The 72,089-nt window shown below is 36.8% G+C and overlaps 1 non-coding gene across 1 annotated transcript; it reads right to left on the bottom strand.

Annotated features, from left to right (window-relative positions):
• Positions 1-51,509: 51,509 nt before the first annotated feature.
• On the bottom strand, positions 51,510-51,673 carry LOC139021344 (U1 spliceosomal RNA). Its single transcript, XR_011473462.1, has one exon. It is a non-coding gene; the product is annotated as a U1 spliceosomal RNA (small nuclear RNA).
• Positions 51,674-72,089: the final 20,416 nt, after the last annotated feature.

Below are 72,089 nucleotides of genomic sequence, written 5' to 3'. Positions count from 1 at the left end.
GCAGATTTAGCTGACAACCTTGCAGGTCCCCCAGGCAGTGGAGATGACCTTCCTCTTGGGCATCCTGGCAGCAGGCTGGGGCAGGTGGGGCTGCCTTGCAGGAAAGCCAGATTGGAAACCCACCTCTTATTCCCCAGCCTTGTCCTGCAGGCTCCCCTTCTCTCCCAAGAAATAATGTTATTATTCTAAAATATTTAGAATCTCTCTCTCTCACACACACACATACACAGATCTGAGAGGTTCAACAGATGTGGCAAAATAATAATTGGTTCATCAGGTACATACAGATGTTTCTTGTGTTGTGGAAATTTTTCTACCAATTTGAAATTCTTAAAAAGAATTATTAGAAAAATAAATATTAAATAGTCTCAAATATTTAAAAAATTAGATTATATATTGAAGTCACAAAGGCAAGCTCAATTACTGTCAGAGAACAGAAATTTAAAATCTTAAAATATTTTAGAATCATTAAATATTATATGATAAAACTAGAGGCCCGGTGCACGAAATTCATGCACTGGGGGGTGGGGGTCCCTCAGCCCAGCCTGCCCCCTCTCACAGTCCTGGAGCCCTCAGTGGATGTCTTACTGATGGCTTAGCCACAGTCTGGCAGCAGAGGCTCAGAGCAGGTGCCCTGTGTGTGTATGTATGTGTGTGTGTGTCCACTGGGGGCCTGCCCTCAGCTGCGTTGGAGGCTCGAAGCATGCACCCCATGTGTGTGTGTGTGTGTGTGTCCACTGGGGGCCTGCCCCCAGCCACACCACGAAGGCTTGGAGCAGGTGCCCCTTTGTGTTGAGCTCTCAGGCTCCTGTTGTTCTCTCCCTTGAGCGGCAGCCAGGGCGGGCTGGAAGCTTGGCTTCCTCCATTGCTGGGGGCAACCCAAGCCTCCAGCTCTGTGGCCACCGCCATCTTTGTTGGGTTAATTTATATACTCACCCTGATTGGCTGGTAGGTGTAGTGGAGTGACATCAATTTGCATGTTTCTCTTTTATTAGTGTAGATGATGACATGAAAGATTTTTCTTATAAAAGCTGTGCATCTGGTGTAACTCTAATGTGGTTATATTCATATATCTGTGTGTATGTGCATGTACTACTAAGTTGGAGGATATAGACATCATAATGCCAGTGGTGGTTATTGCTGGATGGTTGAAATACTCATATTTTTCAAGTTGGATGATTTCTTATATTTTCCAAACATTGTATTTTGAACAAATATACTATCCTCATAGTAAAAGAACAACAGAAATACAATTTAAAAATAGACAATTTAAAAGTGCTTCTATATTTGAATTATTTTCTCCCCAAGTTAGTCATGAAACTTTTCCCATTTATAATATTAATATTCTCTACCAAGTAATTCATCATCCTGTTACTTGACATCGCAAAGATTTATTTATAGCTTTCCGGTTCCTCCCTTAATGTCAGATAGCTGTAAGTGAAGGCTCCTTCATTTCTCTTATTGACTGTCTTCAACATTTACACTGCTCACCTTGGAATGCCTTCCCATGTGTTCACACATTTCTGGTAAATGTTTCCATGGAAGAGAATAGAAAATGCTGTTTGACAATACACAGCACCAAAAGAAATACCTGAGACAATGGGGATTGTGGTGCTTATAGGACTGTCTTTGGGGTTGGACAAATTTGTTTGGATTCCTTATCAATCAATTAGTAACTTTTGTACCTTGCTGGTTACTTAGCCTCTCAGCTATTCCTTCTTGTAATTAATTTCATGGTTCACTAAAAGAATTAATGAGAAATTTGATAAAGTAAAGGGTATGCAGTATGAACTTAGTAACTGTCAACTTTTTTTCCCGTTCTGAAACACGTCTATTATCAATATAGGAGACCTGATGATCCTTCCATCGTTAAAACCCTCCATGTTACTAGAAAAAGGGCAAGATTCATAATCCTTCTCTTAAGGATTTTAAAAGTGTCACATGAGCAAGATAACAAATCATTGGCTCAGTTATTTCAATATTCACCTTTGAAAATTTGGTGAAAAGAGAAACTACTAAAGAGTAAGAACAATGTTGAGAATTATGGGGAATTGTGTTGTGAGAAAGCTTAATTTAGGGGAACCTCTTTCCTCAACAATTTACATTTGGAAAACATTTACATAATTGGGTCAGATTTTGGAAAGCACCTGTTCAGGACTGAAAAATAAGAAAATTTACACAGCAAGTTTTCCTAGAAAATGTTTCCCAGACTTGAGAATATGAGAATAGTATCTTTATCTTAGTTTTTTTCAATAAGGTTTTATTCTCTCATTCCCTCTGGTGTATGATTTGGGAAAATTATTTCTTCCTTTAAATTTTCTTTTGGGAATTCTCAAACATTAACCCAGAAGAGAATTGAATATAATATTTTCCAATAATAATATTAATATACTGCCTATTTGCATTTTTTCTCTTATTTTTCTTGATTCAAATTTTAAATTTGATTTTGTTGTATGACTGTGGATTGTTGAACCAGAATAGACACAAAAGGAGCGATATTAACAGAGGGAAGGGCCAGGGAAGTAGCCTTTCGTCACATGGGACATTTTTGGGAAATTTGAAAAGTGACTACTCTGCTCTCTGGTTTGTTCAGAGTACAGACCTTAAGTCACAAAAAGTTCTTCATATTTTTAAAAAATATATTTTTTTATTGATTTCAGAGAGGAAGGGAGAAGGGAAGAGAAATAGAAACATCTGTGATGAGAGAGAATCATTGATCAGCTGCCTCCTACATGCCCTATACTGGGGATCGAGCCTGTAACCTGACCTGGAATTGAACCATGACCTCCTGGTTCATAGGTCTCATTCTTCATTTTGCGACAAAATTCATGCCACTTTTTTCCTTTTAATGTATGTCTGACTTAAAAATTTATTAGTAGAAAAAATTATAAATAGAGGATTTGTGTCTAAAATTCTGATAATAGTTTGGTGACAGTCTGAGTTTTTAGTTCCAAATTTGCATTCTGAGTTTTCATACAACTGCTCAGTAGGAAGTTCAAACTATCCTTTAAAACAACAACAACAATATATATAGCCCAGCTGGTGTTGTTCAGTGTTGAGCTTCTACTTATGAACCAGGAGGTCATAGTTCACTGCAGCCTCAATCCCCAGTGTGGGGCTTGTAGGAGGCAGCTGAGCAATGATTCTCTCATCATTGATGTTTCTATCTCCTTCTCTCCTCCCCTCTGAAATAAAAAATTATATATATTAAAATAAATAAATAAAATAAAACAAATTTTTAAAATTTTAGAATAGTTTTACATGTACAGAGAAGTTGGAAAGATAGTACAGAGTTACGGTATGCCATTTATCCAGATTTCCCTAATGTTAATATCTTCTATGACCATGATATATTTGTCATAACAAAGAGACCAGCATACATACATTTCTATTAACTAGATTCCATTCTATTAGGATTTCACAAGTAATACCACTAATGTGAAGGGAAATTTTTCTTTCTTATAATCATGATTCTTTAAAGACAGAAGGTAGTACCTGTTAAATCTGCAGATACTTGTATGAGCCAATATAAAGTGTTTTAAACGTTTTATCCCTGCACTTTGATTATGAGCCACAGGCTTCTTTTTGCCACATCACAGACTCCATATATACCCTCCTTTCTTATTCATTGTATTATAACAAAACTTTGAGCAAAAAGTTCTAAAGTATATGTTATTCTTTTCTCACAATTCCCCTAGGAACCAATGGTGAGGTGGCCCTGTGTCCATCACCCGCAGTATTGGAGTTTGATAGCTGCCAAGAGTGATAAAACAGTCAGTGTCCTTATCTCTAGACAAGTGTAGACACACTTTTTGCATAGTTGTCTCTGGCTCTGATTCTGTGAGTGGATTTTCTCGTGCAAGGAGAACTTAACTTAGAAATAAAAGTGAGGTGCATTAATAATGACTAACTCATAACAGTGATTCAGAGCTGGTGTTTGTATCAAAGTTTGCATAATTAAATTAGCTGGCTGGCAAGCCTGTAGAAGTCCATAAAGTACTTTCAGATATGTACATAATATTAGCTTCTCACAACACTCAGTTATTTTTACTGTTGTGGTTATTAAAGAAAAGGCTCAGAGAAATTAAGTAACTTGTCCAAGATCATATAGTAGAGATTTGACATCAGATCTTTTCTGTCTCTAAAATCCTTATACTTTCTACTATACTCAGTTGCCTAAGAAGGAGAAGGTATAACTCCTGAATTGATTGCTACTCCGTTTTTAGGAGAAAAACAATCACTTCAGTTTTATTACATTTCCTCCTAACCAGGGTCTCCTCCAGACATCGGAGTTTATGTGATTTGAAGTGGATTATTACAAAATTAACCTACTTAAAGGAGATTCTTTTTCTTATACCTATGAATTTTGGCTCTACAAGGCTTCACCTATGGGATACAACCTTGACTGTCAGATGAGCCTTTCTCTCAGGCTCCAGACCCTAGATAGGCTCACATTTACTGTTAAGACCTCTTAGGAACTTGACTCAGTGCTACCAATCCTCCTGGGCTTGTGAACAGACTCAGCAGCAGCTCCCCTGGTCTCTGGCTCCTGTCAATTAAGTGAATCCTTCTTTCTCACATATTACTGCAACCCCCCATTATTATGTCCTGTCAGCTATCGAGAGCAACTGTTGACTTTGTTATTTTTCCAAATATGTTTCCCCTTTGTCCATTTGCTATGCTCCCCTTTATTTACACCTTTCCTGATTATTTCATTGCCACAACTCAGGATCTCAGCTCCTCACACAGTTCTGAAGGCTCCTTTCTTTGATAAACTCTTTGGAACATTATCATCCAGCTGTTACCCTAGCATTAATTTTTTTTCATGACTCAGTCTGGTTTATGTGCCAGATGTACCAGTTTTCTCCCTCAGTTCTGCAAGATCAGCATAGTCAGTGCAATCTCAATGCAACTCAGCTGTCGCATCTCCTAGAACCAGTCCACATTTACTAGTAGACGTTTCCAGCAGTGTTACTTACTAAGTCTATTTTTATTAAAAATAACTACGAAACATCCAATAAAATTTATTTTCAGTCAAAGAGTATGAACATTTTAGGGCTCTTGTTACATATGGTTTCCCAGAGGGTACTAATAATTTTCATTGCTTCCAGTACTGTAGGCGTGAATTTATTTTACTGCCCCCAGATAGGCAATGTAAATTAATTTTTAAACGTTTCCTTCTGCCAACTGTGTTTCCCTCATGGCTCAAAAACAGTTATGTGTGCTGAACTATCTAGAAAGCGACCACACAGGGCTGCCCCACATTGGATCTCCCTCCACTGTGGGATGACTCCACTCTCAGGGTCTCTCCTTAGAATCTGCCTTTCTGCCATCAGTTTCTCATGATTACATTTTCTGTGCTGTATGGTTTTGTATTTTTCACTTTGCACTGCCTGTACGTTTCGATAACTCTCAGCTCCTCATGTGACCCTCTGTAAAAGTATCCTGACTAAGTTCTTTACTTACCATGGTGGATTACAGGTTGGGCCTGGAAGCCTGGATTTCATCTTCTCGTTGACAGTAAGATGAATTACTTTTTACCCTCTCTACCTTTTCTCACTCTGCTCTGACTAGAAAGACTAATAATCTTGCATTGATTTAACCAACGCCTTTGTCTGGTAGCTTTCAGTTTGATACAAGCAAGAGGAGACACTGGCAGACATCAGAGGGAGGAAGAAAAGTAAGGGTGAAGGCTTACTCTCCTGGCTCCCGCATTGCCCCTCTCTGCCATCTCAGTAGAGCTTGGCAGCACACCTCTACCCAAGTCCACAGCTCCTCTCAGGTTGTCCTCTCCATTCAGCTATGTTTTTTTGAGTTTCAATAACTATTCTCTTCCCTTATTATTTTTTAACACATAATGCTATTGTATACTTAATAGAACAGTGTAGTAGTGTACACATACCCATTATATTTACTGAAAGCCCTGGCTGGTTTTGCTCAGTGGATAGAGCATCGGACTGCAGACTGAAGGGTCCCAGGTTCGATTCCAGTCAGGGGCACATGCCTGGGTTGCGGGCTTGATCCCAAGAAGGGGGCATGCAGGAGGCGGCCAATCAATGATTCTCTCTTATCACTGATGTTTCTATCTCTCTCTCCCTCTTCCTTCCTCTCTGAAATCAATAAAAATATTTTTAAAATAAAAAAATAAAAAATAAATGTGTGATTCACTTCACCCAGTGGTCTAGAACCAAACCCACAATATTCCCAAAGTGGACCTGTTCTTTTTCTTGGAAAGTTCTTTGCTAAGGACCAGTGTGCTAGACCTGTGTTTTGAAAATGCCTTCCTGAAATATGACTTTAAAGGAAATGTTATAATCACAGAATCCTAATCCTGTCAACTCGTTTGCCCCTGCTATTTCTCAATAGCTGCTAAAATCCTCTGTATCTGACAAGGCTTGAAGAGGATCTGAATACAATTATTTTATTTCATTTTATTCAAAATGTGTTAAGGTATAGCTTCTGAGATCTGTCTTTGAGTTCATATACTATTTTCTGCTTCCGAGACACTATGTTGGCATCTAGTGAAGATGTAATAGTGTTACTTGCTGAGCTATATGTAGTAGGAATTTGATCTACTCACACTTGCCATAGATTATATTAGGGATATAATATCTAAGCAATTGTATTTTAGATATTTGAGCTATGTCTGTGGATAGGCTCTGCTAGGATTTTCAAAATTGACCATTAAAGGAATAGGACTCCTGAATTTGAAGTAAGAGTGGTATCGCCAGGGTATTTGCCATCTTTAGTAGGCTTCCAAGGGAAGGTGTGGTGTCTGGTGTTTCACTGAATCCAGGATTTTAAATTTCAGGCTAAGGAAGATTAGAGTATTGGATTTCTAAGACTTGAGCTGAGTAAAGAATTTTTAGGGCATTTCTAGCTAGCCTTTGTAGACTAGCTCTATAATTACATGAAGATAGATTGTATCATAAAGTTCATGGGACTTAGGTTTTCCAGAGCATTTCAGATATAGGACTAAGTTCCAATCTCTATCTCTCTCTTTTACCCTCTGTATAAACACACACACACACACACACACACACACACACACACACACTTTATTTTTAAGAAAGGTATCTGAGAAATAAAATGGTATATGCAACATATGATATAAACAGGAATAGAGGAAGAAAAAAAATTGTCAATAGCTAAAAACAAATATTCAAATGAATAACCAAGGTAGTGAAAATAAAACCACAGATACCAAACTGACACAGGTAAAAGCACAGCACAACATAACATCCCATGTTTGCTAGGAACACATGTTTTCTCATTAACAATTAAAGGTTAGATAAACATTGTGAAACATTTGATATAATAATTGCACCTATGGGCCGAACCGGTTTGGCTCAGTGGATAGAACGTCGGCCTGCAGACTCAAGGGTCCCAGGTTCGATTCCGGTCAAGGGCATGTACCTTGGTTGCGGGCACATCCCCAGTGGGGGGTGTGCAGGAGGCAGCTGATCGATCTCTCTCATCGATGTTTCTAACTCTCTGTCCCTCTTCCTTCTTCTCTGTGAAAAATCAATAAAATATATTAAAAAAAAATAATTGCACCTATGGGAATTTATCCTAGGAAAACAACATGGATATGCACAAAGATTTATGACAGAGCTATGAATAAGAGCAGCACACATCTAGAAAGAAACTAAATGTTCATTAATAGTAAACCTTTAAAATTATAATCTATGTTGAACTTTATTAAAATTGAAAACTTCCACTTTTCAAAACACAGTATTAAGGTAATCAGAAGAAAAGCAAAAGAGTGAAAGAAAAATGTTTACAAAACACACATCTTTACTAACTGCAATTTTTCTGTAAATTGAAAACTGTTCCACATTAAAGTTCTTCAAAAATCTTCTTCAATTAACTATTTATATTCAGAAATAATATTTCATATGAGGAAGAGAATTGCTAAGTATAATATGATATTTCTATATCTTTGGTATATTCCTCTATTCATTTGTGAAGGAAACATTACTATTAATTTTTAAATTCTAATTGGAAATATATATGAAACTATACTGACTATGATTACCAAATTATCAACAAGATTATCTCTGAGTGGTTGTGTTGTTAAAAAGAAAGATGGTGCATTCAAAAATATTTCTGGTCACATAAATTGACCATAAATTATCTGCATAAGTAGCAAACAACACAAAAAAGATATTACAAGGGAGGGGAAGAATAATGCATTTATCAAAACCAGACTTCTCCTGAGAATTACCTTGTGTCTAGCAATAACAAAGTAGTTGTTTAGATTATCCTTGCTTCCTTCCTGCTTTCATTGGATCTCACTCTTTTGCTACATTATAATATCTCTAAGGACAACCTTTTATTTTTACAGAAACTTCATTTACTACTACTGGCCTCAATAATTTCTCTGAAGATATATTTTCTCTGGGAGTTGAATACAGAGTTTTCTACCACTCCCTCTAGGGATTCTAAGGCAAATATGCACATTGATCTTTCTCCTCTTCCCCTAGACCAGGCACTAATACAATTGCACACATGTACTCATGCACATACACATGGCAGGCACACTTCAGAGGTACATACATTTTTTATTTGCTTTTCAAATCCTGCCAAACAAAAAGAATGGTGTTTTTAATAATTTTGATATACCTCAATGAAACAATATCCAGTATGACAGTAGATAAGACATGCATCCTGTTCCAAAACTGACTGGCTAGTAGCAGCCAAGTAGGAGGCTGAAAACCTCCTAAAAACACAAGTCAGGGCCTGTAATCCCAAAGTATAATAACTGCCAGGAACAACTCATCTTTGAAAAAAGTATTTTAATGGCAACAAGTCAATTCTCAGCAAGACAAGACTTATCCATGTCTCTAATTTTCTGATAGATACTATATTTCTTTTATTTTCTGTGTTAATGAGAAGATCTTACTTCTATATCCTACTTTTATAACTTATGGCTGCTCTATTCCAAATAAATAAATCTTTAATAATCACATTTTTATTCACATGTTATATTCTGAAACTTTGAAAATCTGATCAATTCCCCAAGACATATTCAATAAATGTCAATTCATCTAATTTAAAATGTACATGAATGAAAAATATTAATTTTATAAAAATCAATACCATTCTGACTTCAGTCCATAAGAATCTATACGAATGTTATCCATGAAAGTCAGCCTAAAACAGAGAAATGATTTACTGAATAATTATTACCCTCTTTTAGCTATCATGTATTGAGTGCTTACTATAGAACAAGTAATGTGCTAAGTGTTTTCTATGCATCATCTCATTTTACAAACACCCTATAAAGTATTAATTCCACTTTACAAGTGAAGAAACTGGAATGTAGAGGTTATATAATCTGAATCAAGTCATATGTGCAGTAAATAGGAGAGCCAGAGTTTGGACCTGGGCATTTTTATTTCAGAAATCAATCTCCTATCTATAACTTAAGGCTACAATATTGGTAACATCAAATAGAAATATAAAATAAGGATCTGAAGACTGATTTTATTGAGTGGTAGTTTTTTGAAAAATCAAAAAGCACTATTGAAAAGTTGCTTGGGACATAGATCAAAGACAGTGAATATTCTACACTTTCATGAGTTTATAGTAAATGTTCTCAACACCATGATATTATAGATTAATGCTAAGAGATTCAATAGTTTTAGTTTATTTAGTTGTCACAAACTCTCTGTGTGGAAGTTATATTGATTATACAGGACCCTCATCTACACCCCAAACCCGTAGATGCTCAAATACCTTTATGCAACTACAGTATCTATATATATATAAAAGCCTAAGCAACTGGCCCACCAGCTGACCATCTGGTAGCTTTGATGCTCACTGACCACCAGGGGGCAGACGCTCAATGCAGAAGCAGAAACCACAGGCATGGAAACATGGAACAGACTGATGAATCTCAGAGGGAGGGTGGGAAAAGATTAACCAAAGATCTTATATGCATACTAGAGGCCCGGTGCAAGGATTTGTGCACTGGTGGGGTCCCTCGGCCTGGCCTGTGCCCTCTCACAATCCGGGACCCCTTGGAGGATATCAGAGAGCTGTTTTCAGCCTGATCCCCACAGGCCAGGCCGAGGGACCCCACTGGAGCACGAATTCATGCACCGGGACTCTAGGTTGCATATAATCTATGTTTGCGTACAGACTGAAGCAGGGTGTGCCTATACATCATTTCCTATGCATGGATTTGCATAAGAAGTTCAAGTTTTGATTTTTGAAAGTTTATGGTATTTTTTATCAAGTATTGTTGATCTACAGTTGGTTGAATCCATGGATATAGAGAGCTAACTGTATATCTTTTTGGTGAAAGTTCCAATAACAGAAGAGAAACCCATTTGAAACTATATTTTAATTATCAGATAGTAACACATTCAGAATTTCTTTTTATCAACATGTGTAATAGTATTTAGAAATTTAGCATGCACATTTGGTTTACACAGAACAAATTACACTCCATTACCACAGTTTATATTACTCCCCATCACTCAGGAAGGCCATTTATCAAAAAGGAAAGCTAAATAATTGGCCAGATTGCATTCCTCTTCTTTGATGGTAAATCTTGCTGTGACCAGCCTGATGGTAAAGGAATCAAGGAACATCTCACAGGTGTGGGAAAATATGTGAATATGTTAATTAAAAACAAATTTTCTCTATGTTGTGCAGAGCAGTGTAGAGGGCCCCTGGGAAGGCACATGGGCATTTATTTAATACATTGTCAGCTGAATCCAAGGCAACAGGCAGAGCCAGGTCCTGGATACACATCTTACCAAAAAAGCAGAAGTGTTCTCAGCTTGACTTTCATCTTTGCCCAGGTGCCTGGGAGTGGGTTTTATTATGTAAATCAAGCCAAGCACTAGGAATGAATAGGACTCAGGCCTGCCCAGAACTGAGGTTACTTCCTCGTATTGGGGGTATAAAATAAACACGCGGTTTCGGTGCTAGGTCCCTGTCCCTGTCTCCCCTCAGAAGAGGACATCGGTCCCACCCGGTCCCAGCCTTTTTCTTCCATCTTTGTGTCTTGTCTCTTTCTTTCATATTCTCAAATCCCCAGCCGCCCCTACTCAAACAACTGGACCACTCTCTTTCTGCGCTGGACGCAGAAAAGGGAGACCCCTCCATAGAGCAGCATTTATTTATTTCACGGAGTATTTGAGTCAAGAGCACTTCCACCCTGCCAGTTTTCTTCAGAAAAACATGCATAAAGCTTTAAGTGGTTGCTAATAATGAAGACTTACTTGCCCCTCTGTATATAACCTCCAGGGTTAGCTCAACTAGTAACAGTTATCTTCAGACACTGAAGGGATAAAGAAAAGGCTATACACATCTGGGTTTATCCAGATCATAAATTGACATTGCACATTTTTTAATTGAGACATTTTTAAGTGTATTGCCACTGAAGGAAATTCTGAGACATGCTGCAGCATGGATGACCTTGAAGACATTAGGCTAAGTGAAATTATTTAGTCACAAAAGGAAAAATATTATATGATTCCACTTAAATAAGATACCTAAAACAGTCCAATTTATAGAGGCAGAAATAGAATGGTGGTTGCCAGTGGCTGGGAGGCGGGAGGAATGGGAAGAGAGTGTTTAATGTGGGCAAAGTTTCAGGTTCAGAAGATGAAAAAGTTCTGAAGATGGATGGTGGTGATGGGTACAGAACAATGTGAATGTGCTTGATGCTTCTGAATTGTACACTTAAGACTGGTCAAAGATAAGCAAACACACGAAAGAATAAACCTCATTGGAAAGGGAACTATATAGTAAAGGTAGTAGATTAATTACTTATAACGTTAGTTTGAAGGTTATAAGACAAAAGTAGTAAAATTAACCATGATTACAATAATTAGTTTAAGAGATACACAAGATGCAAAGTAAAATGTGACATAAGAAACATAAAATGTGGCAGGAAGAATAAAAACGTTGAGCTTTAGAATGTGATCAAACTTAAGTCATTATTCTTCGCTTTTGCTTTTGTTTGTTTTGTCTTTTGGTTTAATTTCTTGTCTAATGAATTTTTACTTTTACCCTCCATATTTCCAATTGGTTTATTTTCTGCTCTATTCCCTTTAATACACTTTGGTTCACTTATAAACTTTTTTGCCTACCCACTTACATATTAATTCTTTTGTCTTTTTATCTCAGCCAATTCAATCCTCATAGCTTTCTTTCAATGAGAAAGAGCAACTTTTCTAGACTTCAACATGCTTTTAATAATTTGTTTTGAGAAATGTTTGTACCTTTGAGACTTTAGCTTGGTGATCTCTTTTTATTGAGTCTGGATTATTTTTTTATGATTCCTGCATTTTTGTTATTTATTTGCTAGCTATTTCAAATGAAATATCCAGATATCCACATGTATGTATGTCTTTTGTTTCTCTCATTGTTTATGTAGGCAGTGGTTGAAGTCTTTTCCTCAGAACAGAAGCTAGAGAACAGGTGAGTGTTTATGGTTTTTAGACCAATTCTAATTTCTACTCCAGAACTGCTCCTTCTTCTGCCTCCACTTCTAATTCTCTGATACCTAAATAACATAATTCATTAGACTCTATAATTCTCAAGACTTCCTGTTCTAATCCTCTTTCTGACTCTGCTCTCACAAACAGTAATGGAAGCCACTCTTTCTAGGCAATAATATAGGGTGTCCCCCCAAATTGTATATACAATTTAAATTATTATAAAGTCAGTGTTTATTAATATACAATTCATTTTCAAAATTTAAAAGAATCTATAGAAATGAACTGTACCTAGAGGAATCAAGGAACATCTCATTTCAATGCCTTTTTACAAACTGATGACTGTTTTGGTCCAGGTACTGCTGATAACACCAAACAATGGAATTGCAAACATCAAGAATCATTTTGATCAGTATTTGTGTGCCCTCAATTTGCCGATTGTTACTGTTTTGTACCGTAAACTTTATCTTTTATGTGTCCCCATAAAAAAGTTTTGTGGCACCTTAGGATAAATTTTCTTTGTTCAAAGCTCAGTCTGGCATCAACCATTATTTCAAATGAGTTAAATCTGAAAAGGAGTGAAAATCACGTGAGTAATCAGGTGTTAAACTGTGTATACATGCTTTGGGGACACCCTATATTTGATTGTCAGCCTCCCTTTTCCTATTAATTGCTATAGCATAAGGGGTTCTATTAAATTCTGCCATCAATGGATCTTATAAGGGGAGGGCACCATAAAGGTCACTTGATCACAATCTAAATACAAAAATATAACTACTAGTTTTATTTGTATAAGAAGCAAACACAGGATTCTCTTTTAAAAATATGGTAAATATGGAAGGACCTGTGGAAGAAGAATTATTCATATTACCTTACACCCAGATCTCGGAAACCACATAGATTTGAAGTGCCCAGGTGAGCAAACTCTCTGGGGGCAAAAAGCAAAGAAGATGGGTGTAGGAAGAGAAAAAGAGTGAAGCTAAAACTGTCTATGTTTCATCCTGAGTTGGAGAAGAGAAGGCAGCCAGCTTTGTTTCTCCTTTTCAGGCACAGGAAATTGCCTAGTGGTGAGCTGTATCTCCAGAATTATAGGAGGGCTAAGTTATCAAAACATGGATACTGAGGACAGAACCTTTCACAATAACTATGTCTCCTCCCTCTCCCCCCCCCCTCCCTACACACACCCACACACACACACCACATCATTACTGGCAGTGGAGAGAGGAATTCTAAACAGTAGTTCCATGGAAACTTAAAGAGGAGTTTGTTTTGAATAAAGAATGAAAGGAGCCTGCGGTTGTTCTTCCTCTTCCCCACCCATCTTAATTCATTGTTTCTCTGAATATGGGAAGATGGCGTAGCAATAATGTGAACACTCCAAGAAGAATTGTTTCCATTTAAAGGGTTGTCATATTTTTTATAGTTTTGGGGTAGAGAGATATGACAAAACTTCAGGCTTTTTTTCAAGAGAAGCTTTTTGATGAAAAAAACACTCTCATAATACTTCATAGAAGCAAACCTTAGACATGCTTTTCTAAACCCTACAGCATCAATTTTATAATACTACAAAATTCATATTTTCACCCTGGCCAGTGGTTCAGTTGGTTGGAGAGTCACCAAAAGGTTGCAGGTTCCACTCTTGGTCAGGGCACATACCTAGTTTAAGGATTCAATCCCTGGTTAGAGTGGGTATGGTAGGCAATCAATCAATGTTTCTCTCTCACATCAAAGTTTCTCTCTCTCCCTTCTTCTCTAAAAATCAACAAAAACAAGCAAATGTATACTCAGATGAGGATAAAAAATTAATATTTTATAAATTGATTTGAATCTTACTCTTTAATGTCTCTTTTTTAATTAAAATTTTGTTGGCATTTTATTAGAAAGTGAAAGAGGCTATACTATATGATGCTGGTCAAAAGATTTTAAAACCAATATATTATTAATTCTTTTAAAGAAGAATACATGCATTTAAATTATAAATAAGTTAGTAATTTTCTATTATTAATAATAAAATGTCTAAAGATTTTGTTTAAAATTTTTATTTTCCACATGTAGAGATTGAATGGAAAATCAACAGTTTCTCAAAAGCACATGTGAATGCACATGCATATATGTGTGTATGTGTGTGTGCATATGTGAGAGAATAAAATGTTATGTTTGTGTGAATGAAAGGAATGCAGTTGCCTTTATATTAGTATTTTACCAATAGTTTTATTCTACAGAAATTAATAACTGTTGATAAAGTAGAATAGACAATAAATTCTATGAGCTTACACTTGTTTCTTTTATTGTAGCACAAAGCCTGGAACATGACAAAGAAACATAAATAAATACTTATTAAATGAAAAATTAGAGATGGGCATATTATCTGACAATGTCTGTCTGTAGTAGATTACATATTGGACTAAAATAAGATAGTAGTAGTAGGAAAAGAAAAGCTGAATCTTATTTATTTCACGGTTTGTTTTTCCAAGAACATCACAAAAAGCATTGCAATTAGCCATCAAATAGTGAAGTATTTGTATGTGTTGCAAACACATGTTCATTTAATAAAGAAAAGCAATACTAAGACCTTTGGGAGAATTTTCATGCACTTCTTTTATTTTTCCTGGATCTGCAGCCAGAGGATAAACAAGGAACCAAGTGAAGCTAGAAAGACTATTAGTAGAATAGCATTTAAAATAATAAGAATAAAAATGAAATCATACGCTGTGACCCAGAACAGTGTTGTTATTAAATTTACTGGGGCGGGAAATTTACTTTGGGATTAATATTACCTTCTGGGTATTTAACGTCTTCGGTGTAAGTTCAAATCCATATTATCTTTCCATCTATTTTATACAACAATATTTACTCCAAGTGCCTTCTTAAAAAAAGGAATCACTACTTTCAGACCTGAGGATATGCCTAAAACAAACTTTTTCTCACAATTATTTTAGCTTTATTTCCTCTCTAAAATTTATCTAAAAGCCAAAGTAAAATTTCTTTGGTAAGAGTCTGGAAATAGTAAAACTTCATCAGTCCCTAATGACTGCACTTGCTTCATATAGGAAACTACTGAGGTACATAAGGATAACAATTTATTCTCCCTGTTCTCTGAGGGAGATTATAACTAACTTGACTTTTCTATATCCTCACTATTCCTACTGAAAGGAATTCCTACTATCTGATTGGTGATTGTGTAGTTTTAACTCTCTTCTTACTCTGTGCCTTCCATATCTCTCTGCTCTCCTCTTGAACTTGCTTCAAGGTCAGTGATCAAGGTCTAGTCCTGTGAGCAAGGTCTGCAGTTTTCTAGTAGTGCCTGATATGGTGAGCAAGTTGAGTTTTGGTCAACAGTTTTGCTCCCCCACATATATGTCCTTTTAGCATTATTAGGTTGCTGTTTCAGAATCAGTAACAGAACTAACATTTTTATCCCCACTTTTCTGACTTCTCTTTTTCAGTTAGTTCATAAATCAGTAATAGAAAAAGTGTCATTTTTTAGCTTCCTGAAACTACAGTGTCATGGAAAATATAATAAATATTTATGTTAAGAAACATTGCATAGACTAAAAACAAAGTTGGGCATTGAAATCATTCTAAGTCATTAATGCCTAAGAAATGTTAATCTTCCATCCTTTCTCCTTCCATTTTCTTCATTAGTCACATAAATGGTATTCTCTTTAGCAGATACATCCATTCCAGATATTATAAAACTAATGCTAAAATATATCCTTGGAAATAAATGGTTTATGCACATATCGTCTATGTTTCTGTGGTGTATAATCATTTTATAATTTGAATCAGCTCACTGGAAACCAGTATTTTATTCATTGCAAAGAACATATGTTGCAGAGCTATGGATAAACAACCAATTCATTGGTATAAATTATCTCACAGGAGAACATAATTGTACAGCTGCAAAATGGAAGTCTTTCTTCATTTTAGTGTCTTCATAGAGAGTTTCACCACTAATAATCATAATCACTAACAAAGATGATCTTTTCTTCATACGGTCTTAAAAAGCAAATTGGAACATTACTTTGCTTAATTTGGAATGCGGATTGTATTTATTCTCTTTAAAAAGTGCTTAGTATAGTCTTCTACCATTGTGGATTTGTTTTTGGTCCCCTATTTATTCATTCATTTGGATGACTGATACCTGCTTTGATAGAGGTGATGTACTTGGAAGGGGTACAAGAGTGAACAGCACTCACAGTAGCTGCTTTCATGGAGCTCCCTTTCTACATCTTACAAAGTTGGGATCATCATTATGCTATTTTATAATGTTCTTTTTAACATGATAGAATGTTTTGAGTTATTTATATGGTAAAATATTATTTGAAAACATGATTGTATAATATTTGCATAATGTTGCATTTGCAGATAAATCATAATATACTAACCCAATTTCTCACTTTTAGACAGCTTCGCTGTTACCAATTTTTAAAAATTATAGTGATGTTGAGATGACAAACTATATATATACAGTCACTTTAAAGTACATCTGGATTTTTTATTTTAGAATACATTTTAGGGTCCAAATTTTTAATTTTTTATAAAGCATTTTATAAATATTGTATCTGATTGTCTAACTCAATTATTCTCTATATTTTTTGGTTGTAAGAAAAGTGTTATTTCTGTCACATGAGATATGTGCAATTTTATTTATTTATAATTTCAAATTTATTTTTTCAAATTATAAGAGAAAGTTTATTAGAGAGTCACAGAGGTAGAAGAAGTGAGTTGTAGAAGACATACTCTCAGGAAACAAGTTCCAGCAAAAAAAAAGGCCCTTTGAACTTATAAGAGAGACAGCCAGTGAGAGGTTGAGAGAGCGAGCCCTGGGGAAAGAAGGGACTGGGGAAAGGTGTGGGTGTGCTCCATAGAGAAAGCCGCCAGGTATGTGCAATTTTAATAATAAAATTGAACTGGGCAATTTAAATAAATCCTGTAACCTAATATCTTAAACTCTTTCTAGATTTTTAAGATACTTTTATTCTCACAGATGAATAAGAAATTGAGATGAGCCAGTTTTAGGTGAACGGTAATATATGTAATTAGTTTCCTATCTACCTCCAACCTGGTAGTTCCTGAAGGTATGAGAATTAATAGAGCCCCGTTACTTATGTTCATAACCTTTGCCCAATTGAATGATGAAATTGTTTTCAGCTTATTTCATGTTGAGTTATGGATTATTTAAAAGCTAATTGCATAAATCAACAGGCTATTAAATATTTGGTGATTGTTTATGAAACATAATTCTCATTCAAGAAAGTTTTGTCATCTTACTGGAGAATATGTGAATACACTTTCCTGAATATGATTGTTCTCATATGGAACAGAGTCTTCAAAGTCTTAAAAAGGCACAACAGGTGTGAAAGAATCAATCAGTAAGAATGGAGTTCTAACCTCTAAAATATTACCTAAATTACTGAAAGGCTATAACTTCCATTTTTTTCCCTCATAGGAGAATAAAACACTATCACTTTCCCATCTGAATTACCTGCCAGCTCAAGTTAGATAAATGGCAAATTTGAATGGAACATTTTATAACTGTTTCCCTATTTTAATAGTTTCCTATATTTCAGAACTTTGAATGTTAAATTATTCATAAATAATAAAATGACAAAAACTCTTAGTTCTAAAGGTGACCCACATTTATTAAAAATGTTCACTCTGTTTAATAAATAAAACTTTGAAGAGTTCATGAATGGTTTCATCTAGCAAGATAACTTTTTTGACTGGGTAATCATCCTATATAATAAAGAGCTAATATGCAAATGGTTGTCACGCCCTCACACCCTTGCACTGGGGCTGGGGGACCTGAGGCAGGGCCGAGGGAACTGAGACTGTGCCCTCCACCTGGCGGGGCTTGACGGGGGACCTGAGGCTGTGCCCCCCAACCTGCGGGGCTTGACGGGCGTGGGGCCAGGGTCTGGGTCTCACATGATTTCTAGGCGCGCGCATGGGTAGGTGGGGACTTGACTCTGGGTCATGCAACGTGCCCCAGACTCTGACTGGAGGGAGATTTTCATATACATTTTACTAATTTTCTTTCATCTATGGCGCTTCTATTATAGAGAAAGGGCAAATAGCAATATTAAAATATTTCCTCTAATTAATTCCCTTTTAATGTGCATGAATTTCGTGCACCGGGCCACTAGTGGATTTATAAATTTGCTGAGATAGCCAAAAGTTAGTTGAGATATGTTAATTATCCCAAACTTTGTGTGTATGTTTGTCTCTCTATATGTATAACATTTCACCTCATAAATTAATTATAATCAAATGTAGGAAATGTTTTTTATCAGATAATTATACTAATAAATTATTTAACTTTGATTTATTATCCTTATGGATTAAACTCACTCTTACTTAGCCTGTAATTATCTTTATAGTTTTAATATTATTGGATACTTACAAAATGTATTTGGCCATTACACATTTCATTCTTTAAGGATAAACTGCTATCTGGGTAATTAGATGGATAATTGGTTTAACGGATTTCTCCACTAACAAAATTGAAAAACTCAATAGATTCTATGGCCAATTTTCAGTCTGATATTCAGCCTGCAATTCTAAGTCTAAAAAATTACATTTAGTTTCTTTTTAAAATTTGCCCCATATGCTCTTTCTTCAAGCCAGAAACCTCTCATCTCCTCTCAGTCTATGTCTCTTTCTCTGGCTCTGTCTATTTTTATCTTAGTCCCTCATTTCTAATAACTCATTTACAACATAAGAAATATAAGTTTTGCTAACATTATTTAATTATAAGTATTGATGGAAAGACTTTAGAAAAAACAAAATATTAAAGAATTATCTGATTCAGAGACATAAAAAACTAGGATGAAATCATCTCTAAAGTATTTTGAGTTATTGCATTAATGCAGGCATTGATGAGCACTGGCTCAGCCATCAGGCAGGCCTGGATGGAATCTGAGCTCTTCCATTTCCTTGGGTGAGTTATTTAACTACCCTGGGCCACCCGTGCAGTGTGGGGAAAGTTATAATACTATCCGCATGGAATAAAAATGCCACAGATTTTCAGTAATGTGAATATTTTTCTCATAAATTCTTAATGGAAAAAATGAAAATTATATTATGTACCATAGATAATAATTATATCAAGTTTGGAATTTGATTGTATTTTAGATGTCATAAAAGTTAGAAAAAAATGCTTGATATTCACTATTCACATTATTGGAGTAAAAGTGTAGGAAAATATGGGCACTTATATAATTATAATGTAATAATTATATGTTTTTATACCATTATAAATACTAACATAATTATGAATATTATAAATTTACATTTTGATTGGTTATTTAGCAAATGTAGAAATATATAATGAAGAAATAAGTGAGATTTAACAATGAAATTATATTGGAAGTTTAGGATTTAATCTCTAAGAGGCATTAGAATTTCATATGGGCATGTTGTTCTGAAAATGGGAAAAGTGTGAATAAAAGCAAAGACTTTGATTCAGCTAGGCTGAGCTTCATCCCTGTATCTGCCATTTACTACATTTTCTATAATGAACATGAATCTTTTCTTCTCAAAGACTGTTTTCTTAATTGAGTCTGGTCTTCAGAAAGGGAAATAAATAGGGAAAGGACAAAGGAGAGAGAATACTAAGAAGATGAAAGTTATAGAGCAAGTAATTGGAATTTGAAAAATCCACTGTTTGATGCTTGATATTATTATTGTACTGTACACTAAATGAATATTTTGCATCAATCAATCAACCAATTAGTCTACCATGTCCAGATAGGTTAAGAAATTGTGAACAAATAAAATAAGAAAGTTATGTGATGTTTTACACACACACAAACACACACGCACGCACGCACTGTCTATAATTTTGGTGCATCAAACACTGAAGAATAGTTCAACCATAAAATGCAGATAAAACTTAGCAGTTGTGCCTTGAATGTAGCATGATACCACTGTATTAACAATTATCATTTTCAATTACTATTTGTCAAATCATCATATACTAAGGGTAATGTTTGGTGGAAGTTGAACTTCCAAAGGCCATTTTAAAACTTGAGATTCTGTGGGACTTCTGCTAGACTATTTTTTCTCTCACAAACTATTGAGCAAATTAATAAAATCATTCCTTTACTCCATTTATAACCTACTAGAGGCCTGGTGCACAAAATTCGTGCACTGAGTGGGGGTTCCCTCAGCCCAGCCTGCACCCACTCTAATCGGGGACCCCTTGGGGATGTCCTAAACCAGCAGTCGGACACCCTTCTCACAATCTGGGACTGCTGACTCCTAACCACTCACCTGCCTGCCTGAGTGCCCCTAACCCCTCTGCCTGCCTGATTGCCCCTAACTGCTCTCCCCTGCCAGCCTGATCTCACCCACACCTGCCTCTGCCTGCTTGATTACATCCAACTTCCCTCTCTTGCTGGCCTGATCTCGCCCCCAATGGCCATCCCCTGCTGGCCTGATTTTGCCCCTAACTGCCTCTGCCTGCCTGATCACCCCTAACTGCCCTCCCCTGCCAGCCTGATCTCACTCCCACTGCCCTCCCTTTCAGGCCTGATCTTGCCCCCAATTGCCCTCCTCTGCCGGCCAATTTGGTTCTGATCAGACAATTTCTATGTCAGTCAGCATCTCTGGGCCTATCAACGGGGCCTGATTAGAGAGGCAGGGCTGATCAGCAGCCCCTGTGGAGGCCTGGAGAGCACCAACTTCTGGTCTGGTCGAGCCTTAGGTTGTAATTGGTCATGTAGGGGATCTACTTTACTTAGAAGATAGTTCTCCAGACTTAGTACTGGGGTGAAGGGCAATGGAGCATGTGCCATTTTGAATCAGTACCAGTCTGTTCTTTCATTTGGTCCTCCCCAGCTGGGCCAGAATGCTTGCCTCGTCGCTGGGATGACAAAGCAAGCATTGTGCTTCAGCCACTCCGTGCCTGCTGCCCAGAGGCTCTCCATGGCTGGGGTGGAATGGTGACGAAGCAAGCATTGCACCAGGCCACTCACATTGCCTGCTCTCAGCGGCTGCCCCCAAAGGACTGGGGGACTCTGGCGGGGCTGAGAGGACTGGGTCCTGCCATCTTGTGGCTATGGGCATCACCATCTTTGTGGCGGAGTGATGGTCAATTTGCATATTCCCTCTTTATTAGATAGGATTATAAGGTTGATTTTGCTTTTTTTTTTTGTTCTGTAGAAATGGACTGTACTTTGAGACTTTCATCAAAAAAGATATTTTTCAATCTCCTCACCAGTTATAAAATTGCATTTATTTCTATCTTTTTAAAGAGACATATTTTCTAGTATTGTTGCAAAAGCAATCCTGATTGAGATACAGAAGGCCTGTCTTTCCTTCTTTTCAGATTTTGCTGTGAAGTTATCTCCCCTCTCTATGAATAGGTATAGCAGATTAATATCCACATAGTCACACTGCTCATTTTGTCTATCCTAAAGTGTATATGAATATAAGAACATACTTTTTATTTTCTGTTTTGCTTTCTTTTCCATTTTTAAACCTTAAGGATCTGCTGTTATATTAAAACACTAGAGGCCTGGTGCACAAAAATTTGTGCACTCGGGGGGGGGGGGGCGGTCCCTCTGCCTGGCCTGTGCCCTCTCGCAGTCTGGGACCCCTCAGGGGATGTCCACCTGCTGTCTTTAGGCCTGCTCCCCGGGGGATTGGGCCTAAGCTGGCAATCAGACATTCCTCTGGCAGTCCGGGAGCCCTTGGGGGATGTCCACTTGCCAGCAGGGACCAGGCCTAAGCTGCAGTCAGACAACCTTAGCACTGCTGAGTAAGCAGGAGAGGCTCCCGCCATCACTACTGTGCTGGCAGCCATCAGCCTGGCTGTGGCTGAGCAGAGCTTCCCCTGTGGGAGTGCACTGACCACCAGGGGGCAGCTCCTGGATTGAGCATCTGCCCCCTGGTGGTCAGTGTGTCATAGTGACCAGTCATTCCCAGTCATTCTGCTGTTATGGTCAATTTGCATATTACCCTTTTATTATATGCCTGGTGCATGGGTGGGGGCTGGCTGGTTTGCCCTGAAGGGTGTCCCAGATCAGGGTGGGGGTCCCGCTGGAGTGCCTGGCCAGCCTGGGTGAGGGGCTGACGGCCGTTTTCAGACTGGTCACACCCCCTTCAGGGTGCGGGTCCCTGCTGGAGTGCCTGGCCAGTCTGGGTGAGGGGCTGAGGGCCATTTTAAGGTTGGCTGCACCCTCTTCAGGGAGGGGGGTTCTGTTGGGGTGCCTCTCCAGCCTGGGTGAGGGGCTGATGGCTGTGTGCAGGCTGGCCACAGCCCCTTCAGGGTGGGGGTCCCTGCTAGGGTGCCTGGCCAGCCTAGGTGAGGGGCTGAGGGCTGTTTGCAGGCTGGTCAAGCCTCCCAGCAGGGACCCTCACCCCTTGAGGGTGTGGCCAGCCTGGGTGAGGGGCTGATGGCTGTTTGCAGGCTGGCCACGGCCCCCAGCCACCCAAGCTCCCAGTGGAGGCTGGCTGGAAGCAGGTATCTGGGATTTATTTATCTTCTATAATTGAAACTTTGTTGCCTTTATCGGAGGCCACAGCTGGCCAGGGCAGGTGGGAAGCTTGTCTTCCTCCATCGCCGGGGCAACCAAGCCTCCTGCTTGCTCCAGCTCCGTGGCTTCTGGCCGCCATCTTGGTTGGGTTAATTTGCATATAGTTGCTCTGTTTGGCTAGTGGGTGTGACTTTGGGGCATAGCGAAGGTACGGTCAACTTGCATGTTTCTCTTTTATTAGATTAGATAATATTATCTGGATTTGAAATGCATGCCCACTGCTTTAAAAAGCTTATATTCTTGAAGCATCAATTTTTGAAGATGGTCTACTTTTTAGTGTCTGATGATTTCAACAATTAAAGACAAAATAAAGCAGGCATATGTCCTTCTACACATGCTTTGTTTAAAAACTGGGTGCAGCTAACCATACACACCTATCACAATTATCTAAGAGCTGAAATATCTATATTCAAACTAATTATTCTTTTTGTTAATATCTAGAAACACTGGATATGCCATGCCTTATAAGATGGTGTTTGCAGTATTAAAAATAGTTTACCTACAAATATATACCTAACATTTCATCTAAACCATTGATTTGGAAAACTTATTTCAAAGTAATCCAATATGATTCCTAAAAGCAATTCTTATAATTTCTTAGAGAAACTAGGTTTTTAGTGTGTTGATATTAACTATTCATTTCATAAAGCTGCTCTTATTCCTGTTACCCCATATTGAACCTAATAGTTCTGATGTTTGTAAAGAGACGACAAATTTTTCTAAGAGAAGAATAAATAGTAATAGGATATAAAACCAAGAGTTGAAGAGAAAAACCATGTTCTTACAATTTGTCTATCAAATCAGAGAATATCATCTACCTGATTTCAAGTATTATATATCTGAAGAGTAAGATTTTGAATGAGAATTTGTTGCTGAGGTTAACCTTTTCCATCTGGGAGAATAGAGCACCCAACCCACTGCATGGGAGAATGCAATCTCTTTTGACGGAGTAGCTGCATTATAACATAGTAAATTCTTGATAGTAAATTCTACCAAAAGTATTATGAATCACAAGAATGAAAACAGCCCAGCTGGCATTGCTCAGTGGTTGAGCATTGACCTATGAACCGGTTTGATTCCTGGTCAGGGGACATGTGTGGGGCATGCAGGAGTCAGCTAATCGATGATTCTCTCTCATCATTGATCTCTCTCTCTCTCTCTCTCTCTCCCTTTCTCTCTTCCTCTTTGAAATCAATAAAAACATATTTTAAAAAGAGAAAAAAGAATGATAACAAAAAATAACAATTATAGGTATAAACTGCTGGACAGCTATTAAGTTACAATCACTGTGATAGACATTTAAAACATTACATCATTCTTTGAGGTGATATGTGCATGGCAGAAAAATTATCCATAATTTCTAGTTGAGGAAACTGAAACCAAGGAAATTTATATGACATGCCAAAGGCCACATACCTAATAAAGCCATAATTTTCATCTAACGTCCTCTCAACTTCCTTGAAGTTTCACAGCTTGAACTATTTTTTACTTTTTATTTTTAGAAATAACTTTTTGGTATCTGGATTTTAGTGGTTTCCCTTTCAGGGCTTGTCTCGGTTTGGAATGCACCTCAGAATGTTTCCTTGACCAACAACTGACTTGAAGCATACAAGATGGGGAAGGTAGCCTTAGGCGACATAAGCATGTGTGATTGGGTGGGGGAATCATAGAGATGCTGTCTTCTACAAGGCTGGCCTTACCAACAGAACCTTAGTAATGCTTATTATTTCAATTGTTTTCTCAACAGTGGTGATGAATTGGAACTGAGCCAACTACATATACGCTTTGCACAGTTTGTGGCTACTAACACTCACAGACATAAGGGATGGTGAGAATATTCTGAGATTAAGGAAACTAAGAAAATCTTAGGAAGTAAACCAAGTGTGTGAGTTTTTTCCTTTTTTTTTAGGGCTATGAACTAATTTACTTGACAATTGGATTATAAATTTATAATCACTATTTTATTAATGTAATTATGCATAGACAAGATAGAATTATTATTTCTTTGCCTGCCCCAAAAGGAGAGATGGAGAAGTCACGTCCTTGTTTTCTACATAGAGATCATTTATGCTTACAGGACTGGAAATATTTCATAAATAGAAAAATAATGATATTTCTGACTTATTCAAATCATATTTTATGTGTATTAGTGTCAAATTTCCCACCACTTTAATCAGTAGCTTTGATTTCTGTTTTGAAAACACAAGTAGTTTAGGTAAGTTGACAGTATTTTATATGTTTGATATTGCTCCTTCTTCAAATGTTGTCTGTTGTTGATCAATAGAATTATTTACTTTATATATATATGTATGCTGACTCAAACAGAATTTCATAATAAAACCAAAGAGCCTACAAATCAGATTGTAAAGGAATGAAAAAGGGGAATTCTGATAAATAAAATGGCATTGAAAATGGGACATCCATATTTATTACTCCTAGGAGAAACTATTTTATAAATGACAGAATGGTAAGTTAAAATTGGCTAGGATAAAATGTCATAAAAGAGCCACTTGGTATTGTCAGGAGCAGTTATTTTTATTGATTACCTGCCACCTGTCAACAACATCAATGTGTTTGATTAAATTTACATTGATATAATGAATAGCTGCCCTTAAACCTTGACCTTTCTCTCATAAGTTACAAGGTAGGACATGGCAAAACAGAAGTAACATTACAGCGACACACATGATGATAGAATCAACAGACTTCCAGAAACATATTAAAGTACTTTAAAAAAATCAGATTAGGTGAAATCATTAGCCTAACCTCACAATAGGACAATTTAAGGAAAAGATTAGATTATCATATTATCAACCATATAAAGTGAGGAATATGTTTCAAAATGTCTGAAGCTTTTTAATATATTTTCTTCTTAAAATTGGACCTGGGTATATTAAGTCAGGTGCAGTTTTAGTGGCATTTCCTCAGAAAACACTATAAATTGAAATACACTGCAGTCAAACTAACCAAAGCAAAATGGTTAAAAACTTTCAAGGATCAAAAGAGTGACAAACACCACAAATACACAATAGATGACCACTTAGCAAGTTAGCATGGATCTATGCTGAAGAATAATTATATTAGTTCTCCTATAAATATGCTGAGGTTATAAGCATGTCATTTCTTTTTGTGAGTACAATGGGAGTACAATTGTTTGGTGTGTGTAGAGTGGAAGGGGAGCTGATTAGAAAGGAAAAGAGGTGATTAATAGGGAGAGGTTGTAGTTATTTTAGTGACTTGATTCTACCAACCTTACACATTGCTTACATTTATAACAGAGTTTCCCTTCCCCTTCTCCCCCCCACAGCCCAGTTCTCTGTCTCTAAAGGTAGGGAGAGATGAGAAGGAAGAAGCAGAAGGAGGAGGGAAAAGAACAAGAGACATTTGTAATTAACTGAATCACAAATATCACTTGGTCCTACTTTCTTCATATGTAAAATGAAAAAAATAAAATGTTATCAATTATAATTGTGAAATATACTAGCTGGATTTTATAAGAATTCAAGAGGTAATGAGAAATGTTTTGTAATTTATTAAGTGCTATCTATGGAAACATCCGTTTTTTAGTGATAAAACATGTTAAAATGGGGTTTTGCACATGGTTGCAATCATTTAAGCAAATCATTTTGATTTTCTTAAGAAATATGATATTCAACTGAAGAAAAAATATTATTTTTATATATTTTTATTATTAATCATGCTGAGAAACAATGGAAATAAATTTTATTTAAAGAGATAGGTAGTGTTTTTTAAATTCCTTTGTGAAATACCTGATATATATATATATATATATATATATATTAGAAATATATATATTAGAAATTGTTCAAGATTTTTTTCTGAAGAAATATATTTTAGAAATCTTTTACATTTTTTTCTATATCATACTATCATTAGTATGAGGTTATTAATTCACAAATGCTCCAATTCAGTAAATTGCTTGAAGCTAGAATATAAAACCAAAGCCAGAAGTTGAGTTATTCACTTCCATGTTGGGACTGAATTCTTTAGATGATTATAATTCTCAGTGAAAGAATATTAGCCAAAGTAGATTAAATTAAGTGAAAATTTAAATATTGATTAAATCAGTGATTGGCCTCATATAAGTCATTTAACTTTTATATAAGTGTTAAAGAGTCAAAATAGTCATTGAAACAATTTCATAAAGTTATGAAGATGCAAGTATTCATTCTTCTGATAATCCACATAACTAATTCCATCATTTCATCCAGTTCTCTGCTCAAATGTCATTTTATCATTGAGGTCGTCCTTATAATGCTATGTTAAAAAGCAACCCTAGCATTGCCAATCAGGATTCTTTATTCTTAAGTCTGGTTTTATTTGTCATCATGTATTTATTTGTTCTCTCTCTCCACATAAGAATGTACCTTCCAGAAAGGCACTTTGCCGATTTAGTGAACTGCTTTCCACGATCACCTGTTGGGAAAACAGTAGTGATCAACTAACATTTCTGGAAGGAAGGAAGGAAGGAAGGAAGGAAGGAAGGAAGGAAGGAAGGAAGGAAGGAAGGAATCTTTAATAATATTTTTTGTTCTCAACTATTATACTTATTTTTTCCCAGTCCTTTCTTTTTCATCCTATCGAAGTGAAACTTTATACACATTACATAGCAACTCCCCACTTCCTTCCCTTCCCAGTCCCCTAGTAATCACCATATTTCTGTTGCTTTGAGTTTACTATTTTAGATACATTATATAAGTGAAATCATGAAATATTTTTTTCTGTGACTGACTTATTTCACTTTTCAGATTCTCTGTTTATTTGGATTCAATCTTAGTAGAATGTATGCTTTTATGAATATATCCATTTTTTCTAGTTTATATAATTTACTGGTATATAATTATCCATAGTAGTTTCTTATTATCCTTTTTATTTCTGTGCAATCAGTTGTAATCTCTCCTCTTTTACTTTTGATTTTATTGATTTGAATATTTTCTCTTTTATTAGTTATTCTGGTTAAAGTTTTCTTCATTATTTTTATCATGCTTATCAAAACTATGAAGGGTGTATGATTTTACAGTACTTGCAAGTTGATAAATTAGTCTGTTACAGTTTCATGATGGAGACAGAAGACATGAGAATCCTTGGTCAGAGGTAAAGGACAGTTTATTATTCATAGAATTAATAACATCCAATCCCTCAAGCTCATATTCCTATAGGGGGATGAGACAAAAGCCAAATGATGACAATGTATTTGGTGTGATACATAATAGAAAGAAATCCCTGGGCTTGGGAAACCCAAATCTTTTATAATGGGCAGTGAACACTCTTGCCTTTGCTATAGAAGTCTTTATAATACTTGACAGGAAAAAATCCCTGATCTTTGTTCTAGTAGAAGACATATCTCTGGCTCTTTGCTATACAGATGTCCTTGAAAACATAATCTGGAACAGATGGCATCTGTGCCGCAGTTTGTAAGATATGCAGACACTCAAGGGACCCATGGACAACTGTCTCACAGTAATATCCACCCGTTTTCTACACCAACTTGGCTTCAGGTGAGTTTTCCCATTAGTACACCACTCCTTCAGCCACTTTAATTAAAACTGACTGATAAATACTGAGAAAATGTCCACTCACCTTGTCTTATAGAACATTTAATTAAGACCACTATCAACAGGAATCCAAATAGCAAGATGAGGCTAACATGTAGTAATAACTTCCACCCTTCCTCCTCCAACCCCCACCCCCACTCGTGTACTGGGCCAGCTGAACAGACCCTTTACCACCACAAACAATTGAGTATGCTTTAGAAAGCCAGGTGTCCTTCTCTTTAAAACTCTGCTCTCCTTAAAACTCTTATTCTTGTCTTGAGGCATTAATCCTGGTAAGATAGGGCATGTGAGCATGTACAACTTTTACTTTCATCCACAAAAAGGAAGCCTAGATCAATTCTATTCTATAATTTATATTTATTCCAGAATAAGTCTGGCCGTGATTTGAGGTTAATCTGAATGCCTTCCAAGCCTCGGGAAGTCATTGATTACTTCAGCTAAAGGCAGGAACTAATTGAATATCATCTTTCCTAATTAGATGATTCCCATTGTAGGAATAATGACCACAGAGTGTACATAAATAACAAATCAGTTTATCCCTCCAGAAAGCTCCCCTGAGTAACCAAGAACTCATTTTGGAAACCACTTCCAGTTATCTGAGTGGTATTTTCTTAACACTTGAAGATTTTTTATGACTGCAGTGAAGGTATAAATCACCAAATTTTCAGGAAAAAATAAAGTTAATTCCTGGTCCTGCACAAGATGTACAGTCCCGGGGGCATATGGTGCCCTTGGAAAGAAACTGTTATTTATACATATGAGAGCCCACAAGTGGGACTCTCATATGTAAGTAAGTTGGGCCATCACAGATTGACAGTGCTTCCAATTTGGCCTCCTAGATATTGTAAGTTCTGGGGCTCCTAGTTCAGTTTAAATATTTGAGTCTAGTCCTTGTTTTTGTAGAGACTTTGTGAGAGTAGTCAGTCCAACCTGTTTTGTGTCTGTGCTACCAGCTGGACTTCATTTGTTCATCCCACTGAGACTGCTACAGGTGCTAAGAAGTTTTTAGACTAGAAGGTATCAGAGCTGAGGCCATGCCTTATAGTTACCAATAAACTTCTTGGCATGGTTAAAGGGATGAAATCATATCATAATTAAATCATAACCAGAATTGTCTGGTAGGTAAGAGCAGACCCAGAAGTCAATTAAATTAATGGCCTTGCAAAGTTTGAGAGAGCCACACCAAGGTCTTTTCCTTTATGAAGGTTTCAGAAACTATCCTATATAATAAAAAAGTAATATGCAAATTGACCAAATGGTGGAATGACCAGGTGCTATGACACACACTAACCACCAGGGGGCAGACGCTCAACGCAGGAGCTGACCCCTGGTGGTCAGTGTGTGCCCACAGGGGGAATACCGCTCAGCCAGAAACCAGGCTCACGGCTGGTGAATGCAGCAGGGGTGGTGGGAGCCTCTCCTGCCTCTGCAGCAGCACTAAGGATGTCCGAGTGCCAGACTGCGGGAGGGTGCAGGCCCGGCCGAGGCACCCTTTGGAGTGCACAAATGTCATGCACCAGACCTCTAATTCTAAAAATAAAGATCATTAATGTTTTTTACTTCCTTTTATCTTTCAGGATATGAGGTGTTCTATCCCCATATGACAGGGATGTTGCTCTCCCTCCACCACCAAATTATGATGTGTCTCATAAAATTAGCTATAATTTTACCTTTTCTCTCATCATCCCTACTTGCACCTAATTCTTTTACTCAAAGGTGTCAGGTAGGGGTGGGATAAGGGTCTTTTTAAAAGATGTACAGTGACTCATTGACTCACATGAACCTCTCTTGGGGAATTTAACTAACAGTGTACTCAATTAAGTGGTTATTATCTTTTTGATCTAGATCTAGAATCACGTAAATTTAACAAGAAAATTCAGGTTGGCCGAACCAGTCTTATTAAATTTGAATACCTGAGCCCTCCTCTGGCTGTGATGCTACCTGGAGAGTGTGCCAACCAGACTAGTCTGGAATTGTGATGTGGGGAGTACAAGGGCACATCAAGCCCAGTAATAGTCAGGAAGGAATTCTGAATTTTAAAAGTTGTTCTATATAAAACCTACCCTTTTAATCCTAATCATTACCTAGGAAGTAGGCTAGAGGAGATGATATTTTTGTGGAAGCAGTCACATCCTGCCAAACTGTCTTACTAAGATGTATGAACCAGAATAAAGTGAATGAAGCAGAGTTGAAATTATTTTGAGAAAATGTTTGAGATAGCCATTCTAATGCTAAACACTATCAGATGCCTGAGGATGATAACAAACAGGGAAGATCTATTGAATAGCTTGACTTTTAGTCCATTGTTGAGTGGCTTTTTCTCACCATTGTCAGACTTCAAAAGGTCTGGAAAGTCAAAGAAAAACTATAACTTATTTTCAAGCAATTCAGGATAAGGTTATAGTCAGCTGGTCAAACTGGAATATGCCACATCTAAACCTGAAAAAGTGTCACTATTGCTATTGAAGCAAAAGCGTCAATGGACAAAGTTAAACAGGCAAGAAATACTTTACTCAAAGCTAGCTATTAAAATAGCAGGGAGACATCAGAATGCATTCTGAATTCAACGCACTAAAACAAAAGGCTGGAGAGTTTCTGAGAGGTAGGGTGTGGGGATCCTAGGCCATTTGTGTTTGCTAATTGGCCTTAAGTAAACAATCTAAGAAAAGGGAGGTAAGGGAGTTCTGTGAGTGGGACACCTGGATTCAGTAAGAGCCAAGGTGAAAAGGGGGTCAGGGAAGGCAGGGAGAAGCTTATCTAAAGCATAGGCAAGGGTCAGCAGTTAGACACCACCACTAGCCCAGGAATGGACCAAATGTCTGAGGTAGTCCATCTACTAGGAGGGCCAGGAACAGCGGCTGATGCAATGTTCCCTCCCTCAAAGTTAACTTTTGGCTGGAGTCACAGGGCTGGCAATGCACTGGTATCCTCTGCACAGAAACAGAGTTCTTTTCTTTGGTCCAGTCTATTATGGTGGATATGTTTCCATGTCTGTTTGATGATGGATCTAGGCAGTGATAGTGGCAATCTGAGTGGTATCGGTTCAATCAGCAACTTGATTCTAATGGATCTAATCAGGGAACATAGCCTAACTGTGGGCATGTACATGAGTGGTACAGGCAGTTCAATCAATGATTTGTTTCAATCACTCATGGCCCAAAAAGTATTGCTTTATCCTGACAGTCAGTAGTATTCCAAGTGGTAGACCAAATAGCTAAGCCATTGTCAACAATTGAAGAGTCAATACAAATATAAAAGGTTCATTGATGTGACTATTAGATTGTGCTATGAGACAAATTTTGAGTTATTCTGACTGAACAGAACAAGCATTATCGATTTTCAATTTTGAGTTGCTTGCATTAAGTTGTACTGCAGCAGCATTGTAGATACCACTGGGATTCAGATTAGCTGAAATAACAGTCTAGACCCGTGGTCGGCAAACTGCGACTCACGAGCCACATGCGGCTCTTTGGCCCCTTCAGTGTGGCTCTTCCACAAAATACCACGTGCGGGCGTGCACGTACAGTGCGATTGAAACTTCATGGCCCATGCGCAGAAGTTGGTATTTTGTGGAAGAGCCACACTGAAGGGGCCAAAGAGCTGCATGTGGCTCACGAGCCGCGGTTTGCTGACCACTGGTCTAGACATTTAGAGGAACCTCAGTAAATTGAGAGCCCTAGTGAGCCAGTGTATTTACTTCAGTAGGTAGAATAAGAAAGTTTGCCCCAGAGGGAGAGCTGTTTTTTTGGAAGGCTTTGGCTTTCAAAAAATGCAAAACTAAGGTGCTGATAGGGCCAGGCTGACTGTGTTCTCAATAACTATTTCACTTGCCAATTGTGTCTTGTTAGTTTAGCCCAAGTGGACCCACACCAAAATGGAATATCAGACCAGAGTCACAGACTTCCATGGATCCGGAGTATAGATTAGGGTCAGTAAGGCTAATAGCTGCTTTAGAAAATGGGTTGAGCTGATAGCTGTGTCTGGGAGGTAACAACCTAAGAGCCCAAGGTACACATATGTGTAGGCAAGCATGTCAAACTCGCGGCATGCGACCTGGCAGTTGCGTTTGACATGCTTGGGGTAGAGGCTATCTTCCTTTGCCAGAGTCTCTAATCAGCCAAATCGTCAGTCTTAGAGACTGGTAGTTCAAAGGGGTCACTGGAGTAGTTGGATCTCAAAGACAGAGAGAATGCCACAGCTTACTAGATAGCTTCTACTACAGGCAGTTGGTTTGTGCCTCATCCAAAGGTGAGTGTTATGCGTTGGTGGTATAGTGGTGAGCATAGCTGCCTTCCAAAGGTGAGTGTTATCTGATATACAGGACCAGATAGAAGCCTAAGTCAGGCACATGGTGTCTCCAATCCAAAAAGAGTCGAATAAGAAACTGGATCTACTTTTTAGTGGATATGACTGAAGAAGAGATAGCAGTTTCCTTTGACTATAAGAAGTATTGCATATTATGACTATGCCTACATAGCTCTGAGAAGCTTATTGGCTAATGGCTCCTATTTTGGGGGGAATTTACAAGCCACTCCTTTGGCAGATATTTGATAACACCACTGTCACAGCTGTTGAAATTCATTCTTTGGATTTTTCAATCAATAGGGTACATTGATTGAAATAGTGAACACTTATTTTTAAAATATTTTTATTGATTTCAGAGAGAAAGGAAGAGGGAGAGAGAGAGAGAAACATCAATGATGAGAGAGAATCACCGATTGGATGCCTCCTGCACGCCCCCCACTGGGGACCAAGCCCACAACCGGGCATGTGCCCTTGACAGGAATTGAACCTGGGACCCTTCAGTCCGCAGGATGATGCTCTATCCACGGAGCCAAACCAGTAGGGCTATATAGCGAACACTTTTGACTTCTGCATGTAGAGGCACTTGCACTAAAATTTTGCCTATCCCCTGGTGGCCATAGCAGGGAAAGTTGTTACACTAGCATTTCTCTACTTTTAGCTCTTCTTCATGGGGAAAACACTTTCTGGCATTTTTGGCATGGAGAAATACAAGCATAGAACACACTGATTCCTTGGATACATTCAGATTAGAAAGAATCAACCTAAAAGGTTCCACTTCTAAGATTATTTTAACTTCTTTTCCATTGCCAACTTTGTTCAAAACACATAGTTGAAATTAGGCACCTTCTCTTTCCATACTTACGATGGTTACTAGACTGCCTCTGTCCAATCAAGCCAGAAAAGCTTGAGTCCTTCCCCTCCCTGAAGTTAGCCAGAACACTGAAAAGAGTATATCTGACCATTGGCCTCCCTGAGGACAGGCCACCCACTGCCCTGCCCTGATCATTCTTTTCCTTAAAGCAGCTGAGATCAGGTTAGCAGGTGAAAGAAATATGAGAAAGGGAGGAGTGGACAGGGTATGAGAAGAGAGAGTGATTGCTCATAAAATGCACATCCACTTTCAGTTCCAGAAACCACCCACTCAGCCAGAAACCACATGTTTAATGATGTTTGGTCCACACAAAGCTTTGTACTGAATAACAAGGTACTAATTGATGACTCCATTTATTTCAGATTAGAGGACTCTTGGTCCAACAGTTCTAATTGCATTGCCATGCCGTTTTCAGCCCCATTGTCACTTCTTAGACAGCACAGAGGGGATTGAACAGCAATCAAGGCACCGTTTTGGCAACTTGTTTCTATTCTACCTCTTACTGCTCAGTCTCAAGCATTCATAAATAGGTATGAGTGTGAGGGACCCACTTCCAATGGCCCATCTTATCCACTACTTGGTTTAGTATCTACCAGATACCAGAGAATTTTCTTTTATCTCCTAACATAGTCAGGGAACCTTCATCCTTCCTCTTCCAGAAAGCTACATCTCTTTGCATGCTATCCTCACTGCCATAACTATGAAGAACTGTGATGCATCTGAGATTTTATCTTACTTGTAGGCTAACGATTTCATCTGCCACAGTTTCACAAATTTTGGGAGAAGAAACAAGAGTACTGGGTCAGAGATAAGGGATTCTTGGAGGTGACATAAATTAGCACATATGGGTGCTTATACACTTAGTGGGTTGTATTACACAACAGGAGCCCTGACCTTAGGGGACCTGAATCTATTATACTGAGTAATAAACACACTGCCCTTTACTCTGGAGGAACACACTATTCTGTCTTTCAAAGCTGTTTACTATACAAACACTCTAGAAAAACACACACATCTGCAATAAAGGACAGCCCATGCTTTTGCTTGTAAGATATGCTGAAATGTGACAGGCCCATGGAGAATGATTATAACAAATGTGAGCTTTTGAAATAACCTGAAAATGGGAGTTATAAATTTTAATGATCTGCTTCCTTTCAGTCCCAATTTCCAGATTATCAAATGTATCACAACTTCTCCATCATAAACATGCTCATTATAGCCCTTATTTTTATATTCTTAAACATATGTTAAATAATGCCAATATGTTTTAAAAAGTTTTATTTTAATTAAATGGTCCTTTATTCATATATACTGTTGAATTTCATTATAAGTTACTAGAGATGCTTTTTTTATTGTAAATTGGATGGGTTCCATAAATATTCAATGGTAACCTTGCTACTTTTGAACTCCACTGTCTTCCTTTGAGGTGGCTGTTGTTTTTGTCTTAATCTTTAAGGAGCTATGACTCATTTTTTTTTTCACCTTCATTAGCTTACAGCTTGAGGTTAGTGCAATTGCAACATAAAAGGGAACAGCTATCTGTATTTGAGGCTACATTATTTTCAGGGTATTATCTACACTATGATTACTTTATAAAAGTCTTAGGAATAATAAATACATGTGACAATATCAATTATAGTGGTGTCTCAGAATTTATCAAAGATAGTGTTAGAAGTATTCCCATAGGAAGGCAGTCTATTTGGTAATTTTTCCAGGCTTGCAGACAGATTCTTAGTGACATCTCCTCAGTTTGGCACAATGCCACGCTGTGGCGATCTGGATGGTTAGAGTGAGAGCTTCAATAGGTAATTATGAAATATAGAACAAAGCTAATCCTGTAGAACCTCTGGGGAAACAAAGCAGAAAGCACTTTTGAAAGGGGGAAAACCAGTTCCTGACACTTGTCAATATTTTTTCCAATGACAATTTGTCATATTAGGTCTGGATTCTTGACCACCACCCTTTTATGTTGCAATTGCACTAACCTCAAGCTGTAAATTAATGAAGGTGAAAACAAAATGAGTCATAGCTCCTTAAAGATCAAGACAAAAACAACAGCCACCTCAAAGGAAGACAGTGGAGTTCAAAAGTAGCAAGGTTACCATTGAATATTTATGGAACCCATCCAATTTACAATAAAAAAAAGCACCTCTAGTAACTTATAATGAAATTCAACAGTATATATGAATAAAGGACCATTTAATTAAAATAAAACTTTTAAAAACATATTGGCATTATTTAACATACGTTCTACCACAAGCAACACAAGAGTACCTTGGAAGTACTCTTTTACTAGTATAGGAGGTAGAGGCCTTTTATTATCTCACTAGAGGCCCGGTGCACAAAATTCGTGCGGGGGGGGGGGGCGTCTCCTCAGCCCAACCTGCACCCTCTCCAATCCGGGACCCCTTGGTGGATGTCCGACTGTCAGGATCGGGCCTAAACCGGTAGTCGGAAATCCCTCTCACAATCTGGGACCACTGGCTCCTAACTGCTCACCTGCCTGCCAGCCTGATCACCCCTAACCGCCTCTGCATGCCAGCCTGGTTGCCCCCAACTGCCACCCCCGACCAAACTGGTCACCGCCAACTGCCCCCCCCCCACCGGTCTGGTTGGCCCTAACTACCCCCCTGCCAGCATGGTCGCACCTTACTGCCCCCCTACCGGCCTGGTCGCCCCCAACAGCCCTCTACTGCCAGCCTGGTCATCCCTAACTACCCCACTGCCAACCTGGTCACCCCCAACAGCCTCCACTGCTGGCCTGGTTGCCCCCAACTTCCCCCCCCCCCCCCGCCAGCTGGGTTACCCCTCACGGTCCCCCCTGCCAGCCTGGTCACCCCAACTGTCCCTCCTGCTGGCCTGGTCACCCCACGCAGCCTGGTTCTCAGTTGTTTGGTCATCCCTCACTAACCCCCCTGCCAGCCTTGTCACCCCACTCAGCCTGTTTGGTCATTCGTTCAGTCATCCATTCGGTTGAGATGGCCCCTGGCTCTTTATATATATATATAGGTTAACAAACTATGTATATGGTAGAAGTACAAAAAATCAGCTCTCATCCCATTGTCCTGTGTTGATATCTTCTCTCCATCTGGTCCTTGGAAATTCTTTTTCGAATCAGTCATAGTATTGAACAATATTTCTGTTTACAGTTGATGTGTTGACTCCTAATCAATTTATTTAACATTGCAATAAGAAATTAGAGAGACTAATCAGGGGTTGCTAATTTTCCAATATACAAATTCTCAACTCTATAATTCTAATTTTTAAAAGTAATTTAAAATGAAATTTGTTTTATAATCTTAGGAGTTTCTTAGTAGCTCTTGAGAATGACTCTTCCTGATAATCACAAAAAGATGGTTAGATATCATTGCACTGGAGATATGATATCACAAACATCTGCCATCAGCGAGCACATTTACGTTTCCAAATGAATGCAGGTTCCCATGGAAACAAACTTAAGATATACAGACTAGATATATTAAAAGTACATCAAATCTAGTCCCCAATTTCCATTTTGATTTCTGCTGGGGCAGAAGCATACCCAACACAGGCATTTGTTCAAGGTCATTCCTCCTTAAGAAAGGGAAATGGGATTTGAAATCCTGGTCCCTTGTTCTCTAGCCTGCTGTTCTGCCTGCAGAGTCACACTGTCTTCCAGCTGTTCTTCTGTTAGTGTGTGCTTCAAGAACAGTTAGCAGTTCCCCAAGGTTCTTTGCTGTATATACAGAACAATTAAGCAAAAATCTCCCCATCTATGGGAGAAAATGAATTCTGCCTCCCTAGAAAATATTGTGTTAATACCAATTTCTCAGGTCTATATTTATGTAGAAGAATGTCGCAACCTCAGAGTACACTTGGTGGCATTTGCTACTGAATGAAATTTATACACATAATAACCAGCATCACTACAATCAGATAAGTCCTGTCTTGAATGCGATCTGCCACTTAAATCTATGTGCCTCTTATTCTTGATGACCCAGCTTCACTCTCCTATAAAATATAATGAGAATAATTGGACATTATACATATGCATTATGAAAGTACAATTAACTCAATGAATACATTTTTGTTGACTCTCTGTGCCTTCTGTTATCAAAGTGATGGGGTTATTAGTGTGGATTATTGCTATTTGTTCTTCAAAGAATATTCCCTTTAGCTTTTAAAGCAATTTAGTATGTTTTTAGTGTCAAGGAATGAAGAAAAAACTTAATTCAAAATGGCTTTAAAAGTCAATACATTTATGTCACAAAACAAGAGTTCCAGAAGAGGAGAAGCTCTAAAGATGTTTAATTTCATACCTGAATGAAGTTTCAAAATCCCAGGTTCTTTATACTTTTGCCCTTTGCCATTCCTTTCCTTTCTATCAATTCAAGTTGGCTTCAGCAGTTCCAGGGTCACATCCATACCTACAAATATTCTGTCTGTCTGTTTTAGGACTGGGAAAACCTTTTTCACATGCCTCCCACTGATATGCCCCCTTGTCCCATTTACTGGATTGAGTCACAAGTTTGTGCCTAAAATAACAATTGATAAAGAAAAGAAAGACTGTATATATTATGCTATACTAGAGGCCCGGTGCATGAATTCATGCATAGGTGGGGTCCCTTGGCTTGGCCGGTGATCGAGGCCTATTGGGGGGCTAGCCTGCTGGGGGTAGGGACCCCGGGAGGTTGGCTGGCCAGCCCCCCAATCAGGGCCTATTGGGGTAGGGGGCAGACAGCAGGGGGAGGAACTGCAGGAGATTGGCCAGCTGGGGGGGGAGGGGCCGTGGGAGGTTGGTTGGCAGGGGTGGGGGGGGTAAGGGCTGCAGGAGGTTGGCTGTAGGAGCGCTCTGACCACCAGGGGGCAGTTCCTGCCTTGAGCATCTCCCCCCCCGGTGGTCAGTGTGCATCATAACAACTGGTCGAACTGTCGTTCCAGTTGTTCAGGTCGTTTGGTCATAATGGTCACTTAGGCTTTTATATATATAGGTACCTGGCATATATCTGCTAGCCCCAACTATACCTCTTCCTTCTGCCCACCCTAGAATACAACAAGCTATCAGTGAAGCACATAGACATGAAGAAGAAGGTAAATACCTGAACAAATCAGAGTTCTAGTGGGAAGAAAAAAGGGAGGCAAATATTGGAATACAATCAAGAAAGTTTTCTATAGAGAAAAATATGATGATTCTTCAGATGCAGTTGATAAAATAGGAGGTAAGCTTGGAGGTGAAGTTTGCATGAAGATTAGCATTTTTTTCAATTTAAAAATTAGGTCAGAGTAGGTAAACTTTTTCCTATTCCTCCTGTTAAATAGAACTAAAAACTCTGGCCATTATATACAAAACAAAACTAAAAGATATGAATGCTCTTCAAAGTGGAGAGAGGAAGGCAGATCAGCTAGCGAACTTTACTTGAAAAATGACATAGACATGGAGATGAGTTATCTTTTTTGTTTGTTTGTTTGTTTGTTTTTTTGTTTGAGTGTGTGTGTGTGTGTGTGTGTGTATGTATTTTAACTTAATATACCCATGATGTAGAGCTGAAGAAGACTGGCAACCCATAAATGCCAATGAGTCAAACTGGGGGTGAAGGGGGAACATCTGTTCTCTCTAGCCAAAGGACTAGGAAAGCAGGCAGACATGTATTAGATAATAATCACTTTATTACAGCCAAATAACACAGAAGAAGCTGTGGTCTCATCTCTACCCACAGCAGCAATGGCCGACTGGGGAGACCAGAATTGAAGTGAAAGACATTAAACTAGTGGTTCTCAACCTGTGGGTTGCAACCCCTGAAAATACATCCTGCATATCAGATATTTACATGATGATTCATAACAGTAGCAAAATTACAGTTATGAAGTAGCAACGAAAATAATTTTATGGTTGGGGGTCACCACAACATGAGGAACTGTATTAAAGGGTCGTGGCATTAGGAAAGTTGAGAACCACTGTTAACTTATATAGTTATAAAAGATTAGATGATGTGATCAGAATGATGGATATGGGAACTTATTTTAGGAGCATCACAATTAGTGGAAAGCATTAGAAGGTATTGATGAAATAACTAAAGAGAAGGACTTATTAGTGCATTAGGATCAATAATCTGTGAGACAATAACAATTTAAGAAGTATTAGGAAGCAAGATATTACATATTCTTCCCAATTTCTTTAGATTGTGTGACATGGAAAACTGAAATCTTACCAATACAATACAAATTTAGACCAATTCTAATACATATTATTGGTATCTGGGTGAAATATCCAAGCAAAAAAGGGTAGAATGAGCTGAATTTGGAAAACCAAAACAAAGAATCACACAACTTTCACCCATTAAGAACTCAAACTATCTAGGATTCACCTTATTGAATGGAGCCTAATAGGAAAGAAAAGATCTATCTATTGAGCTACTAAACTATTGCTCTGTAGATTTATAGACCTATTGTTCTAGCATCTATCTATTAACCTTTATCTCTGTAATTAGGTGTTCATATCTCAGAGATTCAAAGTTTATCTTAATAAGAACCCAGCCATCTATCCATTCTTCTATTTTGAGGATGCTTATCAGTGACATATTTATCGCCCCACCTTTTTTGAATAAGTACCCTCATGGATGGTAACATACAGATATCATCATTTAAGCAAGTGTGTGTTTGTGTGTGTGTGTGTATGTGTGTGTGTGTGTGTGTGTGTCCTAAATGGGGACAAACTGGCAGTAGCACAACGAAAAAGAGCAAAATATCAGGAACAGACAGAACTATAATTTCATATGTCATTGGATTATAGTTTTTCTTGAATATAATTGGTGCTCCATTTAAGAATGGTTGAGAAGCTATTTATCTTTTTGCAACAAAGCTGCACTAGATAAATGACAGTTAGAAGTTAGATATGGCTAAACACATTTTGCTACCTCTGACTTGAAATTGAAGAGGGGCATCCATTATTACACTCAGTGAAAAGTGAATTGAACCAGGAGAAACCAATAAACCTCCATCATCAAACATTGGGTCTGGATAGAAATGCCCTGTTTTCATACAGCAGAGATAAAATTGAGTTGAAGCTCAAGTCAGGGCAGTCAGGATAACTTTAGAACAAAAGAAAGGGATATAACATTGAAAATTCAGAATGAGAAGAAGAAATAACTCAAAACACAAGGTCCTACAAAATCTAAATTTTTCAAGAAAAACTGGTGCTTGAAATCTGTAAGGAAATATATGGGGAATTACGAGAATGAAATAAGCTGAACTGAATAGATAACAGTGAGATGAATACAGTATAAAATGAAACTAAAGGCAATTAGGAAAGTACAATAATAGAATTAAAGTTCAGATGGGATGTAATAAATAGTAGAATACGCAGAACATTGAACCGATGATGTAGAGTACAAAGTGGAAAAAGTCCCTTAGAGGAAAAGGACAAAGTAATATAAATTCTAAGATAAAAGATACATAGATAAGGAATCTAGAAGAGAGATTAATGTGTCTGATATTCATGAAAAACCATTAGAATAATTTTAACAGAAAAAGCAAGTGCAAAAGCTTTTTAAAAATATTTTATTGTTTGTTGTTTTGGTTTTTTTTTTACAGAGAGGAAGGGAGAGGGATAGAGAATTAGAAACATCGATGAGAGAGAAACATTGATTAGCTGCTTCCTGCACAGCCCCCACTGGGGACATGCCCGCAACCAAGGCACATGCCCTTGACTGGAATCAAACCTGGGACCCTTCAGTCTGCAGGCCGACACTCTATCCACTGAGCCAAACCGGATAGGGCAAGTGCAAAAGCTTTTACAAATCAAAGCTAATACATTATCAGGTATATAATTTTAAATGGCTTATTTGATTCCAGAGCAGTAAGTATAAGAAAAAGTTGCCAAATAACATTTTAAGATGTGTTCAATAAAAATGTGTAAATTAAGTTTAAACCCAGGACTAGTAAAGATGATGGAAAGAAGGCTTACATTCCTATGATATCCAGCCTTCAAGAGTCCCTCAACAACCTCCACCTGCTGATACTAACACCCTTTTATGGTGCCCTTCCACATTTTAGCAGAGGTCAGTCATGTCTGAGATTAGGTAACAAAAGACGTTAGCTTTCATTCTGGGATCTCTCTCTCTCTGTCTCTCTCTCAATTGGTAGCAACTGCCATTTGTGAACAACCCAATAGATAGGCCCATGTGGATAACTAAACCCGATGTCCAACAGCCAGAAAGGAACTCAGAATGCCAAGGACAATGACACAGAGTAGGATGCTCATCCTCCAGCTCACATAGAGAAGAAATGCAGCCCTGGCTGACAACTGGACTGCAACCTTGTAAGAGACTTTGAGCCAAAATCAATCAGCTAAGTTACCCCTGACTTCCGGACCCTCAGACGTGTGTGAAATATCAAAAGTCTGTTGATTTAGGATGCTAGTTATGGGGTAACTTATAATGCAGCAATAGATATCTAATTCACTATCCAACTGTTTGTATAAATATAGCATTATCAAATATAGCATTATCACTAAGATGAAAATCTAACAAAGGCAAATTTTTGAGCAACCAAGTTCAACTAATTATATAAATACAAATCAAATTGATCAAATATTGTGCAATGAAATACTAATTGCGTAGTACAACATGACCATATGGAATAAACAAGGAGCATTCAAAACTATAGTTTGTAAACAGTGGTAATCATAATTATTTTAAGAAAAATAATGGTTATCTTGATAGGTATCAAATGACGTTTTGCTAAAATTTCACATGCATTTCTGATGTGTAAAAAGCTCAGTATCAGTTAGAGAAACATTTTTTAAACAATGTGCTATATGTTTATTTTGAAGCAAGAGCTGCATCTGCATCATATCTCCTGATGACTCAATGGAGACATTTCCATAGAAGTTGAAGAAATAAAAGAGCACTCTGCTATTATATCATTTAAAAATATGTCAGTCTATTTAATAAAATAAAAGAATAAAATTATATTTCTGAAGACCTTTTTAACAAACACTTATTAAAAAACTGTTACTAAGTGCCACATGCTGTCATAAATGCATTATAAATACTAATGTATTTAATTCTCATAACAGTCCTATGAAATAGATACTCTTAAAAAAACCATTTTACAGATGAAAAAGTCAGAGAAGTTGAACAAGTCCAAGTTTATACAACCACCAAGTAGTGGATCCTTCCTTTAGAGTATGTGTTTAAAATATTATGCCACATGACAATAATAGGAGTAAATTTAAAACAACACACAAGAGCTGGTGAGGGTGTGGAGAAAAGGGAATTCTGCACTCTTGGTGGGAATGCAAACTGGTGCAGCCACTGTGGAAAACAGTGTGGAGTTTTCTCAACAAATAAAAAATGGAACTGGCTTTTGACCCAGTGATCCCACTTCTGAATATATTTTAAGAAGATGTGGTACATATACATAATGGGATACTACTCAGCCAGAAGAAAGGATGAAATACTGCCATTTGTAACAACATGGATGGACTTTCAGAGTATTATGCAAAATGAAATAAGTCAGTTAGAAAAAGTTAAGAATCACAGGGAGGAAGTAAAAAATAATAATGTAACTATCAATCTTTAAGATGAGAAAGGAGGAAGAAAACAGAAATATAGAGACCTAAACTATCACTTATCATATGGGACAAGAGTAATTGTGAATAACCAATAAAGCTACTGAATAAAGAAATAGAGGAATGCCTAGTTTATGCAGAGCTAGATTGGTACCAATAGGAATCAAAATGCATAAAAAGTTGACTGGAGATTCTTCATGGAGAGCTGATTATGTAGATATACATGGAGCAAACTTCAAAAACACCATAAATATAAACAAGGTAATATATTGGAAAATACTGTCTAGCATATGAGAAAAAAGTCTTAATATTCTTAACATGTGAAAAAATTCTTACTAACTATAATAACAATAGCAAGTATAGGTGAGTAATTATGAAAATATATATAAATTACACAGTAACATGAAATTGCTCAACTGCACAAATAATTAAACATTAGAGATTGCAACAAATAGAATTTTGTCCTAACATTTTAAAAATAATGAAAATAAATAGTTAAAAACCAATGTATCAGACAATAGGGACAAATGAACATCCTCATTTTATTCGATTTTTAAATAGATTTTTATTGATTTCAGAGAAGAAGAGAGAGGGAGAGAGAGATAGAAACATCAATGATGAGAATCATTTATCCACTGCCACCTGCATGCCCCAACTGGGGATCTAGCCCATCATCCGGGCATGTGCCCTGACTGTGAATTGAACCATGACCTCCTGGTTCATAGGTTGATGCTCAACCACTGAGCCACGATGGCCAGGCTGAACATCCTTATTTTAAATTGGGAATGTAAACTGGTAAAACTTCTAGAAATCAGTATGGAACATGAATAAAACCTTAACCTGCCCATACCTATGGGTGTAGCTATAGGATTTTTTGGGGGTTGGTTCTTATAACTAGAGGCCTGGCGCACAGATTCGTGCACCAGTGAGGTCCCTTGGCCTGGCCTGAGGGGATCTGACTCTCTGACATCCCCCGAGGGGTCCAGGATTGCGAGAAGGCAGTTCTCGGGTGACACACCCTGGAATCGGACTCCCTCCTCTCTTCTTCCAATGTTATGTCACTTTCTCTCTATATCTGTCTTGCTTCTTTCATCTCACTTTATCCTAAGTTTGGTGGTAACTGATGACTTGTGGGCATTTAGCTGCAAAATGCAATTATTTAGCAAACAGGATTTACTTAGCCTGGAATCTAGTTGACCTAGGGCAGGACTCTGATCAATGTGAGGCTCCCACCCAGGCCCTTCCGCCAGGAAGGAGTCTGGTGGCGGTGGGAGCCTCCTTCTTCCCACCTGAGCTGCTCCTTATCCTCTTTCCCTCTCCAGAGGTTGCCCACTGGTGCTACTGTCCGCCTGGACGGAGGGAAGCCATGGCCTGTTTCCTAGCCAAGAGTGGTAGGGGAAAAATTCGCTGCCTCCACTGGAAATCAGTATGAAGTGGATGGGCTGGCGCAGGTACCAGATGTTGGGGCTGCAGCCAGTAGGTCCTGCACACCTCATCATTTAGCTAATCAAGTCAAAAAGTTTCTGTAAGGGCCAGACCCATGACCTCTGCAATGGGCTAGAGGCCTGGTGGGAAGCCAGACCTGAAGTGGGAAGCCAATGGCCTAGAGGCCCAGTGCATGGATTCATGCACCAGTGGGGTCCCTCAGCCTGGCCTGTGGGGATCGGGTCCAAACCGGCTCTCAGACATCCCCCAAAGGGTCCTGGATTACGAGAGGGTGGTTCTTGGGTGACACACCCCAGAATCAGGTTTCCTCCTCTCTGTTTCCGGGTATGTCACCCAAGAACCACAGCTGCCGAGTCACCGCAGCTCTGCAGCTCCTGCATTAAGCATATCCCCCCTGGTGATCAGTGTGCATCATAGCTACCAGTAGGATGGTTGGCCAGTTGCTTAGGCTTTTATATATATAGATTATGCACATAAGTAGGGCTTATCTATAAGAACATTTTGGCTATGTAGCTTATATCATAAATTTGGCAACTATGTAAATATACTATAATGTAGTGAATAAATTACAGTTCATCCATAGAATGGAAATTAGTCATTAAGAAATTCAGTGTAAAAAACACTTATGTTTATGGAACATGTTCATAATTTTTGTTAAGTATAAAATCAGGCTGTAAAATGATATGCTCTTTATATCCCTCCAATTTATTTTTGCTTGGGTTTTTGTGAAAATGCAGATGGAATAAATTACAAAGTAAATATATTAAAATGGCTATTATTTGGAAGTTGAACACATGCTGCCTTTTTCCTTTCAAATTGTCTATATGAACAAAAGAACAAATATACCCCAGGAAAAAAAGGAAATATAAAATTAAATTTTCTGCTTAAATTAATTTAAGAGTTTATTTTTACACTGAGGAGGGGAAAGAACAACCTCAGTTAAAGAAATTTTGGTATTGCTGATTGTTTTCTTGGTAACAAGTGAAAACACATTCACCTTTCACAAAATGTGCTTATACTTGGATGAAAATTAATATCAGTCATGAACTATCTTGGTTGCATGGTAAGCTACTCCTGAGCTGCCAGGGGAAAGATAAAGACCAGAAGGGCATCTGATACCAAGGACATAGAATGCCATCAGATGAGGACATTGTAATTATAATAATTTAGAGTAATTCTAAGAATTGTGGTCTGGTTACAACAAATTTGGAATAATAAGTCGGGGTGGGTAATGGGTCTCTAGTAAAAGAACAGTTAAGGTGAATTTTAGACTCTAGTTCTTCTGGGAATTGAGAAGCACCAAAGAAAGGAGCACTAGTCTGATTAATAACAGTGTACTGTTGTGGTAGATGTACCACAATTTGCTTAATCAGGCATAGAGGTCTGAGATCAAGGTGCCAGCATGACCATGTTCTAGGGAGGACTCTCTTCCTCCATTGCAGACAGCAGCCTTCTTTCTTGCTGTGTCCTCTGACTGTGGGGTTGTGTGTGGGGGTCACCCCATATTATTATTAATCCCATCATGAAGGCCTCTCTTTCTCATGGCCTCAAGTAGATCTAATTGCCTCCCAAAGGTCCCATCTCCAAATATCATCACATTGGGAGTTAGGGTTTCATTATATAAATTTGGGGAGGACACAATTCGGTCTATAGCAGGCTGAATGACAGATCTCTTACCAGTTCAGAAACAGACATAGCTGACAAGTTCTTAATTATCCTTTAGCATCTTAACTATGCTATGAATATCTGCTACCTGCTGAGAATTATGGGGTATGAATGAAAATAAGAGTCAGTTTTTACTCATTAAGTAGGGGATTATTAAAGGATGTATACTGGGAATAGGATTAAAACTTCTCAGGAAGAGGCTGTGATGTTTGCTCAGGATGTAGCATAAATGACTGAGGTGCTTGTCTGGATTCTTTTTTACACGAGTGGGTCTGTTCCCTTGACATCAGAGTATATAAATCATTTCTGCAATTAGAAGAGAAAATTGCAGTGGCTGGCTTTGAGTTGAGTGTCAGTGATAGAGAACCAAATGACTACAGGTCAAATTTTTCAAGGATTCTACACTCAGTGCAAATAATGGAGGAAGGGCTCACTAGCTTTGCACCAGTAGGTAGGTGAAACCATCTAGAGTTCCATGTGGAAATAGTACCCTCCTTTTTAGTACTTTCATTTCCACGGAAACCAAAATTGTTCTTCACTGGTAAAGGCAGGCATGGAAATTTAAAAGAGGCTCAACTTAAGCTCACAAAAGGATAGTCACCAACTAACAATGAAAAGTGCATAGACTGATGAACAGGGACAGATCCAGAGACAGAGAAGCAGTGATCAGACTGCCAAACCTCAGAGGGAAAGTAGGGGAGGGTGGGGTTAAGGGGGAGAGATCAATTAAAGGACTTGTATGCATGCATATAAGCCCAACCAATGGACATAGACAATAGGGAGGAAAGCATGAGTGGGGGTAGGGGGTTTATGGGGGGGATGAGGTCACATATGTAATACCTTAATCAATAAAGAAATTAAAGATTGAAAACAAAGTTTTTGTGTTGGTGGTAGCCATTGATAGTATCCACCTAAAAGCTCTAGTTCTCTGCTCAAACCCACAGTAAGAGTCGAGTTCTCAGATCTGACCAAGACATTCCCTTCAGCTTGACTAAACTTTAGACAGGGTTCTTCCTACTTCTAAATCCATGACCTCCCTTTTCGTAGAGCATTTACTGTAGGAAACTTATAATTGTAAGTTCTTTCTCTGTCCCTTGGAGATATAAGTCTTTTAAAAAGCTTTTTTCAGTTTTACAATCCAGGAATATCCTTCTCAAGGACTTAAGAACAATACCTTTGAAATGGAATCATCAAGGAAGATAGCACCTCTGTCTCCTAGTTTCTGTGGAAGGGTAACGGTCTGACTTTGGCAGTTACCTTGCTGCAAGTGTTAAAACTATCTCCTGGCACAAAGATAAGAGAAATTGGATTTTTCCCGTGGGTAAAGCCACTCAGCAAACACAGGTGGCCTAAGATCCCTGACTCCAGCCCTTAAAAATTCTCAAATTCTTTCTTTCAGTAGAGTTGAGAACAGGGTGAGCTCTGGCCCTTCTACCCTAATATAATAGCCTCACATAAAATCCTCCTGGACTATTTAACTTGTTCAGTGCAGAATTTGCTTTAACAAACCCTTTTAGTTTAGTGGGGCCTTGTGACTTCTTTTGGCCGGCACAATGAAGCAGAATCAATGTGTGCCTCTTCTGGGTGAAAATTTTAATTTTTCATCCTCTCTCTCTGGAAATGAACATTGTTCTAGTTGATCCCAACTCCAAAAGCCTGAGCTGCACAATTAGGATGATGTATAACAGAAATATGACATGGCCTCAAAGGACATGTTCTTTAAGTGATACATAACTTTTGTTAAGCCACTAAGATTTGAGCCTTGTGATACCGCACTATGTACTCTAGCATATCTAAATTGATGTAGGTTTATATAACCCTTCAAGAGGAAATGTGCAAGTAGAACATTGACCCATGTGGATTCCATATGGATTATATCGGAGTAATTGACCAGTAACTGCTTTATATGTGCTACACCTGATTTGTTTGAATCATCTATTCAATGATGACATTTTTCATAAAAGAAACATTCCTATGAGATACTTTCATAGGCAAATTTCCTTGAGGAATTTGAGCAGAGGGTAAGAAAGAGAACCACACTCACCATTGGGAAACATATTGAAGCTATTTACAACACCAAAGAATCAATAATTTAATGGGGATGCCTTTAGTAAAGAGGAAATAGCCTTAGATCAGCTGTTTGAATTTACTTTCCTGCATAATGCTCTTCTCCTGTCTCTGAGATATCAGTAAGATCTTGTAAATGTGCTAGTATATGCAAGTCTTTGGAAGTAAATTCAGAGAAAGTTCTGTGTTTGTGATGAGTAGTGTCATAATGGATGCAATAGCCTGGAAGCATTATTGGTAGTATTAGGTCTGTGTGGATAATTGGGAGTGGGATGGGCAGTGGTTTATGGACAGACGGGGGTGGCATGCAGAGTCAGGTGATACTGGGTCGAAGGCCACTGTTCAGATTCATGTGTTTATTTATGTGCAAAAGCAAACTCTTTCCCTTCTCTGTGATTCTTTTGAAATACAAGATAGCAATGGGGATTTCGAAATGGGAGTTAAATCCTGCTATCCTACTGGAGAATTACTGATACCAAAGACTTGAAGTCTGGATGATAACTGGACTTGACTTGTACCTATTATCTGATGATTCTGGCACATTTATGTTAATGCATTATAGTTGTAAATGGAATTATTAATATATATTTGATATTTGGGGCAAGTATTCCATTTATACTTAATCTTTATGCCGAATTAAAAAGAATAGCTACATTAACCAAAATTATTCAGATTAGCTTTGCCACAAGTTTACAACTTCTTTTTCATGCCTTGTTCATAAGGCCTGACAATGTTTAATTTTACTCAAGTCCTATACATGAGAAAAAGAGTAATGGTTTTCTTTCCACTATTTTTGGGTTCTGGAAAAGGGCTAACTGCAAAATCTCCCTTCTCACAATTTGACTTTGATAAGACCCACTTCCATCCTTCCCAAATGACTTAAATAATCCACCTCCACTCTTCCTCAGATTCCCTTATTTACCTGCTGCTCTAAGACGTCAGGCTCCCTCCCTTTACTTTGAGGTGTTATAACTAAATCATTGGAATAGTCTGAATAAAAACATCTCCTTAACTGTCTAGTGCTTTTTTTAAAAAAAATATGTTTTTATTGATTTCAGAGAGAGGAAGGGATAGGGAGAGACAGAAACATCAATGATGAGAGAGAATCATGGAACACCTGCCTCCAGCATGCCCCCTACTGGGGATCAAGCCCATAGCCCAAGCATGGGCCCTGACTAGGAATTGAACCATGACCTGGTTCATGGGTTGACCCTCAACCACTGAGCGACACGGGCCTGGCTATCAAGTGTGTCTTGTTTTTAGCAGTCCTTTCCTTGTGGAATTCAAAGAAAATTTTAAAATATTCAATTTCCTCTAAATTGTATTAATTCTCAACCATATCTAATATCCATTCTGGTAGGTGCAAGTATATAAGCATTTCCCCACCTGGAGGCAGATTATCTATAAGAAACTTGTTTAAAGTCTACATACATTGAAATAATATTCAGTCATATGGAAAAAACATTCATGATATATTTAGAAAATTTAATATCAGGCAACAGTATATGCTCTGTGTGATCAAATAATGACATACAATTTCATACACAAATAGATATGTGCAGGTTCATATGCATGCATATACATATACATATATGCACACATACACACAAACAAAAAAACAAACCTAAAATGATATATTCTTAAATGTAAATAGTGATGAGTTTAAATGTATATGTCCAATTTCTCTAACTTTATGCAAGTGAGAAAAAGAATAAGTGATGTGGAAATATATTTGAAAATGAATTATGTATATCATTATATTTACTATAGGTCAGAAGAATTTATTGTAATTTCTTCTCTTTTCCATGAGCATGAAGTATTATTTCTATGCCTAATATCTATGTCTAATTATTTCAATGTCTAAAGTCATAGGTAGTACTTTAAAAAATAGATTTTAAATGTAATATTATTGAGAACAGACTATGAGACTATTTTAATGGAACTGTGAGTTTAAAAATTTACATTTTAAAGAAGCCAGATAATTATAAGTAGACAGAGTAAAGCTACATTATTTAAATCATTGCTGAGTTTGGACATTGTGAAATCTTCTACAGTCAGTATCTATACTCACCAGAATTCTAGTTTTATTTATGTTTCTATAAATAATGATACTGAGGCTTTAAGCATTAAAGTAGGTATTTATCCAAAGCTAATATTTGATGTTGGAATCCTAACTGAGAACTATTTGATTCATGAGTCTATGCTCTTGCCATTACATCATGCTGCTCACATTGCATACTGTGGAGCTAATCAAAATAATTATGTTAATAAAAACTACCGGATTATCTATAGTTCTATATTAAAATGGATAAAAAACGAATTTTCAGGTCTTCCTTTATTACCCAATGCATGATTTACAATGAATATTACAAAAATATTTCTGACTATATGAAGCATTATATCTTAGAAACTTCTCCAAGTGTTCTTTGTTTTAATTGGTTTCTAATAGATTAAGTGGTTTAATAATGTTGAACTAGTCTAAAGTTTATGCTGAGAATATATAGTGCCTAAATAACAGTCATTTTAACTAGGTATCACACTATTATATGTTTAGAAATTAGCACAGAGTATATGTTGTAAGATATTGATTTTATGTAGAGCTTTACATTAGAAGAAAACTTAGTAAACAATAGAAAAATCAATTTTATTATGTCATCAACTCTTTATTTCATTTCTCTAGGGAAAAGAGTCATTTGGGGAAAATATGAAACCATTATATGTTTTTAGTCACACTAGTTTTTTAAAATAAATTTAAGTCCTGGCCGGTTTGACTCAGTGGATAGAGCGTTGGCCTGTGGACTGAAGGGTCCCGGGTTTGATTCTGGTCAAGGGCACATGCTCGGGTTGCAGACTCGATCCCCAGTAGGGGGCGTGCAGGAGGCAGCCCATCAATGACTTTCTCTCATCATTGATGTTTCTGTCTCTCTCTCCAACTCTAAAATCAATAAAATTTTTTAAAAAATAAAAAAATAAATAAATTTAACATACATATATGAAATCTTTATTCCTAATATGTCAAATTTTTTTCACAGAAGAGCATAAATGCTGTATCCCCCTACCACAAATTATGCAGTCAAGTTTCTCACATTTGGGGAAACCACAGGGGTCAGCACATATGGAATGTAATGGATAAGCCTCACCCTGGGAAAACCAACTTTATGATCATGGTATCCCTCCTACCTAGTAAGCATATTAATATTTTTATTTGTATGAAGTATTTAGTAACAAGTCTGATTTAATTAGTATCATGCAAGCATATTTTTTCCATTTTGATAATTATTTTTAAAATTAGAATTTGACTAAAATGAATTTTGAAAATCCAGTATGATAATCTGAAGGAATGCCGATGAAAACGAAAACTATATGTAACATATTTGTGGAGGGAAATGAGTCCTTTCAGACTGGTCATATTCAGGATCACCTTTTTAGTTTTAACTGGTCAAGTGTTAGTAATATGCACAATGTACAAATGGAATCAGTGAGGTGTGGACTGGCAGAAGACAGCCAAAGCAGTAATGTATGGGGGCTGCGACATACTTTACGCTATCATTTTCTTTGACTGAATGTCTGTTCTTCAACTCCTAAAATGCAATCTAATAACCTTTCATATCTAAGAAAAGTGTCAGCACTTGAGATGTGGGCGGAAGAAAATTTCGTTATTTGTCAGTGACCAGATAAATTAGCCTCCCTGAGAATCATTTCTGGGTACTAACTAAGTTATGGCTCATCTTCATTTGTCATTCCCTGCCTATGTTGTGACCTATTCAGAGACTTCATGTAAACGTTATTTACTGCTTTGCTGTAGATCACTCATGGGCGTAAGGGCTACATCAGAGGTTGTAAAACATGTCTGTGTCAGTGCCATCTGCTAATGGCATCATTTAACCCAAGCTTAACATTTGCACACTCCATCAGTTGAGGGGAATGATTAAATAAATTCCTTCTATGCAAAGATTACAAGCTCCTGGGCCAAATATCTCACTAATAAACAACCCCTACCACTTCCATAGACCATTTGAAGGAAATGTGAAGGCTGATGACAGAAGCCAAAATTGAAGGACACTTTTTAAGATTCTATAACTGGGCCTATTCCTTGTTTGAGGCTCTATTAGTACAAATATGAGTGGAGGAGCAAAAGTGAGGTGAGGGCAATGTACCAAGAAGCAGGGTAAGGTCTTCATGCTGCTGACCCTTCTTCAGGAATTACTCCTTTTCCCTACTGAGAGAAGGCTCTCAATGACACTTCTCTCTTCTGTGGGTGCTTTAGAAGAGGAACTACTACTAGAGCAGTGGTTCTCAACCTTGACTGCACATTAGAATCACCTGGGAATCTTTTTAAAAATCTCGATTTCTGGGCCTTATCATGCAGCCAAGGTTGAGAACCACTGTACTAGAGTATTAAAGAGAAGCAAGGATGTAGGAATTTTGCTTTCTGAGTCGACTCCACCCAGGACCTTTAACCGGGTGGAAAGTTGGGCTAGAGTGCCCTCTAATGTCCTTTCCACTGGTTATTAAAGTACTGCTCAGCTTTTAACTCAAAAGCATGAAAAGTCTTCTGGTATATGAATGGGGAAGATTTCCAACAAAGTAATAAAGACTAAAACTAAAACAGCCACTTATTTATTTTTCCTTCCTGAAAGGGAGGTTTTCCACAATTTCTGAGAAGGTTTAGATACGGAAGTAACATGTGTTGCATAGGAGGAATACAGAGAAATAGAGAAGTCATATATCTTCATCTCATAAGTAAAATCAATGTAAAGAGAGATGTGCATGTAGCATTTGCAATAGCGTGAGTGCTAAGTGAAATCCCTCCTGGTAATTACTGAGAAACTGAGCCCACCTTGCTGGGTTCATTTTAACATTTTTCTATGTCATACGACTTTGTATTCCAAAAAAGTCAATGTCTCTCTAGTTCCCTGATCTAAAGACAAAAATCCATAGAAATCCCAACTAGAAGATTTCATACTCCAGCTCTTTTCTTTTCCTCTTGAATTTATTTGACTTTAATTTTTCATTCATTTATTGTTTTAGTCTAGCTGCTACTCTGTGATTAGCATTTCAATGTCAACAGCTATCACTTTATGTATTCAGGATATTCCAGGAGCTAGGAAAAAAAATGTTTGAGAGGGATATTTGTCATGTCCCTTTATATAAACATCCAAATTTTTGAGACATTCATCGACTAATGAATGAGAGGAAAGATCACATGCAACATGAGGTAATCATATGCCCAGAACCTTTGCTAGGCATTTTACTTTTTTTTAGATAATTGGTCTTACAAGAAATGTAATGGGCAATAGACAGTATCTCAATCTTGCAAAGCTTTAAGCTCCAGTAACTCAACTGGTATACATTTAATGCTCTATTTCTTTGCAGGGGAGAAGAAAAGCTAATTCTCTAAACCAAGAAATGAGGTGGAAAGGGGGTATGGTAGAGAGGAGGCTCTTTAAATGTAGTAAAAAATGGTAGTCCAAAAAATCAGTCAGAAAACATACAGGATATATGTAGAATTCAATTCAATTTGACTCAATACACTTTTATATTGGGAGATCATATCAGGAGATTATTCACTAAGAATAATATATTAATATTCACTAAGAGCTTATCATTTGAATAAAAACTATTTGCATTTAACTAACTTATAAGGAATATATATATATATATATATATATATATATATATATTGCCTTTTTTATTATGATGTTCCCCATTTTGTAATTTTCATGAAAAAGTAAACATGGTCATATGTACTCTAATAAAGATTTGATTTCCCAATTCTTGGAATTTCTGATCCTGGATTTTTATGTCATGATGACCTAGATAAAGTTTTCAGAAATCCTGGTTTAAACCAAATTAAGACTATGGCACTATATTGTAATGTCTGAAAACCAACAACAATTCCATTCCAAACTGCAGAGATAAATAAATAGTGTTAACTAGCCCAAGCTGTCCATAGCCAGGTAAGAATACAGGGAAAAATATGGGTCTTGAGGATACTGGAGGCAAAAAAGGAAGGAATGAAATTCTGGGAGCCTTAAAGAAAGATCTTTTAATCTCATTGCAGGTCAATTGCTAATGTGAGTTAAGGGTTGCTTGAGGGGATGTCAACAAAGACATTCTTGCCATTTTCTCTTCCTCATTTATATATAAGGTAAAAGCAGAGGTTTGTTTGTTTGCTTGTTTTGTTTTGAATTCCACCTGTGGTGGGAGGCAGATTGTGATGGCAAGGTATGAAAATATTACTAGGGTTGAAAATTGCTTTCATGGGAGGTAAAGAAACTAAAAGGGTCTTAAGAACTCTGACAAACTTTAAGCACTACTATTTTCATTTGATTTTTAAAATATATTTTGTTGATTTTTTACAGAGAGGAAGGGAGAAGGATAGAGAATTAGAAACATCGATAAGAGGGAAACATTGATCAGCTGCCTCCGGCACACCTCCCATTGGGGATGTGCCCGCAACCAAAGTACATGCCCTTGACCGGAATCGAACCTGGGACCCTTCAGTCAACAGGCCGATGCTCTATCCACTGAGCCAAACCGGTCAGGGCAGCACTGCTATTTTTAAAAAATAGATTATTTGGATGATTTTTTAAAAAGTTGATTCCATAAATTTGGCTATATAATAATATGTATACTAATTATTCATATATGTGCATCTTTAAATATTTTAAGCATATAGATGATAAACTTAATAAGTATATTATGCAATTAACTGCTCACCTGCCTGCCTCATCACCTCTAACCACTTCTGCCTGCCTGATTACCCCTAACTGCTTGCCTGCCTGCTGATTGCCCCTAACCGCCTCTGCCTTGGCCCCAGCCACCGAGGCTTCATCAGAAATGACATCCAGAAGGTTGTTCGGCTGTCATGTCTAATTAGCATATTATACTGTTATTACTATAGATGTGAGATACAGTGTGTGAAGCCCACTGTATACTGTAGATATTAGTAAATGATAGAATCTATTGCCCTTTGAATTTCTTTTGAGGTGGACATTTTCCCTTGGTATGTGCTTTTACATCTCAGATCAGCAGATTGAATAAGTGTGTGTGTGTATACATTTGAATTTTCCCTCTCTCATGTTCAGTCATAGCAAAACAAAATAGGGGCTTATTCACATAAATAAACTAAGTTATCTCACATCATGCCACATGGTATCAGCAAATTATATAAGGAAAGTAAAACTTATGAGCAATTTCACTCTTAGAAATACCCATTGTCATCATTCATGTCCTTGGATACACTTGGAAGAATTTTAATCATAATAGTCCTTCTGAGGTTTCTGCTATATGTCCTACTTATTAGCTTATGCTCTAGTTCTTTGATAAATGAAAGGCCATTAGTCATGAAGTATTCTGTTCCAGAATTAACCCTTATCTAGGATCTGCAGTCATTCCTTTATTTGGAAGTCAGCATAACATTCATATCACAGCTTTAGTTTCAGCACACTTGTCTGCATCACTGACACTTTTTTTTTACTTGACTGTGTTTTTTTTCTTCAGTCAAAACCAAAATCATACCCTAGAAAATCATCACTTCTTGTTCTCTTCCATCATACAAAAGCCAGAGGAAAAAAAAACAATCTACTTTCAATATTAGAAGCTGAGAGCAAGTTGTTTACTGGAGTTCTTAATGAAAAAAAAATCACACTATTACTCATACTAGTTGTGAATTTTTAGTCTTCATATGAATGATATAATGATCCAAAATTACTTGTACTTATTTTTTTTCATTCTAGGATCATTTATTTCTGCTGCTGTCATAGACATAAAGAATGACTCACACATCTAATTTTCCTAAACTTGGGCCAAAAAAAAAAAAACACAACACCTAAAAATATACAAAAATGTTTCTTTGTATATTCCAATTCACCACTTTTGATTATTTCTTACATCATTTCCCCACTTTATTTTTTATGACCATTTTGATTTTGGGAAGCTTTAAAACTTTGATGCACTTAACTATCTCATATTCACTGATCCTTATTTCCATGGGAAAAATTCAACCTTCAGCACTACTTTCATTTGTTATTCATTCAATATTTATTGTATTATTGTAATCTGAATCATGTTTAACTTCTTGCAGTAGATTCAATGTGTTTGGTAAATTAGACCCTTGGAGGGAATGTACAATAGTTTGAAAAACAAAACTGACTAATATGACCTTCTTTGAATCTCCTAGGCTAATAATTTTCAGCCTTATTAGATACAACTCCCTTAAAAAGAAGTTTCACTACTTGAAGTTAAGTCCATAAAATATAGCTTACCTGCCTCATAAAAAAATCAATACAATGCCTTAACTCAAATGCAGAAGAGATAAAAGGAAATACAATTGTAATAAAATAATTTGTATTTTAATGCACAAATACTCAGCATTACTATTCTAGGAAACACAGTCAGATGCTCCATATAAGCAGACTCGCTTGGAATCCACCAATGAGAAGTGCAGCCTGATATTAATGAGTTGTATTAAATGAGCAGTTCTAACACACAAGTAACTAATACATAGGTACACTAATATATAAGTAACATTTTCATCAATGATGTAATATGGTGAACAACTCTTTAAAAAAGCCATAAGCAACATCAATAAAAATAATGCAATAGACTTTTAAGTAGTTGCCTTTTTTGGAAAGCTCTAGGTACATTAAAACCTCTACTTCTGCTGAAACCGGTTTGGCTCAGTGGATAAAGCGTCAGCCTGTGGACCGAAAGTTTCCAGGTTCAATTCCGGTCAAGGGCATGTACCTGGGTTGCAGGCACATCCCCAGTAGGAGATGTGCAGAGGCAGCTGATCAATGTTTCTAATTCTCTATCTCTCTCCCTTCCTCTATGTAAAATATCAATAAAATATATTTTTTTAAAAAAAACCCTTTACTTCTGTTGAAGATGACTGTGAAAAATGGTAATTTAACTGAAATTCTACTCATCAGCTAGCTACCCCTAAATCTCTAAGAACAAGTGTACTTAACACTCTTACTGAAATTCTGTTGGTTCTGAAAGTTGACCTAAGTAAAGCCTATTTTGATTATTTAAAATTGAATAACATTTAATCAAATTTTCAATTTCATTTTTGAATACAGAAAACAGAATGGACAAGTTTATAAGTAAATGAGTAATATAAATATTTGTCACATTCAAAATAGAAATGAAATCTATATTATAATTTAAAACATCCAATCATTTTTTTGAATGTCTACTTATTTAAAGTGCTTTCTGAGGGATAAGCCCTGTAAATATACCTTTGGACCAACAATGGGTCACACAGAGTTGAAAATTAGTAGTTTCCCAAGAAAACAATGTGAACTTCTTTATTTTCCTCTTGGAAATAAAATCCATTAAACACCATATAGCATAATACCTTCAATTATTTTCTTTTAGTAGCCCAACTAATTCCATTATTCTAAGTACTTATTTATCAAGATCTTAAAATTCATTTAAATAATAAAACCTTCATTTACATGACAATGTTATAGGCACACAAATTGACAAAGCCACAGTACTGATGGTAAATGCTTTAATAATGAAATGTGTGCTGAAAAGCTTCTATTGAATTCCTCTATCCATTCTCCTAATAGAGTCAATGGTGTTATATGCCAAAAAAACCTCTTGTAATATAATTTAAACAAAAGAAAGCACTTTTAAAATGTATGTTTTAAAGAACATTTAGCTTACTAAGTTGTACCAGTTCTTTGTGTTATAAATAGATATCGCTTACCAATCATATCTGACAAACATTTTCAATATTATTCATGATGAAACTGATAATCTTTTGTGAACTGATGGTCAGGAATTTTGGTGATGTCTGCAGTCAAACTCCTTAAGAAAAATGTAACTATACCAATGCAATTACCAATTATAATCCATTACAGATTTATAATTAGTAAAATTACTAATGAAGATTAAAATAACATTGCTTTAGCCACATATGCTGGTGCAGTGTTAGATTCTATTAGACTGCAGCTTGAAAGTCAGATATACCCCTCTAATAATTAGTCAGATTTTCATTCCTACTAGGCACACCACGTAGATCAAACACACAGCCTGCGGAACGCATGCAGCCCACAAGAATTATTTTTGCGGCCCAGCCGATATAACGGTATGTAAGAAATGTTGTAATAAAAATTTCATAACTTAATTTTTACAATATCCTGTTATACATAATTATTAATAACGAACTACAACGTTCGCTAATGACTGATGACTATAATCATGTTGCATTCATTTCCCTTACTCACCTTATGCACAGGCACACCATTTCTCTACACTAATACTAGCAGTGAATATTTTAGCAGCCGATTGCCAAGTCTTTAGTCTTGGACTGACTTGTCTGGTGTGCACAACAGGAAATATTTTGCTTTTGGAGAACACGAAAAATAGGTTTACTTGCATTATGCTTATTTGTGCAGTTATTCAGTGTCTGGTAAGTTAATGTTCAAGAAAAAATATTAATTTTTATTAAAATGTTCTATTACTTTGTTAATGATTACTCATTTATTTCAGCCCTTTGTATTCAGCATGTCTCTATGGAAATAAACCTACATTTCTATGAAAATTGAAGCTTTTGTTTTTTTGTGGCCCACTTAAAGTCAAACCTTGTTTATTTGGCCGATGTTACTAACAGCCTTTGAGTTTGACATGCTTGACATAGATGGATCTTCTGGTATTGAAAGACAATTCTGATCACAAGCATGCACCCTTCCATGGTACCTGCCAGAGGCTGTGGATTCCAGCATGGGTTTCTCCAGGCCCTTATCAAAGAAGCTTTAGTTCTACATGTGGCAAAATATGTCCTCTTTTCAGCAACATGGCCCAAAAGCATGCAATGGGGACAGGAGCCATGGTAAGCCTTTCTGGACAAGGGCTTTACTTTAATAAGTCCAGTCACTGAACCTTCAAGATCTGCCCTGAATATAGCAAGTCAAAAGTTTAAATCCTGCTGCTTCTATCGATCAATCCCACCAGCTTCTCTGAGAATTCTAAGACCTTTAAACTTCTGACCTTATTCTTTTTAGTACAGTAAAACTAAACTGTTTTACAAAAACAAAAAAAAAATCTACTTGCTTGTTCAGCATGGAATGATACTGAAATAGTCTATAAATTCAAACTCTCCATGTAAAAGCAAAAACTACTGTAAATTGGTATAGCACTATGGAAGACAGTATGGAGGTTCCTCAAAAAATTAAAAATAGAACTACCATATGACCCAGCAATTCCACTTCTGGGTATTTATCTGAAGAAATCAAATACTAATTTGAAAAGATATATGCAGCCCTATGTTCACTGCTGTATTATTTACTATAGCCAAGATACGGAATCAATTTAACTGTCCATAGACAGACAAATAGATAAAGAAGATATGGTACATATATGCAATGCAATATTACTCAGGCATAACAAACGATGAAATCTTGCCATTTGCAACAACATGGATGGACCTAGAAGGTATTATGGTAAGTGAAATAAATCAGACAGAGAAAGTCAAATCCCATGTGGTTTCACGTATATGTGGAATCAAAAATAATTAATAAAATAGAAAGAAACTCATAGATACAGAAAATAAATGGATGGTTGCCAGAGGGGAGAGGGTTTAGGGGATTGGATAAAAAAGGTGAAGGAATTAAGAAGTTAAAATTGGAAGTTATAAAATAGTCATGGGATGTAAAGGATAGTATAGGGGGATATAGCCAATAATACTGTACTAACTACGTATGGTGTCAGGTGGGTACTAGATTTACTGGGGGATCACTTTGTAAGTTATATAAATGTCTACTCACTATGTTGTAGAGCCCAAACTAATATAATATTGTCTGTCAACTTTAATTAAAAATAATAAATACATAAAAATAAATAAAAGCACATTATTTTCAGTACAAGTAATTTCAGGAGTTCTGAGAAGGGAAAGAATACTGATGTCAGGTATATTATAAAAAAGTGTGCCATTTTAGGAAGAATGACTTCAAAATGTGAGATGAATAGGTTACAACAGGCAGAGGAAAAAGCAACTGCAAAGGAATGAACTAGTACCATACTAATAATCAGAGAACATAATCTGACAAATATAAGTGTGACTATAGTGGAAACTGAACTATATAATAAAGCTTGAATTTTAAAGTTAATGGAAGATGGGTTACAATATATACTAAGACTGCTGAAGAGAAAAATTGGACTAAGAGGACTTAAACATGTTGACTAGAAAAGGAAATTAGGGTCTTTTCTGAAGTCCCAATAAAAAATGAAACTTATAGATATCCTTTAAGGGAGGTCACTAGAGTTTTGAGGATGATAAAATATGAACAGTAACTATTTGGGGAATGGATAGGATGGGGATAAGCTATACAGTTGGGATAAATCATATTCTACTTAATTGAAAATGGAAAGATAAAAATGTGAGTCATGGAACAAAAATAATTAGGCAAAAGCAATAATTAAATGATCAGACATAATTGCTAATAATTTGTTATAACATGATGCATTATACCAGACTGCTTTATCAACAGTGGCAAGACCTCAAAACACCCAAGTAATCTCAGTAGAGTCAATAGGCTTCTTTGGTTCAAAATAAAAATCTTCCTTGGTTATTTTGTCTGACTACCTTGAATTAATAATCAAATAAAAGTGAAAATCTAGGTTAATCTATTGCCAACATTTGGAGTTGAGAGACCTATCCCTGGTCATATAAGGGATTAACAAATATAGTGTTGAACCCTGGCCGGGTGTCTCAGTTGGTTGGAGTGTTGTCCCATGCACCAAAAGGTTGTTGTGGGTTCAATTCCTGGTCAGGGCACATGACGAGGTTGTGGGTTTTATCCCTTGTCCGGACCCGGGTGGGGAGGCAGCCCATTGATGTTCTCTGCCACATGGACGTTTCTCTCTCTCTCTCTCTCTCTCTCTCTCTCTCTCTCTCTCCCTTCCTTTCTCTCTAAAAAAAATCAATTAAGGATATATGCACTCCCATGTCCATAGCAGCACAATTTACCATAGCTAAGATTTGGAAACAGCCTAAGTGCCCATCAGCAGGTGAATGGATTAAAAAACTGTGGTATGTACCACAATGGAATACTACACTGCTATACAAAAGAAGGAACTTTTACCATTTGCAACAGCATGGATGGAACTGGGCAGCATTATGCTAAGCGAAATAACCAGTCAGAGAAAGATAAATATCACATGATCTCACTCATATGTGGGGTATAATGATCAACATAATCTGATGAACAAAAATGGATCTAGAGATAAGGTGGCACTGAGCAGACCATCCAACCTCAGGGGAGAGGGGGGTTAGAGATCAACCAAAGGACTTGTATGCATGCATATTAGCATAACCAATGGACACAGACACTGGGGCAGTGGGGGCTTGCCCTCAGGGGTGGGAGTGGCCAGGGGCGTTAATGGGGAAAAAAGGAGACAAGTAATATTTTAAACAATAAAAAATAAATCAATTAAAAATTATGTTGAAAGAATGAATGTTAAAGAGATCAGAAAAAAATACTATGTTGACAATTCATAAATAAGGAAATGAAATTGTCAAAATTGTTTTAAAGTTCAAAAGCTAATTAAGAAAGGTATAAGAAATAATTGAATTGCCTGGGTAGGAGCTTTGGTCCTTAATTTCTAGATATTGAAATGTTTTGAGATTATGGGACTTTTTTTATTGCTTTCTTACATGTGTGCCTGTATGTTTTCTGGAAACACAAAATGGGATAATAAAAAGGGTAAAGTTAACCTTAGACTTATTGATAAACAGTGACTACAATAATTTATGGTTTCTAACTCTGCCAGGTTGAAGGGGTTACTATGTATGTAATCTACTGATGGTGATGCTACTGATTAGAAAATAATAATCCAAGGAGCATCACCTAGTAGAACAGGTGAGAACACAGGGCACATGCACATGGTAGTTGGCTGATACTTTTTCAGAGGAGAGTCAAGCATTGTGTTTGGACTAAACTTCTCAAGCTACTTTTAAACCCGAGAGTTTATAATTCCATCTGTCAAGAGCAATATTTGTCTTTTAATACACTAGTGTTCAATTTTTTTTTCATTCTAAGTGGTTTGCATCTAAGGCTGGGTGAATATGTTTAGAAGTCCCCATTTGTTTCAATATTGCATCAATGACAGGGCCTAATCAGACTCTTAATCTAGTGATAAGTGAGAAACCTTTATTCAATGAATTGTAATTGGTCTTAGATTGGTTTCGGATAGCATTTGTCCCAACAGGCATAGGTAGCTCCTTCATAAGCTCAATTGATGATGCTGATAGGGCAGTTGGTGTAAGTACTGTATTGATCTTTACACTAATGTGGCTTCTGAAAAGGAAAACATGTGTGTTCAATAATGGATAAGAAAGCAAACTCCTACTCATCTATCATTTCCCAATGAATAAGGTGACTCAGTACTCTCACTGAACAGTGAGCAGAGAAACATAATAACAAATATACAGTTAAGGGACTTAAAAGTAATTAAAGACACAGCGCTGAATTCTCACTAAGAATTATATTGCTGTTATCACATTTTTAGGGGAAATAAAGAAAACATAAAAAAAACTACACTTGTAAATAAATTCATTAACTTATTTTAGCAAGCTGTAGAAAATGACCAAAATTTGAATTTTTGAGAATGATTTGCCAAGTGATGTTTCCAGCTTCTTAACTAAAATTCATAGGTAAAACTTTAAAATGAGCATATTCTCATTTAACAATATGTTGCTTTTATAAAAATGACAGATAAATAATTATAGATTATTACATGCTATTCTATAACTTCTTTGAATCTGTTCAACCTCTTTCCACACCCTCTGCCTTGCAAGAAACACAATGAAATCATATCCATTCACTTAACAATTAAGAACTGAGAATAAAAGTTTAAAATGTAGGTAAATGGAACACTGAAGGTTTAATGAGAAGTTAGTGTTGTCATGATCTGAAGTTTAAAGACCACCACTTAGGAATTAGCTGTGTGACAGTGGACAATTTTCTTACCTGCAGAGTGAGCATTCTGAACTAGATGTTTTCAAAATTCCTTTTGAGATTTAACATTACTTGAAATATCATTTGTCTATAAATTTGTGGACTAGAGATCATATTTTATATAATTCTATGTATTTATTTATATAATTCTACACATCTCTCTTCCCCTCATCTTTTATATGAAATGTTGACCTACTTCCAATTCTTCTTAACAAACACCTGCTATACTTATACCTTCTCTGTCTTTCTCTTACGCCATCATCTTAGATTATGGCTCACTTCTCTTCATTTACACTGGCATACCTTTAGTTCAAGTTGCTATAAGTAAAAGGAACTGTAGTCCTGGAGGCAATGCATATAAGATGAAGATCACTTTATTTTTCTGATGTATTAGGAACTGTGTTTGAGCCACAATCTATCGATATGAAAAACTTGGTTTACATTAGTTCAGTCTGATCCAATAATTTTTTTCTAAGTCAAATCATATGTTGTTCAATCCAAAGCCATATTTGAACCTAAGGAGCACTTATGACCAATTGCAGTTCATTAGCAGCTAAGAATGGTATGGTCTGAATCTCCCTCTTATCTATTTCTCCCTCTTTTCTTTCTCTTTCTTGCCTTTTGAACCATTGTTGTACCTTGCAATGAAGAGTGGGAGAATTTTTCCTACATGAACAATGCCATGTTTCCTAGTTATAATCACACTTCACAGAGGAATATTCATGAGCGTATACTAATTGAGTACTCCACCCCACAACCAGGTAGTAAAAGAAAAAATATGTCTGATGAAACATGTCTTTTAACCACCTCTCATTAACAGCATCAATTTGAAATCTATCACCAAAAGTGTGGAATTCATTTATTCCTTTATTCAACCAATATTATTTAAGGCTCTACTGTGGGCAGACATTGTTCTATGTACTGGGCTTATAATAATGAACAAAGAGACAAAATACATGTGCTATACAACAGAGACTATCACAAACTGATAGCAAAAGAGATGGGAAAATATTTTGAGAATTTACCATGTTGTGGAACAGTAAATAGAATGGAGAACCATATATATCTAAAGTCAGAAAAACTAAAATCTAACCAATTCCAGAATTTACTAACCATCTCCTGATTAAGTAAATTTATATGAACCTATGCTATTTCATTAAAAAGGAACCCAAACTGTGCCCTAAAGTACTTTACATAGTTTTATGCATAATAAATGATATAATACATTATGTATTGTCTAGAAAAACATAGTATAAAATTAAATCATTTATTTTAATTATTTTTGTTTGTAATCTAGCATTTATTTTCCTAATCTCTGTGAAACTTTGAGTAACTTTTGCCTGCATATTACCTCATATGTGCCCTCCTCTTGAGTGAAAACCATTTCCTACATTTATAACCTAGACCCAGATCTCACATCAATCCCTATTGGCATACAAAACTTTAAAATTTAACCACAAAACATAAAGTAAAAAGAAACTAAGTTTACAGTATTCCATTCAATAGAAACACTTAATATAATATTACATCTCAATTATATTTACAGGACAATTTGCTGAAAACAATCTTGTCAGTGAAAAATGAGTCAATAGAGTCTAACTTGTTTTAGCCACAATGAGCTGAGACAGAACAGTATCTAGTTGAGCGAGAGAGAAGGACAAAGACAGAATCTATCATATTCAGCCAACAAAATCTATTGAGAGAACTGCTCACCTTAATCAGATGTTACAGGACATCATAATTCCACACACTACCCTTTAAATATTGCATGATTTATTAGCTAATGTGAATAATTAAAACTAACTTTCTATTAATAAAATTGCACCAAGAAATCTTCACTGGTGTCAGGCAAGATTGAGTAAGATCCTGTCATGTTTGTTAAGCTTCCCTTATGACTTTATGCATTACTTTAGATACTTTTTTGAGAGGTTGAGAATTTTCCATTTCCCTTGAGTTTCTCTCAGGTGTACAATTTCCACTTTTGATAGTGAATCTGCTTCCTGCCATCGACAAGAATAAAACATCATTTTAGCAGAACCAGTCTAAGTGGCATTTGGATGTGTAAGAAATTAATAGCAAAAAAAAATAGAGCATCATGTATGATCTTTCATTGTTATCTGGCAAAACATCAAATTTCTTAGCCCTTGTCCATGGTTTTGTAGTTCAAGGTCGCCTCTCTTTCACATAGAGGCTGTGTTGATTTTTTAAAAAATCATGATTGCCCTAGCCAGTTTGACTCAGTGGATAGAATGTCGGCCTGTGGACTGAAGGGTCCCAGGTTTGATTCTGGCCAAGGGCACATGCCTGGGTTGCAGGCTCGATACCCAGGAGGGGTTGTGCAGGAGGCAGCCAATCAATGATCCTCTCTCATCATTGATGTTTCTATCTCTCTCTACCTCTTCCTTCCTCTCTGAAAGCAATAAAAGAAATCATGATTATAATTGAGATTATTAAGGAAACTTCCATTATACAGAAAGAGCATAATATTTGAGAAAACTTTAGCAATGGAGATTAGAGTTGCAATGGAATCTGAATCAATTTTGATAAAGTACAACCCATGCACAGATTAAAAGAAAAGTGCAGCTTCTAATCTCTCAGAGGAGAAATTCCAGAGAACTATATTGCACAGTGGGATTTACTGTCTAGTTATCACTCTCTCAGTGATTCAATAATCATTCATGGGGCACATGCTGTTTAAAGCACTGTGCTAAGTGATGAGGATAGATAATTAAAAAGCTCTGGTTCTTACACTCAAAGATCACACAGTGTAGTAGACCATGCCAGCTGAATGCAATGTAGTTTAGTGATTGCTATTTTAGTGTTCTCCTTCATATATAAATTGCATATAAAGCAAATCAGCAAAAGTTACCCAATAAATCAGAGACTTATAGGCTGGGTTCCACCTTAATTATTTTTGCAGTATTTGTAAAAATGTAGGTCCATTGAAAATATATGCAATTACTAATATAAATTGTTAATAAAAGTGATTTGGAACCAAACTACATGTAAGAAAGATTAGAGATGTCAAATCATATATGTAAAGCTTTGGTTGATTGTGAACTCTGTATTTTCTCTAAAAAATACTTACTGTAATGTTCTTCTTGTGTCTATTGAATTTAAAATATTATCTACTCCAACTTGTTCTTTTATAACCCCATGTAAATATGGGGATGAACATTAGAAAATAGCATTGTTCATTTATGTGTGGTAGACTGAATGCAATTATTTCTATAAGAAAATAAGCTACTATGTATTATAAGGTTGACAGTAAACAAGCATCTCTCCTGACAAAATACATCTTCTATCCTATATAATAAAAGCCTAATATGCTAAGTGTCCAGTCCTCTGATTGTCCATTCAACCAAACAAAGTGTAATATGCTAATGATATGCTAAGGCCCCTCAACTGCTTGCTATGACATGCACTGATCACCAGGGGGCAGACAGTTGACTGGTCAACCAGTTGCTATGATGTGTACTGACAACCAAGGGGCAGATGCTCTGAGTAGGTTAGCTTGCTGCTGGGGTCTGGCCAATCTGGACTGAGCAAGATGGGCGGGACACATCCTGGAGCCCTCCCATGGTCCCTCTCCGGCCTCGATGGTGCACTGGTGGGGTCCCTCAGCCTGACCTGTGCCCTTTTGCAATTCGTGACCCCCTCAGGGGTTGTCGGAGAGCCGGTTTGGCTGATCCTGCAGGCCAGGCTGAGGGACCCGACTGGTGCATGAGTTCGTACACTGGGACTCTAGTAAAAATATAACTAAAGGAGGTGTCTTCTCCAGATATGTGAACAAAAGGACTAATCTCTGGAAATTAATCTAATTTTATATTGCTTGAATTATCCTCTTTACTCTTTTTTGTAGTTCTAAAAAATGAATTTTTTATAATTAAATCAATAGTATTTAATGTAATGAATAGTAAATAGAGAAACTGATGTTGTTAAAAAGACAGAAAAACCATCTTTACAAGAACATTTTACATTATTATATACATAATACATGTACATTGTACATAAATATAAATATTAAAAATAAAATTAAAAAATAATAATCCCAGAATATAACCATTCACTTAAAAATAATGATGAACTTACTTCAAAATGTTTTCCAGTACAGTTTTTAATAGAATAAAAGCCACATGGAATTATGTTATTCAATCAACAGCAGTTGGGAAATTAGCAGCAAATTTGGGAGATTTAAAAAAATATATATTTTATTGATTTTTTACAGAGAGGAAGGGGGAGGGATAGAGAGTTAGAAACATAGATGAGAGAGAAACATCAATCAGCTGCCTCCTGCACACTCTCCACTGGGTATGTGCCCACAACCAAGGTACATGCCCTTGACTGGAATCGAACCTGGGACCCTTGAGTCCGCAGGCTGATGCTCTATCCACTGAGCCAAACCGGTCAGGGCTGGGAGATTTTTTAATAAGCAAACAATTATAACTATTGGTGGCACTGTAATTCTAAAAGACATTTTTGGAAAGTCATATGAAAATGTTTTAAGGTATACACATATTCATACATATTGATCCAAGTTACATTTTACCCTAAAAACTTAAGAAAATAATTTAATCTAAGTAAAAAATGTACTTGTAAATCTTTACTTTTGAAATAAATATAAGTACCACAACTTGGAAAGTTCTAATGTTAATGAATTAAATATGCTGTAGATACAGAAAATAAAAAAATATGAAGGCTGCATCAAAATATTTTTTAAAAGTTCTAGAAATAAAATGTAAAAGTCAGAAAATAAAAACAAAAACTTTATTATTACAACTCTAAAATACTTATATGCATATGTAGGCACTTTGAAGATCATGTTTCTGAATTAAAATTTTTGTCTAAAGTTTATAATAGAATTCTTCTTTTTCTTAATAATAGTATTAGCTGATATGGGAATAGTAACACCAATAACCAATAACGTGATATTCATAGTAGAAGTATTAGTTATTAAAGTTCTTCTCTATTAGATGTTTCTAATATGAGAATACATCCACTAGTGGAAAATTTGGATGGAAAAATTCAATATCATAAAGTACTTTTTATATTACATGAATAGAAATGAAAAATATCATTTGCCCTGTATTCATGTATGCACATTTCCTGGCTTCTTTATACACTCCTAACATCTACATAAAACTATCTTCTATTACCTACAAAGCTGCCTGTCCCTTCTCTTCTGGGAATTATATTCTGAACCCTTAATATTATATATACAATAGGTGTGTGTGTGTGTGTGTGTGTATTTGTCCCCTCATTCCCCACCTTCCATATGCACAATCATGTGGGGTGGCAGGGTGGGCTATCTGAATGAATACAGTTTTTCTTAAAGTATGAGATCTCAAAAATATCCCTTATAGTTAACAAAAACTTTGTTACCTGCCAAAAAGCTTTTAGACCAACTACACCATAAATTCTCTAGCATGTTGGAATCATATTTACAAGCCCAGTCTAGTTTGTGTACCTATCCACTGAGCAAACTTTCTGACACTTAAACATTTTTTTTAATATTTTATTTATTTTTTACAGGAGGAAGGGAGAGGGATAGAGAGTTAGAAACATAGATGAGAGAGAAACATCGATCAGCTGCCTCCTGCAACACTCTCCCCCCCCAATGGGGATGTGCCTGCAACCAAGGTACATGCCCTTGACCGGAATCGAACCTGGGACCCTTCAGTCTGCAGGCCTACGCTCTATCCACTGAGCCAAACCGGTTAGGGCTTAAACATTTTTTTTTGTTTCCTCTGTAACTATCTAAGGACAGAGTTGACATATAAACATTCACTAGACAGTTATTAAGGCTATAGAGAAAAAATATATCCTAACAACTTATTTTTCTAGATGGTATAATATGGCTTGTTTGATTCCTTCACTCATTGTCCCTTTTTCATATTTTTTGATAATTAAAATAACTTTAATAAATTAAAACCATATTTTAAATTGCAAGGTAATATGTGCAATAGATATTCCCACCTTTAAACCATGCCCAACATACACTTCTATATAGGTCTTTTAAAATCTACAAAGCATATGTGTTCCTAAAATTACTTTACTATATAAAACCATTCAATAAAAGCCATAGAACTTATGGGGAAAAATGGGACTACACAAAAATGTTCTTCAGTGATACATTAAAAATAGATATCTAATAAAATATATACATCTAATAAAAATTTAGCACAACTTTACATGTTTTAAATAGTTACATGACACAGAAAGATTATAATGAGTAAGGCACTTTACCTTGAAAGAGCTGAAGTTTGCTTGGAAAAATGGTTGTTAGAAGTGCTGTAGCCTGTTGGTAATTATGAAATGATGGAAAAAAAGGTATCTGTAATGATATATACTAGTATATATAATTGTAACACAAGAAATGAATGTGTGTGACTCTAACATGTGAGGTAAACTGAGGTACGCAGTAGAGTTTTCAGATCTGTGTGAGTGTGTATCTTCATTTTGTGCATTCTTACAAGTTCAATGCAACTGGATGCAGTTTTCTGCATTCATCTACTGTTTCTTCTGGTGAAATGACGCATAAGAAAAGATAAAGATAAGATTCACATTATGTTGAAATTGTTTCTTAATATATCAATTGAATTGGAAGAAATTCATGTTTTCAAAATAATCATTATAGTGGAAGTGTGTGTGTGTGTGTGTGTGTGTGTGTGTGTGTGTGTGTGTTAAATCTATTGGAAATGCTTCTGCAGACAGATACTATCAGACCAACACCTCTATTAAAATAATTAAATATCTGGACATTGCACAGAAGAGACCTATGTAAATTTATTGTAGAGAAAGCAGGCTGACTCACGAGATGAATCCACTCTCAAAGGGGCTATTTTTACATAGAAGTTTCAATTTTTTCTGCTTCTGGCTTGAGGACAGAAACAGTCTTTATGCATGGAATGGCAGGGGGAACATTGCAATCTTTCTGATTTAGGAAAGAGGACAAAATTGCAGACACAGTGGAGACGTAGAGAAATCTTGCAAGAGAAAGAATGATAGAGGAAATTCCCAGATTCTCTTTGGCCCACATATTTGGCTGATACTAGATCCAAGCATGCATAGTTCAATCTTAAAGCAGCTCTGTTAAAGACAAGACTTCTGAACAGTGGAATAATTGAAGTAATGAGAACAGGTGGAGCACAGACTTTAGGACAATGAAACTATTCTGTATAATACTGTAGTGTTAGAGACATTAAATTATACATTTGGCAAAACCCAAAGGCCTGTCCAACACAAAGAGTGAACTGAAATGTAGACTATGGACTTTAATTAATAATAATGTATCAATACTAGTTCAACTATTGTGGTAACAAATATATGATATCAATTCAAGCTGTTAATAATAAAGAAATTTTTGGGAAGGGAGTATATGGGACTTGCATACTTTCTGCTCAAGGGTTCTATGAACTTTATAAATTTTAAACTGCTCTAAAAATCAAGTCTATTAATTTAAAAAAGATGGGGATGGGGTAAAGATAAATATTATGAAGGCTACTGGCAATGTCTGCTAAATCTGGGAATCTTGTAAAATTCCCTTTCTAATCTCTTAGAGGAAGAAATGATATTTATGTCTAGAAGTACACAATTTACTTTCACTTAGGCAATAATCAACCTACCACAACTAGAACATTTTGGAATTTACAAAGTGCTTCACTTATGCTAGTGATGATATATATCCCAGGAACTCACTGAGAAATATAGAGTTTGCTTTATGGTTATTCCCATGGTAGAAAAACACAGTGCTCTGACAGGCTAATCAGCTTGTCCAAAATACATGGCTAGCAAGGAGCAGAGCTGTCTTCTGATTTGTATCCCATGCACTTTCCTCCATATATCATTATGAAGTCACACTTCCCTTTTAAGATTTTCTTGAGGAAAATAAACTAATCACAGAATCCCTTACATGCAGTTAATGAAGGTAGTATATCAGTATATTAAGTGGACAAGCTCTGGCACAGTTGGCTATTTCAGGTTTGCTCTAGGTCCAATGTACAGAAAAAATATGTACCACAGAAATATCCTCTGATGCTCCAGGAATTTGCCTTACATTACACCTCTTGGAGAGGCTTAGAATGTTCCCCTTCCTGAATACTGATTCCTAACAAGCTGGAAGTCTGGGACCTGCCAGTGCCAATGCCTATTGGTAGTAGTTAGACTTGAGAACTGGCATAGCATATTTCACGTTCTGTTTTTAAAAGATGGCAAGATCACATCTCCACATGTCTTGGGCCTGTAAAGTTACCAACACTACAAGGACTACAATGATCACCAAATTTGTAGCTTACCACCAGAAGGAAAAAGAAAGACAACGAATAGCTATGTTCACTCCCTTGTGTTCATGTCTTGCATCTACCCTTGACACTAACTTGTTTGCTCATTTAATATTAAACCAAACTGAAAAAGCAGCTTTGACACTAGGCCAAGCTCTCATATTTACCATCTTAGGAAATGCTTGATCACTTGATGTTGCTCCATTAGTTTTATTTCAAATCAGAAATCCCTACTATTCACGTTTCTGTCCACAGAGCATCAATCAGTCTAAATAGCTGTTGAGGTGCGATTGATTATGACTTAGTATTCTACTTCTTGTATGTTTGATGCAGTAAATGGCAGAAGCAAAGGGTGA

The sequence above is a fragment of the Myotis yumanensis genome, unplaced genomic scaffold (assembly GCF_028538775.1).
Source record: "Myotis yumanensis isolate MYYU_CA2020_CCGP unplaced genomic scaffold, mMyoYum1.0.hap1 SCAF_12, whole genome shotgun sequence".
NCBI lineage: Eukaryota > Metazoa > Chordata > Mammalia > Chiroptera > Vespertilionidae > Myotis > Myotis yumanensis.
Note: the sequence above shows the minus strand (reverse complement) of the source record. Positions and strands in the feature narration are given on the sequence as shown.